Source organism: Bidens hawaiensis, unplaced genomic scaffold, assembly GCF_021521415.1.
Source record: "Bidens hawaiensis isolate Kalapana, Puna unplaced genomic scaffold, B.hawaiensis_p1.1 tig00020677_1, whole genome shotgun sequence".
Classification (NCBI taxonomy): Eukaryota; Viridiplantae; Streptophyta; class Magnoliopsida; order Asterales; family Asteraceae; genus Bidens; species Bidens hawaiensis.
Window position 1 is genome coordinate 116,066 of NW_027493176.1, and position 72,089 is coordinate 188,154.

Genomic DNA, 72,089 nt, shown 5'->3' on the forward strand with positions numbered 1-72,089 from the left:
ACGTTTAAGAGTATGACGACTTACGTGAGTGTATTGTGGTTGAAGCTTATCTCGAATCATGGCGGTTAAGCGAGGGTTGTCGAAGTGGCTAAACGGTAAAGCTTCTTGAATCACAAACTTCGCCATACGATCTTGAACTCGATCAATTTGGTATGTAAATATTCCGCCTTCACTATCCATTTGCGTTTGTTGCGAATCGACGTTCTTTTTCAACGCCTTGCAATACGGTTTTTCGATGTGTTTCTTCAAATTTGAATTCGAAAGTGGGTTTAAATAAATCCCACAAAACTTGCACCGAGCCTTCAATGAATGGTCACTCAATTCAACCAAATCCCAATTGCACCAAATCTCTTGATTACGATTATGAGGTACAATACGAACGAAACTTGGTTCGGCGTTGGAACCTTGACCAACCGATGATTGTGAGGCAGCCATAACAACAAATATTAATATAGAAGAAGAGAAAACAAGATATTAGAGAACTCAAAACGTTGTAATAGCGTTTTTTTGTATTTTTTTGCGTTCGGGTTTGCGTTTTGAGTGTTGTGATGAACCCATGACACCAAATACCTATTTATACTAGTAGTGGGGTGCTTGGGGGAGCCAAAAAAACGGCTATTTTTGACCCCAACGGTCAAAAAACGGCCAAAAAAACGATTTCCAACGGCTATATTCGATCCAACGGCTAGAACCGGTTAGGAACCGGTTCCGGTTCGGTTCCGGTTCCTACCCGCCCCCACTCAGAAATGCAAGAACCGGTCACGGATCATCGGGTTGAATCAGATAGGGTCCGGTTCCTACAAAAAACGGGTTGGAACCGGTTCGGGTCCACCGGTTCGGTTCCAGGAACCGGTTTCGTTGAACATCTCTAGTGGGTGCTAGAGAGAAAGTGTGTGTTCTAGAGTGTGTGTGTGTGTATACTTGGAAAGGAAAAGAAAGAAAATGGGGAAGTGGTTGGGTATTTATAGGGGTTCCATGGGCCCTATGGCCCATAACCCATTCCCAGGCCCAAATCCCAATCACAATCCACACTTATCACACGACTAATTTAACGATACGCAAATAATCATAAAACTTTTTGTTATATTCATTATTTAACAAAAGCTGGATGTTACAAGTTGAAGAAGAATCATTTCTGCAAGATGTTGTGGTGCCTATTTATAAGCTGATCTGTATCATTTAGCATTTAACTAAGTTTAATTAGGAATCTTAAGTCACACAGCCCCTGATCCATTGCTAATGTTAGTAACACATAAGCGTAGGAGCAGGCAGGTGTAAAACTGTAAATAAGATCGTGAATGTGTGTATACCTTTGTTTAATAGTAAAAAATGTCATTTTTATATTTTGTAGCTTACCTTTTCATGAGAACAAAGAACAACGAGGACATAGAAGAAAATGTGGCAGCTGTCACTTCTACTTCTACATCTACATCTGCTGCTTCAACTGCTACAATTACTGATTCAATCACATCCCAACCTGTTGTTGTGGAGCCCACTAAAGTGCGTACCAGTGGATCAGCAACGTGACCTTTCAAGTGGATACAGGAGGAGAAAAGAAAAATAAAGCCAAAGAATGCTGAAAGAAAAGGGCATTTTGAAACAATTCATTCGAGCAAAGTCCATCCCGCCTTTCATACCATAACGAACCGATCCCCTACCGATTGAATTTGCGTTGTGTCCCCGCCGCAACGCGCGGGCTCTTTGCTAGTTACATATAAAAGATACAAGGACAAAAAGGTAATTGACTTTTTCCGGCGGTACGCCGTTAAATTAATTATTACCGGCCAAAACTCCTCCCTCCGGCGAACGTTACAGATGACTCCTTTAATTGCTATACTGAATGTTTGTAATACCTAATCAACCCTTGCCGACGGTTGGCCTATTATCATTGAAGACGAAATAGATTGGAATTCCACCACCGCTCTCTCAAATGCCTTCCTATAAACACTAGTGGGAGAGCCCGCGCGTTACAGCTGGAACACAACAGGGATTCGGTTGATAGCGGTTCAGTTTGCTATGCTATTGACATTTTCCATATCCAAATTTATATTTTGTACAATTTAAAATACCATAAATAACACATTTATAAAACAATATTAGCAAACAATAGAATATAATTTAAAAGGTTGAAAACACACACACAAAATGCGTATCAAGTCAACCAGTGAAAGCTATTTCAAACTATAGAAAAAAATCATGTATCATCGAACATGTTATTTTGCCACCTTTATTTTCAAAGATCAATAATAAACAGGAAAACCAATCTAAATTTAGGTAGCCCGAACCAGCCACGAGTCCGGACAGACGGAGCCCCTAGCGGTCCACCTATTGAGGGATTTCCCGGATAAAACCCGACCCCCACGCCCGCCAAACGGCACGACAGCGAGGAGCCGGTAAAACCAGGTGAGATCAGGACTCGAACCCTGATCTCCCATATAAATTGGTGATAGTGAGGTTTGAACCCCTTACCTCTCACTAGTAAAGTGAGTGCTCTACTATTGAGCCACAACCAATTTATACTGGAGATTCTAATTCCCCACCCAAATGGAATATTTTTAAAAAATCTTATTTTACTTATAAATTTGCATTACAAAAAATGTGTCTATCTTCCAATATTTTAAAAGGGGGTTTTTTACAGCCACCCCTCTTTTTGCTAAAACATTAACTAATATGTCCCGTATAGCTCTATACGGGGCGTATTGGTTGGTTTTTTAGAAAAACCCACCAATTTTGTCTTATTATGTTTTTTGTCTGGAGATCAGAGGTGGCGTATAGCCCTATACGCCACCTCTGATATTTATTTTTTTAATTTATTATTTGTTATTATTATTGTTAGTATTATTATTATTATTTATTATTGTTGTTGTTAACATAACCGAGGTTCTAAACATCCGTTTGGATCGATTCCAGCATTAAGTTCGTTTTTACTTATATTATCATATCTCAAAGTTTCAGGTTCTGATTATTATCTCTCGTTCGAAGCGTTAGTGAACGACTCGTTTAGAATCGTAGTTTGTTTGTTATAATTATTAATCGTCTGCCTTCCATCTAAGGTGAGTTTTTATTATAATTATTAGAATTTTAGTTTGTTTATGTATGATAGTATGTTCGAGCTGTAAGAAATCGGATCACACCCTGACATTTCCGCCTTAGGTAGTGGCGTATTGGTTGGTAAAGCAACCTTACACATTTGCTATTTTTGATGTGTGTGTGTGTGTGTTTACAGGGGAAGTATAAAATGAAAACCCACTTGAGTTGTGAAAACCTATGAAAACCCTATGTAACATTGTTTTTTTTTGTTTTTTGTTACACACGTAATATATGTTGTTACATTTAATACAAAACATCGAAAAAAATCAAAAAAACATTTTTTTGCTATTTTTTTAACATTTTTTTACTAATTTTTATATATGTTTTCAGGAGAGAGAAAATGTTATATATATGTTTACATTTTTTATTAACTTTAATTGTGGACCACAAGATTTAAACTTTAATTAAAAACGTGTGGTTGAGAATGAGTTTCTATAGTTTTCACAACTTAAGTGGGTTTTTATTTTAACCTAACCCTATATATATATATATATATATATATATATATATATATATATATATATATATGAAATATGCATATGTCCCTAAAACGTTTAGAAAACTTAGTGAAATAGGAAAATGACAAAACTCACCTTAGATGGAAGGCAAGTGATTAATAATTATAACAAACAAACTACGATTCTAAATGAGTCGTCCACTAACGCGTCGAACGAGATAATAATCAAAACTTGAAACTTGGAGATATGATAATATTAAGTAATAACGAACTTAATGCCGCTGGAATCGATCCAAACGGATGTTTAGAACTCCGGTTATGTTAAATTAAACGTTTAAACGAGCTGGTACTGACCAGAATCTGAACAGTGAGTCGGATAATAATAATAATAATAATAACAATAATATTAAATAATAATAATAATAACAATAATAATAATAATAACAAATAATAAATTTAAAAAAAATATCAGAGGCGGCATATAGAGCTATATGCCGCATCTGATATTCAGACAAAAAACATAATAAGACAGATTTTATGGTTTTTTTAGAAAAACCCACTAATACGCCACGTATAGCCTTATATGCGACGGCGTATTAGTGGGGTGTGGGGGTGTCCCTAGCTGGACCCTTTAAAAACTATATCCAGCTTTTTAATTTTAAAAAAGAACAAGACTTTCGGCACATGTTCCCTAATTTTTTTCATCAAAACTTTGCCCTGTCTATTCGATTTTTTTTATACTTTTAGATCATTTTATGAAAATTTGTTTTCTTTTATAGGGTTAAAATAAGTACGATATTTGTTGGAATGATAAAAAGTAATCTAATCAATTAAATATAAAATAGGTGAGAATTTGACTTGATAACAATATTTGAATTGTGACTCTAAAAGTCTAAATGATGATTTTGCTTACAGTTTTGGTTAAAGATTTGGCATTCTATATCCACAAAACATTCTAGTTTGACAAATCCAAAAGTTATTATAAGAATGTAATTTTGAACAACTCTGGTAGATAAATATTTATCAAATTTATAACAGTGCATGTGGCCTGTGGCTAGAAAAGAGTGCCAAAAGAGACAAACTACAGTCGTTAATAATAGCCTACCTTATAGGTGGGTTTTAGCAGTGAGAGCCGTTTTGGCATATGTGACAGTGCTGATTGGGGTCGTGTCAGCGATGGCCGGTAGGTTTCGGTTGGTTGTGTTGGCAACAACTGGTAGTTGACCGTGGCGTTATGTGATGCTAACATTTAGACCCGTTGCAGGTTAGCTAGTTTCATACCTGAGCGACTCATTCTGACTCATTGTATATTCTGAGTGACACATTTTGACCTATTGTGTAACGAGTGATCTAAATTAACCCATTAAGCTAACAAAAATTACCCACATCAAACCCAGCTTAGGTGCAACTATGACAGGAAACTACATAGTGCAGAAAAATGATACCACAACTTTGGTTTGCTTAAACTCACCAAGCTCGAGATTCGTGGCCATCTAGTTCCCCGAAAACAGAAACTAGCTATGATTAACAGATTATAACAAAATCGATGATCAATAAAACAAGAAAAAGTAGTTAACAGTCTTTACCATACTCTCATTCAAATGCAGTTGTTTAGATACATGAGGTCACAAATTCAAATTAAACAAATAAATAATAATATTGGTGTTGGTATACATTCACTTGACATCGTTCCCAGCTTCTAACATCAACTTGTAAAGCACAAAACCTCCCCGATGGCAACCGGGCATTTTGGATGCCATGCTCTCCAACTCACTCTGAATTATTTACAAAAAATTTAAAACGCAACCAACAAAAATGTTTATGCAGGCCAACCCAACTCACCCTGTTTTAACCACCTGTCTTAACCCGTTGCACAAACCCACCCACTTGCTACATATATTTTGAAAAGATAAAAATGACAGTATATAATAACTCACGAGACCGATGGTATATAGTTTTGTTGATTCATATCCATCTTGTGCGCTGGAATAGAGTTCTTGGACTTGTGTTGATTGAAGATTGCACTTGATGAAAAAAAATGCAACAGGCCTCACATTCATTACCCTGCGTGATATACCGATAAATAACGGCTCGCTCTGCATCAAACCAAATTGTAACACATTAAAGTGTTTCTTAAAACCTCATGAAATAATAATAATAATAATAAACTTGGATAAATTCTGACCAAGGTTGCAGCAGGTACTCCTATCTCTTCAACCACTTCACGGATAATGCTGTCAAACATCTCCTGAGAGACTTTACTGTTGCTCAATTCTGAGTTTTGCAACCCGTTTTCACACTTATGTGATGTAATACCAACTTCATCCGGCTACAAACGGTTGACTTTTTATATTAACATAATCGGCCAGAAGCCACCAATTATTTATTTTGAGAAAAATAAGGAATCTGTACCTCAGGATGGCCACCTGGAAAGACCAGGTATCCGGGAAATTCACCAACATTGTTACTTCTTTGGAGCACGATAATCTTATTGTCAACTGTCTCTACAACTGCACCATTACCCAATGGACTTGAAGTGTGTTGACATTGCTTGCAGTCATCTACAAAAATATCAAATTGAGAAATATATGCCTTGAATGTACGATGAAAAAATGGATAATTTGTTTTGTTTACCTTCAGATGAAACAAGAAATCTTTCCCATAAAGGATTTAAATTTGTCCCCACAAACGTCCTATGATCGGTTAGACCAAGGTGAAAGCATACATTGGGTCCCACGCCATCATATCGTCCATACTAAGTTGCAACCATAAAAATAATCAGAGTCATGTTTATAATACTGTTATCTTAAATTACATCCAAAATATTGATGATTAACAGTCGAATGTAACACGACGAATTCGATTACTTAAAACACGTGAATGTGTTATAACTTTTGGACATGTTAGATATATCAACGCACCCTAAACTTTTTACCATTGAACAATGATGAGTTGTGTTGAACTCTTTTATCCCATATCTGAAAATGAGATAAGAGGAAGCATGTTAGATGTATAAAAAGATACGTACACCAGATGAATTTATTCAATCTGACTTGCCATTAACAGAAGAAAGCGCCACTGAACGAAAAGTAACTAATCCTTAAAACTCAAGTACCAAAAATATATATGCTGAACAGAGAAAATTTAGGCGAATACTACACACAGCAAACCTTATAATTTGATGAAACAAGAACATCAAAATGATGCTACTGCCCAATTTAAAAGGCTTGATTTATTGGAGTTCACATTATCTCAAAACCTATGATCGTTATCATACAATGATAAATTAATGACTAGATCACTAAAATCAAACAGAATCCATTACCCTAACTGATTCTTCCTAAATCATATTTCATCCATCCAAAATTTTCACCATGAAAGAATCAAGGCTACATGTACAGCATAAAGCAGTGTTTGACAATAAGTGCAATATCATCAGGGATAGCCCATGCCCCTACTCAACCTTCTATTATACCAAATAAACAGGGCCGTCTCCAAAATTTCGGGTGCCCCATACGAGTATAAAAAAAGACCCTTATATATAAAAAAAATTTGTAGGACTGACGAAAACTATGATAACAATTGTAGCAATAAACAAAAACAAAACAAAGTCTAACAGCAAACAAATAAAAGTTAAACGAATTGAGAGGCTCTTATAGAAAATTCTTTTATATATATCTTTTTTTATTAAATCCCGCCATCTGATAACGGATCCTCAGCAACGGCTGAGGCCCAACCTACCTCGGAGACGGCCCTGCACATAATATTTTTTATATACAACTTTTGTTACGGACCCCCATGCTCGAACATTTGGGCCCCTTTTCATTTTTCTAACCCTACCACTTGATGCTTAAACAATCATTTTTCTTATACACTATACATGCATATCAATACATTTTACACCCTGTGGATGCTTATACATACATATGTGCTTATCTATGATTATTTGGGTTTAAATATTTTTTTTTATTTTTTGCATAAGTCACTTTAACTTAGAATATTACACCATGAAATTCTGAATATGACAGTTATAATTGTTAGAAGAAGGATTGCCCCGACCCGTTTTGACAAGTTAAAACCATAACTAGATAAACTGTTGGGGAAATTCTGAATAAAATGGGTATCTCAGATTAGATTTCTGAGAGTCGTGAATCACTTTCAGATCAAATCTATTTGTGGTTCACAAAAGAATTGGTCGGATAAAACTCAGAATTGAGAGGAAGATTTTAGTATGATCTTGCCAGAACCAATGTCGTTGATCAAGAAACTGTTTTAGAACCAATGTAGTATCATGCATTTAAACGCTCCAATTTTTACGAAATTTAGTTAAATTAAGTAATTTTTATAAAGCAACATATGTACTAAATAAAAAATATCCCAGCCAGAGCCCCTTGGATTACCCCCCAACGTTACTTCTTAGGTATCAGGATATTAATCATAATAAGATCAAATACCCTACTTATTTCGATACATATTACAACAAAATTGATCAACAAGTTAATCCCCAATTACACTAAATATAAATATGTTTATCTGCCCTAATTTCAGCTCCCAAATTACATCTAAATGGAAATAGAGAGAGAGAATACCAGAGAAATGGAATTTTCCAAGTCAGCGTCCGGATGTGGAACTCTATCGTACGATTCGTCTAAAATCACCGACACCTGGTAGTAAAAATCAACAAATTGGTTGGAACTATTCGATAAATAATTAGAGATCGGAAATGAAATTGACCTGTGAAGAAGAGAGACCAGAGGGACATGAAAGAAGCAGTTTGAATGCATTCTCCATCACCTTCACAGATCTTCGCAAACTTTCACTCAACACCATCTCACTAATACCATTTTTACCCGCACTTTGTGGCGCCAGTCGTGGGCATAAGCTTTGTCTTATTATAATTAGGGTTGGCAATTCGTATCTTTAACATGTTTAACTGGAATGAAGCGACGCGTTTAACAAAAGTATCAAACATGAATACGACTCGTTTAACTACTTTATATGTCATGACCGTAAGACAATTTTAAGTTTCATGTAACAATAAGGGAATATGATGGAGTCTAGCCTACTAATTTCAATTATTTAAGAAAATTAAAAAATCACACACCGCAATTTTTTGCTTAACAGGTCTTATCGTGTATTTAACAGGTAACCACTTGCCACCTAATTATAATCACTTCGTATCCTTAAAGATATACTATTTACAAAAGTTTTGACACCAAACACATCTAGTGACCACCAGAGTACCAAAAGTAAAAAAAAAAATTCTGTTTATAACTTTTCAAAAGCTTAGAGATCTTTGAAGAGTTGCATGTTAAAGTACAAACTTTGTGATAATGTATTTAGCAACATGCTTAATATATGAAACAAAAATCATAAGCCTTGCTTAGATATTAAACCTCTCTAAAGCACAAAAGGCTCTATGTATACCAAGTGAAGCAAAATAAGATAAAAGTTAGAAACATATGGTTCATATTTATCAAGTGAAACAAAATAAGAAAAAAAAAAGTTAGAAATACGTGATTCATATTCAAAGTTGATAAATAGTTGATTTAATGAGTATATGGAAAAATGATTTTTAATATATATATAACGTTACATTGGTGTGTTTTAGTATTTTGTAAATTGAAAGCAATTTTGAGTCAAAATGATCCAATTAAGTTAAAAAATCCATCGCATATAGAACAAAGAAAAACTGTGAAAATACATTATAAAATCAAAATAAAGATTACATAAGTTAATGAATCATAACTATTTAAAAACAAGTAAATAGAATTTGTATATATGTCTCTGTATATATTGTTATTGTTATCGTCGCCTTCTAATCTATGGTTAAAAATACAATCAGTTGTAAAGTTATAACCGAGGGAGGGTTTGGGTTTTGCTTGTTAGGGTGAAACCATGAAAGACTTGATTGAAAGCCATTCTAATCGAAGCTATCATCGTCACCTCACAGATCATCAACATTCAGTGTAGGGCTGGCTTCTTCAACATGTATGTTAGCATGAACTTGAGGATAGGGATGAGTTCGGTACCATACCTGTACCGAAAATACCAATTCCGGAAAACACCAAATCTTGAAAGAAGTGAAGATGCAAGTTGCGCATTTATAGACGTTCAAACTATAACTATTACAAAATACATCCATTGAAAGATTTTATTTTTAAATTTAAGTGTTTATTTAACTTTTTAGTTTACGTTTTATTTTTGAATTATGAGTTATTTATGATTTAATTGTAAATTATATTATGTTACTGTATTTAATAATATAATAAATATAAAAAATAGTTTGATTTTATTTGTTGAAGGTGATGATTTGATGGTTTATCTATGTTAGTTGCTGTAAAAGAAAATAAGTGACCGGAGAAGTTTGAAATATAATGTGGATATATTGTTACAAACACTCTAATTTATTATAAGTCATTATCAGACTTATATATTCATATATCTGCTTTCAATTGCAATCAATTGAATTGAACGGTTACGATGCAATTATAATACCTCATCATTCTTCAATCGAATGAAATTTTACTTGAAGCCCGGTGCTCATTCACTGTCAACAATCTCTACTTCAATCGCTTTTGAGAAGACGCAATTGGACGGTATGTATGTCTAACTTCTGGCTATTAAACTTGAATTGTGTGGAAATTGGGACTACATCTGATAGCACTGAATGTTTTTCAGAGTAAAAATACAAGCTTCCAATTGAACAATACATTCCCCTCTAGCCTCCCTTCACTGGTTTGTGGAATGGATTGACTGACTAACAACAATCATCATCTTTTTATGGTGCAGTTGTCCAATTCAAATTAACTACTCATATTATTTATGGTGATGGTGGTGGCACCACGACTATAAGTCTTCTATCATCTTATCAATCATCGTTTCCATCAACTGTTACTTTTCGGCATCTGAATATTAACTTAACGTAACACAGATATATGAATATAATCATTATATTGATACAGACACACTATATTCACTAACCCTACAAATTACAACACCTAATTTGAATCACTGAGGATAAATAATAAGGCTGAATTACAAGGAAAGCAAATCCTTTACCACTTACCACGGAGCTGCTATATCCAGACGATTCGCAATCGAAGCATGGTAACATTTCATCGTTTCTTGATTAAGTAGTGTCAACTCACTAAATTGTGTATCAAAGTTATTTAGTTTATAGGGATTTTTACATATTTCTCCTTCCTAAACCTTTGAAATTACATATTTCCTCAAAATACAAGTTTTTAATGCAAAATGTACAATGCTCTTTAAGCATGATTTGGGGAAATATGTAATTTCAAAGTTTAGGAAGCGAAAATATGTAAATGCCCCTTGTTTATATATTGAAAAAAGTAACATCATAGAAGCACAAATTAATTAGTTTATATATTGAAAAGCGTAATATTGTTTAAAATAAACAAATGGGAAGTATTGTGGTGGATTCATCGTTATCGGTCTCGTGTTGGTCGGCGATTTTATCGGAAAACATTTGGGCTGGCCAACTGAGTCAAAAGGAACTTTCGGTTCGGTTTCCATTTTGCGTGTAATGAAAACTGAAAAACCACCAGAACCGAACTTATGAGTTTTCATTTTTTTTTATTTTGATATTTAAGTAACTTCTAAGAATTTAATAAATAGCGTAACCCAAATATTTTAGTTCAAATGCATAATAATCAACTACCTACTAAATAACGAAAACATTTAGGTCCAAATTCATTATTTTGGGCTAATTTTCCGGCCTAAAAATTTTAACCCGGATTGCAAAACTGAAAACAGAAACCCAAAAAACTCAAACCAAACGGTTTTCAAAAAACAAAATTTCGGTTTGGTTTGAGCCCGAAACCGACCCATGGACACCCCTACTTGACCCGTTGTATATTTTCTTTTATACTAATGAATGCGCGTTTCCAGGGAGGTGAAATAGGCTGCTTCTGGCTTCTATACTCTATTTGGATCAGGTAAACATAGTTTCAGATCACATATAAGAATATAAAAAATAACTACATGATGGTATGAATTTTGCCTCTTTTAAAATCTTTTAAATTTTAGGAATATCATTTACCTTATCTTAGTCCTCTTGTTCATGAACAGAGCTTCTTGTGTCATTTGTTTTTTCTATATACGTTCTGCGATCATCTCGCGATAAAATAAAAGGGTAAAACTTTCTCATTTTTTCATCTTTGCATTATATTTCGTCGTTGGTAATGCACTAATGTGTTGATTATTTTGCAACAACAATATTGTTACAATAAATACTTAAATATTGCATTTTTGCCCTTATAGCTAACTTTTATGATTTGAAGCATTTGACCTGTCTGAGGTAAAATAAAACGCAACCCGAATCGACCCATCATGAGTAAATGGGTCGAAATTGCACGTCTAAATGTATAACTAACATTTATAATTTTTGTTAGTGGAATGTTACATACTAAAATATATTTGCGGACTCGAAGATACGCCAACTATGTAGAGAGAAATGAACATATGCACACTATAATATTCTTCCTATATATTCTGTTGGGGTTAAACCAGCAATTATGAAGCTTGCTAAGGTTGTGTTTAGATCAATACAAATGCTTAATTTTCTTTTCCTTTATTTATTTTTATTTATTTTAATATCTTAGATTGAAGCGGCTCTGCAGTCCCTCCAAAATATGGTTGATCTTCCATTTCTTAATAATCCCATGGATAGTAACAGAGCTGTTAACGATATACTCGAATGGCTAGCTTTAATATTTGGATTTCAGGTAAATATAGCTCTTGTCCTAGGTAGCTTTTATAATTCTATTTTACTTTAAATAATTTTGTTTCTGTCATATAAATATGTTCACAAATGAAGAAAGGAAATGTTGCAAATCAACAAAATTTAACGTTGCTATTTGCAAATATCGATACAAGGTCCAAGATTTTAGAAGATGGCGAGGAGGTAAAGCTTTCACCAACATATTAAATAACAAAACAAATCACAAGTTATATAATTTGATTGCACTTATTAATTATCATTTTGCATATTTTATAGTTGCATAGCCACACGATACAAACATTAATGGATAAATTGTTCAAGAACTATAATACATGGTGTGATTATTTGCACTGCACATCAAACCTCAAGTAAGTTATTCTCAATATTTGAAAGTTGTAGTTTTTATATAATATTTTATAGTATACTTTATTGGTGGGATATACTGAGTACGATGATGATGTAAGGCTGTCTACATCTTACCCTCCTCAGACCCTAACATAGCTTTGCTATTGGTGGGATATACTGAGTACGATGATGATGATGATGATGATGATGATGAGTATACTTTATTGTTTTTTTAATCACATAGGTTTCAAGCTGATGCAAATAGGCAGCAGTTAGAGCTTCTATACATCGGGCTCTATCTACTTATTTGGGGTCAAGCTTCAAATATCCGTTTCATGCCTGAGTGTATCAGCTATATTTTCCCCAATGTATGCTTATTTATCTCAAAGTTAAGTTTGTGCACTTTCTGTTATACTTGTATATCATAATCAATATGGAATGAATAAATAAATAATCAAACCGAAACTACATAGTTATCGTACACGCCTTTTAACGTAAGATAATATTAGTTATCTTCTACAAATTTTGCGTAGTTACCGAATTATTCTTGAAAGATCTTTATTCCAGTCTTGAAGTTGAAAGTAAGAGGATTTGACCTCAAAAGTCAACTGAACACATACTGTGTGATTACTAAGCCAAAATGGGAATATTAAGTTTTATTTATTAATATTATTATTAAGGGAATATTGATTGTGAGATGTTACTCACCACATGTTTTTATTGGATATATAGATGCCAAATGTACTTCATGGAATTTTGTTTAGTAATGTGGAATCTGTTAGCGGGCCGACATATCAACCAGAAGCAGTTGTGTAAGGCCCTGTTTCCGGTAATCCTACTTTGGTGTTGGATTTACTCATAAACACAGTTTTAAAATTAGAGTTAATTAAAACTTTCACGAAATAATTAAACTTCATGCATTACATTACAAAACATCAAATCATATCTTAACATACAAGTTGTCTTTGATAAACATTAACATAAAATAGTCATGACACTTCTTTATAGATGCCAGTCTCTTTAGCTCATGCCATGTGTCCCTCCTTAAGCCAGCTGCCTCAATCTATTTGTCTGCGTGCATACTAAAAGTCAGCTACGCTGAGTGAGTTCTAGATAATCAGTTAACATACATTACATTCATATTCTTACTCATACGTGTCCGAAGATACGTATTCATACCTTACCTGTTATTACTTCTCTCATACATACTTTAGATACATGCATACGTACTTACATACTTGCTTTCATAAAACCCTATGGTATACCATAAGCTATTCTATCTTAAACATCACAGATATAATAAGGGTCTGGTCCTAACATCACATATATTATAAGGGTCTGGTCCCTAACATCTTAGATATTGTAAGGGTCTGGTACCTAACATCTCAGATATTATGAGGGTCTGGTCCCTATCATCTCAGATATTATGAGGATCTCGTCCCTATCATCTTAGATATCATGAGGGTCTGGTCCTTTCTGTCACAAATAACCATACATTTATCATACGTGCATATTTTACATATCTTCTAGTTATAAATATATACATACTCGTTCATACAATCATTATGTAATAATGCATTCAATACACAATCATACACTTATCATACACTTACCAATCAAGTAAGTGTGTTACCTACCACATAGGAGTATGCACACAGCCCCGAAAACATAATAGATAAAGGGGGCTAGAACTCACCTGGAGTCGGTTTCTCTCGCCGTTAATGGCAATGTCCTTCCTTAGTTGTGCACGGCTAATTGTGCAATACATTACGCATGTCAATTATTCATTACTAATACTTCCTACATCTAAGTTAATGAAACCCTCAACTAACAGGGGTCCGGGGGCAACGCCCCTGGTAGCGGGGTCTAGGGGCAGCAGCCCCTAGCAGGGTCTAAGGGGCAGAGTCCCTGGCTGGGGTTGAGCTATCAGGTTAGCTCAGAAAAATTTTATTTTCATTAAGAGTCCTTTGTCAAAAACGCATTAGAAAATTGAATCGCATGGAAATTTCGCTTCGCATAGCCCATTTCGCTTCGCATGGCCCATTTCGCTTCGCATGCTTAATTTCGCTTCGCATGGTGTGCGATGTGAAATTCTTAGATTTCGCATGGCATGCGATGCGAAGCCCTTTTTCATGCAATTAAGGCCCGATTTCCTTATTTTGTCATTTTAGAGCCATCTTATCCCGAGACCCTTCCTTAAAACCCGCGTGAACCCTTTTTATGGGTTTCGGGTTGTACCAACTTTGTATACCCGTTTGTTACTTAGTCCAAACATCACCTTTTTGTTCTATAACACACCCGTGAGGTTATAACTCACCAGGTTTATGTTTTTCTAACTTCCTACGACCCGATCTACTAGTATAACAAGTTGCATGTCGAATCCGACCTCAAAACTTAACCTTTTTAACCAACTCACCTTTTGCTCTCGGGTTCGGTCCAGATCTGAAACAACTCAAGGATCTGGACCCGATTCTTGGTGTTTGATGATGTTCACACACGAGGTTCTTCCTTCCTTTTACTTGGATTCGGATGTGGGTGCTAGGCATGTTCAAAACGGTTTGGGACTAGGAACCGGAACCGGTTCCTAACCGGTTCCTATATTCAAAACCCCCTTTTAAACCGGTTCCAGGCTCGAACCGGTTAGGGAACCGAACCGGTTCTCCCACCCTCGGACCCCTAACCTATCTAACCGGTTCTTACCGGTTCCTAACCCGGTTCCTGTACCGTAACCGGTTCCAACCGGTTACAGTGTAAAAAAATTTTTTTTTCCGTTTTTCGTTTGCGATTTGGATTCTAAACTACGATTCGTATTTGTATAACATGAAAAATAAAAAAAACAATTAACATAAAAATAAACAATTAACTGATGAAGAAAAGACAACTACTAAAGATGTTTGCCACTTAAGACAACTACTGAAGGTTGCCACTGAAGACAACTACTGAAGGTTGCCACTGATGACAAGTTGACAACTACTGAAGGTTGCTACTGATGATAACTACTGAAGGTTGCCACTGATGACAACTACTGAAGGTTGCCACTGATCACAACTACTGAAGACTGCCACTGATGAGGAATACTCATCAGTGGGAAAGCTGCCACTGATGAGGAATACTTATCAGTGGGAAAAGTCATCAGTTGAATCAGTGGGAAAGCTGCCACTGATAACAACTACTGAAGGTTGCCACTGATGAGGAATACTCATCAGTGGGAACATTCATCAGTTGCGACTTCTTCCTCGGAATTACTTGTAGAAATGCCTTCTTGTTCGTCGTGCACTCGAACATCAAGTGGTGTTTCATCTTCGAGAGTGGTTACGTGTTGAATACGATCGATTGAGTCCAAGTGATCCTTTAAGCAAATGCACATCTCCACCGACTCCGAATTTAGTCTTGTTCTTCTCACCGATATTACCCTGCCACTAAGAGAAAAAGCGGATTCCGAAGCTACCGTAGAAGCTTGGACGGTTAGTAAATCACGGGCCATGGTGGCAAGAATCGGAAACTCGGTTTCCTTTACCTTCCACCAAGCCAAAACATCAAAAGTGCCATATTCCTCTTCGGATAAACCGGTAGAGTAATCATTTGCACTATACCTTCCTAGTTCGCTTGAAGGGATGTTACCCCTTTGTTTTTTAGCCGTTACGTTGCGAACGGTGTTCATAAGGCTAATCATGGGATTTCGTACTCTAGTAGCACTTGAACTTGATGAAGACCCCCCGGCATAGGCATGTGTATGTTTGACCCATATTTATTTAAATAAAAGTCATACATAAATTTAAAATTCAAGTTAAAATCATTTTTTGCCTCTGTTGAAAAGTTTGGGTCAACTTCATGCATATCTAAGGCTGAAAAAATTTCGTCTATCACACATTCAACCCCCGTAACATTTAACATTGGGTTTAAAGCGGCGGCGCAAGTAAAAACCGGTGGCAATTCAAGAAAGTATTTTTTTAATTTAAACTTCATTGGTAATATGATGTTTGAAAACATTGGACTTTTATTTTCAAATTCTTTAAGATTGTTAACGATTAAAAATAACTCCGAAAGAACCAAGGGACTTGTCGGATAATACGTTCCCGATAGTTTCGTAGTTGATGTTTTAAAAACTTCAAGAAAAGTCGATAAGTCATTGATAATTTCCCATTTCTCATTTGAAAAGGGGATTGCCAAATCATTCTCGGCAAGACTAGAATGAAACATTTGTAAAGTTTCTCTTTGTTTCAAAGCACTTTGAAACATTATGCAAGTGGAATTCCATCGATGAGATACATCCCAATTAGCTCCCAAAGCTTTTCTTCCCGTATCTTTACAAAATTTTCTATATTCCATTTGTCTTTTTTTACTTTTCTTAAAAACTTCATGTATCATTAGTCTAAAATCGTTTATAACCGATGTAACCTCATCCGAAGCAAGTCCGTCTTGCACGATTAAATTAATGATATGTGCAACACACCTTGAGTGAAAAAATACACCATTGCAAATCGGCGTATATTTTAATTTTAATTTATCAACCGCCGATGTATTATTCGACGCGTTATCAAATGCAATTGAAAATATTTTATTTTCTAGTTTATAAGTTTTTATAACATAATCTAAAATTTCAAACAAATTATCTCCCGTATGTGGATACTAAAAGAGTTCGAAAGCAATGGTGCGTTTCATCATTTCCCACGATGACGGGTCTACCCAATGAGCGGTGACACAAAGATAAGATTCGGGTAGACCATGTGGAGCCGACCAAACATCACTAGTTAAGTTTATTCCCGTATTTATATTTTCAAAATATGCAATTAGTACCTCTTTGGCCTTCTTCCACAATTTTAAACAATAACGTTTAAGAGTATGACGACTTACGTGAGTGTATTGTGGTTGAAGCGTATCTCGAATCATGGCGGTTAAGCGAGGGTTGTCGAAGTGGCTAAACCGCAAAGCTTCTTGAATCACAAACTTCGCCATACGATCTTGAACTCGATCAATTTGGTATGTAAATATTCCGCCTTCACTATCCATTTGCGTTTGTTGCGAATCGACGTTCTTTTTCAACGCCTTGCAATACGGTTTTTCGATGTGTTTCTTCAAATTTGAATTCGAAAGTGGGTTTAAATAAATCCCACAAAACTTGCACCGAGCCTTCAATGAATGGTCACTCAATTCAACCAAATCCCAATTGCACCAAATCTCTTGATTACGATTATGAGGTACAATACGAACGAAACTTGGTTCGGCGTTGAACCTTGACCAACCGATGATTGTGAGGCAGCCATAACAACAAATATTAATATAGAAGAAGAGAAAACAAGATATTAGAGAACTCAAAACGTTGTAATAGCGTCTTTTTGTATTTTTTTGCGTTCGGGTTTGCGTTTTGAGTGTTGTGATGAACCCATGACACCAAATACCTATTTATACTAGTAGTGGGGTGCTTGGGGGAGCCAAAAAACGGCTATTTTTGACCCCAACGGTCAAAAAACGGCCAAAAAAAACGATTTCCAACGGCTATATTCGATCAAACGGCTAGAACCGGTTAGGAACCGGTTCCGGATGGTTCGGTTCCAGAACCGGTTCCGGTTCGGTTCCGGTTCCTACCCGCCCCCACTCAGAAATGCAAGAACCGGTCACGGATCATCGGGTTGAATCAGATAGGGTCCGGTTCCTACAAAAAACGGGTTGGAACCGGTTCGGGTCCACCGGTTCGGTTCCAGGAACCGGTTTCGTTGAACATCTCTAGTGGGTGCTAGAGAGAAAGTGTGTGTTCTAGAGTGTGTGTGTGTATACTTGGAAAGGAAAAGAAAGAAAATGGGGAAGTGGTTGGGTATTTATAGGGGTTCCATGGGCCCTATGGCCCATAACCCATTCCCAGGCCCAAATCCCAATCACAATCCACACTTATCACACGACTAATTTAACGACACGCAAATAATCATAAAACTTTTTGTTATATTCATTATTTAACAAAAGCTGGATGTTACAAGTTGAAGAAGAATCATTTCTGCAAGATGTTGTGGTGCCTATTTATAAGCTGATCTGTATCATTTAGCATTTAACTAAGTTTAATTAGGAATCTTAAGTCACACAGCCCCTGATCCATTGCTAATGTTAGTAACACATAAGCGTAGGAGCAGGCAGGTGTAAAACTGTAAATAAGATCGTGAATGTGTGTATACCTTTGTTTAATAGTAAAAAATGTCATTTTTATATTTTGTAGCTTACCTTTTCATGAGAACAAAGAACAACGAGGACATAGAAGAAAATGTGGCAGCTGTCACTTCTACTTCTACATCTACATCTGCTGCTTCAACTGCTACAATTACTGATTCAATCACATCCCAACCTGTTGTTGTGGAGCCCACTAAAGTGCGTACCAGTGGATCAGCAACGTGACCTTTCAAGTGGATACAGGAGGAGAAAAGAAAAATAAAGCCAAAGAATGCTGAAAGAAAAGGGCATTTTGAAACAATTCATTCGAGCAAAGTCCATCCCGCCTTTCATACCATAACGAACCGATCCCCTACCGATTGAATTTGCGTTGTGTCCCCGCCGCAACGCGCGGGCTCTTTGCTAGTTACATATAAAAGATACAAGGACAAAAAGGTAATTGACTTTTTCCGGCGGTACGCCGTTAAATTAATTATTACCGGCCAAAACTCCTCCCTCCGGCGAACGTTACAGATGACTCCTTTAATTGCTATACTGAATGTTTGTAATACCTAATCAACCCTTGCCGACGGTTGGCCTATTATCATTGAAGACGAAATAGATTGGAATTCCACCACCGCTCTCTCAAATGCCTTCCTATAAACACTAGTGGGAGAGCCCGCGCGTTACAGCTGGAACACAACAGGGATTCGGTTGATAGCGGTTCAGTTTGCTATGCTATTGACATTTTCCATATCCAAATTTATATTTTGTACAATTTAAAATACCATAAATAACACATTTATAAAACAATATTAGCAAACAATAGAATATAATTTAAAAGGTTGAAAACACACACACAAAATGCGTATCAAGTCAACCAGTGAAAGCTATTTCAAACTATAGAAAAAAATCATGTATCATCGAACATGTTATTTTGCCACCTTTATTTTCAAAGATCAATAATAAACAAGAAAACCAATCTAAATTTAGGTAGCCCGAACCAGCCACGAGTCCGGACAGACGGAGCCCCTAGCGGTCCACCTATTGAGGGATTTCCCGGATAAAGCCCGACCCCCACGCCCGCCAAACGGCACGACAGCGAGGAGCCGGTAAAACCAGGTGAGATCAGGACTCGAACCCTGATCTCCCATATAAATTGGTGATAGTGAGGTTTGAACCCCTTACCTCTCACTAGTAAAGTGAGTGCTCTACTTTTAAGCCACAACCAATTTATACTGGTTCTAATTCCCCACCCAAATGGAATATTTTTAAAAAATCTTATTTTACTTATAAATTTGCATTACAAAAAATGTGTCTATCTTCCAATATTTTAAAAGGGGGTTTTTTACAGCCACCCCTCTTTTTTGCTAAAACACTAACTAATATGTCCCGTATAGCTCTATACGGGGCGTATTGGTTGGTTTTTTAGAAAAAACCCACCAATTTTGTCTTATTATATTTTTTGTCTGGAGATCAGAGGTGGCGTATAGCCCTATACGCCACCTCTGATATTTATTTTTTTAATTTATTATTTGTTATTATTATTGTTAGTATTATTAGTATTATTATTATTATTATTTATTATTGTTGTTGTTAACATAACCGAGGTTCTAAACATTCGTTTGGATCGATTCCAGCATTAAGTTCGTTTTTACTTATATTATCATATCTCAAAGTTTCAGGTTCTGATTATTATCTCTCGTTCGAAGCGTTAGTGAACGACTCGTTTAGAATCGTAGTTTGTTTGTTATAATTATTAATCGTCTGCCTTCCATCTAAGGTGAGTTTTTATTATAATTATTAGAATTTTAGTTTGTTTATGTATGATAGTATGTTCGAGCTGTAAGAAATCGGATCACACCCTGACATTTCCGCCTTAGGTAGTGGCGTATTGGTTGGTAAAGCAACCTTACACATTTGCTATTTTTGATGTGTGTGTGTGTGTGTTTATAGGGGAAGTATAAAATGAAAACCCACTTGAGTTGTGAAAACCTATGAAAACCCTATGTAACATTGTTTTTTTTTGTTTTTTGTTACACACGTAATATATGTTGTTACATTTAATACAAAACATCGAAAAAAATCAAAAAAACATTTTTTTGCTATTTTTTTAACATTTTTTTACTAATTTTTATATATGTTTTCAGGAGAGAGAAAATGTTATATATATGTTTACATTTTTTATTAACTTTAAATGTGGACCACAAGATTTAAACTTTAATTAAAAACGTGTGGTTGAGAATGAGTTTCTATAGTTTTCACAACTTAAGTGGGTTTTTATTTTAACCTAACCCTGTATATATATATATATATATATATATATATATATATATATATATATATATATATATATATATATATATATATATATATGAAATATGCATATGTCCCTAAAACGTTTAGAAAACTTAGTGAAATAGGGAAATGACAAAACTCACCTTAGATGGAAGGCAAGTGATTAATAATTATAACAAACAAACTACGATTCGAAATGAGTCGTCCACTAACGCGTCGAACGAGATAATAATCAAAACTTGAAACTTGGAGATATGATAATATTAAGTAATAACGAACTTAATGCCGCTGGAATCGATCCAAACGGATGTTTAGAACTCCGGTTATGTTAAATTAAACGTTTAAACGAGCTGGTACTGACCAGAATCTGAACAGTAAGTCGGATAATAATAATAATAATAACAATAATAATAAATAATAATAATAATAACAATAATAATAATAATAACAAATAATAAATTTAAAAAAAATATCAGAGGCGGCATATAGAGCTATATGCCGCATCTGATATTCAGACAAAAAACATAATAAGACAGATTTGATGGGCTTTTCTAGAAAAACCCACTAATACGCCACGTATAGCCTTATATGCGACGGCGTATTAGTGGGGTGTGGGGGTGTCCCTAGCTGGACCCTTTAAAAACTATATCCAGCTTTTTAATTTTAAAAAAGAACAAGACTTTCGGCACATGTTCCCTAATTTTTTTCATCAAAACTTTGCCGTCTATTCGATTTTTTTTATACTTTTAGATCATTTTATGAAAATTTGTTTTCTTTTATAGGGTTAAAATAAGTACGATATTTGTTGGAATGATAAAAAGTAATCTAATCAATTAAATATAAAATAGGTGAGAATTTGACTTGATAACAATATTTGAATTGTGACTCTAAAAGTCTAAATGATGATTTTGCTTACAGTTTTGGTTAAAGATTTGGCATTCTATATCCACAAAACATTCTAGTTTGACAAATCCAAAAGTTATTATAAGAATGTAATTTTGAACAACTCTGGTAGATAAATATTTATCAAATTTATAACAGTGCATGTGGCCTGTGGCTAGAAAAGAGTGCCAAAAGAGAAACTACAGTCGTTAATAATAGCCTACCTTATAGGTGGGGTGTTAGCAGTGAGAGCCGTTTTGGCATATGTGACGGTGCTGATTGGGGTCGTGTCAGCGATGGCCGGTAGGTTTCGGTTGGTTGTGTTGGCAACAACTGGTAGTTGACCGTGGCGTTATGTGATGCTAACATTTAGACCCGTTGCAGGTTAGCTAGTTTCATACCTGAGCGACTCATTCTGACTCATTGTATATTCTGAGTGACACATTTTGACTTATTGTGTAATGAGTGATCTAAATTAACCCATTAAGCTAACAAAAATTACCCACATCAAACCCAGCTTAGGTGCAACTATGACAGGAAACTACATAGTGCAGAAAAATGATACCACAACTTTGGTTTGCTTAAACTCACCAAGCTCGAGATTCGTGGCCATCTAGTTCCCCGAAAACAGAAACTAGCTATGATTAACAGATTATAACAAAATCGATGATCAATAAAACAAGAAAAAGTAGTTAACAGTCTTTACCATACTCTCATTCAAATGCAGTTGTTTAGATACATGAGGTCTCAAATTCAAATTAAACAAATAAATAATAATATTGGTGTTGGTATACATTCACTTGACATCGTTCCCAGCTTCTAACATCAACTTGTAAAGCACAAAACCTCCTTGATGGCAACCGGGCATTTTGGATGCCATGCTCTCCAACTCACTCTGAATTATTTACAAAAAATTTAAAACGCAACCAACAAAAATGTTTATGCAGGCCAACCCAACTCACTCTGTTTTAACCACCTGTCTTAACCCGTTGCACAAACCCACCCACTTGCTACATATATTTTGAAAAGATAAAAATGACAGTATATAATAACTCACGAGACCGATAGTATATAGTTTTGTTGATTCATATCCATCTTGTGCGCTGGAATAGAGTTCTTGGACTTGTGTTGATTGAAGATTGCACTTGATGAAAAAAAATGCAACAGGCCTCACATTCATTACCCTGCGTGATATACCGATAAATAACGGCTCGCTCTGCATCAAACCAAATTGTAACACATTAAAGTGTTTCTTAAAACCTCATGAAATAATAATAATAATAAACTTGGATAAATTCTGACCAAGGTTGCAGCAGGTACTCCTATCTCTTCAACCACTTCACGGATAATGCTGTCAAACATCTCCTGAGAGACTTTACTGTTGCTCAATTCTGAGTTTTGCAACCCGTTTTCACACTTATGTGATGTAATACCAACTTCATCCGGCTACAAACGGTTGACTTTTTATATTAACATAATCGGCCAGAAGCCACCAATTATTTATTTTGAGAAAAATAAGGAATCTGTACCTCAGGATGGCCACCTGGAAAGACCAGGTATCCGGGAAATTCACCAACATTGTTACTTCTTTGGAGCACGATAATCTTATTGTCAACTGTCTCTACAACTGCACCATTACCCAATGGACTTGAAGTGTGTTGACATTGCTTGCAGTCATCTACAAAAATATCAAATTGAGAAATATATGCCTTGAATGTACGATGAAAAAATGGATAATTTGTTTTGTTTACCTTCAGATGAAACAAGAAATCTTTCCCATAAAGGATTTAAATTTGTCCCCACAAACGTCCTATAATCGGTTAGACCAAGGTGAAAGCATACATTGGGTCCCACGCCATCATATCGTCCATACTAAGTTGCAACCATAAAAATAATCAGAGTCATGTTTATAATACTGTTATCTTAAATTACATCCAAAATATTGATGATTAACAGTCGAATGTAACACGACGAATTCGATTACTTAAAACACGTGAATGTGTTATAACTTTTGGACATGTTAGATATATCAACGCACCCTAAACTTTTTACCATTGAACAATGATGAGTTGTGTTGAACTCTTTTATCCCATATCTGAAAATGAGATAAGAGGAAGCATGTTAGATGTATAAAAAGATACGTACACCAGATGAATTTATTCAACCTGACTTGCCATTAACAGAAGAAAGCGCCACTGAACGAAAAGTAACTAATCCTTAACACTCAAGTACCAAAAATATATATGCTGAACAGAGAAAATTTAGGCGAATACTACACACAGCAAACCTTATAATTTGATGAAACAAGAACATCAAAATGATGCTACTGCCCAATTTAAAAGGCTTGATTTATTGGAGTTCACATTATCTCAAAACCTATGATCGTTATCATACAATGATAAATTAATGACTAAATCACTAAAATCAAACAGAATCCATTACCCTAACTGATTCTTCCTAAATCATATTTCATCCATCCAAAATTTTCACCATGAAAGAATCAAGGCTACATGTACAGCATAAAGCAGTGTTTGACAATAAGTGCAATATCATCAGGGATAGCCCATGCCCCTACTCAACCTTCTACTATACCAAACAAACAGGGCCGTCTCCGAAATTTCGGGTGCCCCATACGAGTATAAAAAAAGACCCTTATATATAAAAAAAATTTGTAGGACTGACGAAAACTATGATAACAATTGTAGCAATAAACAAAAACAAAACAAAGTCTAACAGCAAACAAATAAAAGTTAAACGAATTGAGAGGCTCTTATAGAAAATTCTTTTATATATATCTTTTTTTATTAAATCCCGCCATCTGATAACGGATCCTCAGCAACGGCTGAGGCCCAACCTACCTCGGAGACGGCCCTGCACATAATATTTTTTATATACAACTTTTGTTACGGACCCCCATGCTCGAACATTTGGGCCCCTTTTCATTTTTCTAACCCTACCACTTGATGCTTAAACAATCATTTTTCTTATACACTATACATGCATATCAATACATTTTACACCCTGTGGATGCTTATACATACATATGTGCTTATCTATGATTATTTGGGTTTAAATATTTTTTTTTATTTTTTGCATAAGTCACTTTAACTTAGAATATTACACCATGAAATTCTGAATATGACAGTTATAATTGTTAGAAGAAGGATTGCCCCGACCCGTTTTGACAAGTTAAAACCATAACTAGATAAACTGTTGGGGAAATTCTGAATAAAATGGGTATCTCAGATTAGATTTCTGAGAGTCGTGAATCACTTTCAGATCAAATCTATTTGTGGTTCACAAAAGAATTGGTCGGATAAAACTCAGAATTGAGAGGAAGATTTTAGTATGATCTTGCCAGAACCAATGTCGTTGATCAAGAAACTGTTTTAGAACCAATGTAGTATCATGCATTTAAACGCTCCAATTTTTACGAAATTTAGTTAAATTAAGTAATTTTTATAAAGCAACATATGTACTAAATAAAAAATATCCCAGCCAGAGCCCCTTGGATTACCCCCCAACGTTACTTCTTAGGTATCAGGATATTAATCATAATAAGATCAAATACCCTACTTATTTCGATACATATTACAACAAAATTGATCAACAAGTTAATCCCCAATTACACTAAATATAAATATGTTTATCTGCCCTAATTTCAGCTCCCAAATTACATCTAAATGGAAATAGAGAGAGAGAATACCAGAGAAATGGAATTTTCCAAGTCAGCGTCCGGATGTGGAACTCTATCGTACGATTCGTCTAAAATCACCGACACCTGGTAGTAAAAATCAACAAATTGGTTGGAACTATTCGATAAATAATTAGAGATCGGAAATGAAATTGACCTGTGAAGAAGAGAGACCAGAGGGACATGAAAGAAGCAGTTTGAATGCATTCTCCATCACCTTCACAGATCTTCGCAAACTTTCACTCAACACCATCTCACTAATACCATTTTTACCCGCACTTTGTGGCGCCAGTCGTGGGCATAAGCTTTGTCTTATTATAATTAGGGTTGGCAATTCGTATCTTTAACATGTTTAACTGGAATGAAGCGACGCGTTTAACAAAAGTATCAAACATGAATACGACTCGTTTAACTACTTTATATGTCATGACCGTAAGACAATTTTAAGTTTCATGTAACAATAAGGGAATATGATGGAGTCTAGCCTACTAATTTCAATTATTTAAGAAAATTAAAAAATCACACACCGCAATTTTTTGCTTAACAGGTCTTATCGTGTATTTAACAGGTAACCACTTGCCACCTAATTATAATCACTTCGTATCCTTAAAGATATACTATTTACAAAAGTTTTGACACCAAACACATCTAGTGACCACCAGAGTACCAAAAGTAAAAAAAAAAATTCTGTTTATAACTTTTCAAAAGCTTAGAGATCTTTGAAGAGTTGCATGTTAAAGTACAAACTTTGTGATAATGTATTTAGCAACATGCTTAATATATGAAACAAAAATCATAAGCCTTGCTTAGATATTAAACCTCTCTAAAGCACAAAAGGCTCTATGTATACCAAGTGAAGCAAAATAAGATAAAAGTTAGAAACATATGGTTCATATTTATCAAGTGAAACAAAATAAGAAAAAAAAAAGTTAGAAATACGTGATTCATATTCAAAGTTGATAAATAGTTGATTTAATGAGTATATGGAAAAATGATTTTTAATATATATATAACGTTACATTGGTGTGTTTTAGTATTTTGTAAATTGAAAGCAATTTTGAGTCAAAATGATCCAATTAAGTTAAAAAATCCATCGCATATAGAACAAAGAAAAACTGTGAAAATACATTATAAAATCAAAATAAAGATTACATAAGTTAATGAATCATAACTATTTAAAAACAAGTAAATAGAATTTGTATATATGTCTCTGTATATATTGTTATTGTTATCGTCGCCTTCTAATCTATGGTTAAAAATACAATCAGTTGTAAAGTTATAACCGAGGGAGGGTTTGGGTTTTGCTTGTTAGGGTGAAACCATGAAAGACTTGATTGAAAGCCATTCTAATCGAAGCTATCATCGTCACCTCACAGATCATCAACATTCAGTGTAGGGCTGGCTTCTTCAACATGTATGTTAGCATGAACTTGAGGATAGGGATGAGTTCGGTACCATACCTGTACCGAAAATACCAATTCCGGAAAACACCAAATCTTGAAAGAAGTGAAGATGCAAGTTGCGCATTTATAGACGTTCAAACTATAACTATTACAAAATACATCCATTGAAAGATTTTATTTTTAAATTTAAGTGTTTATTTAACTTTTTAGTTTACGTTTTATTTTTGAATTATGAGTTATTTATGATTTAATTGTAAATTATATTATGTTACTGTATTTAATAATATAATAAATATAAAAAATAGTTTGATTTTATTTGTTGAAGGTGATGATTTGATGGTTTATCTATGTTAGTTGCTGTAAAAGAAAATAAGTGACCGGAGAAGTTTGAAATATAATGTGGATATATTGTTACAAACACTCTAATTTATTATAAGTCATTATCAGACTTATATATTCATATATCTGCTTTCAATTGCAATCAATTGAATTGAACGGTTACGATGCAATTATAATACCTCATCATTCTTCAATCGAATGAAATTTTACTTGAAGCCCGGTGCTCATTCACTGTCAACAATCTCTACTTCAATCGCTTTTGAGAAGACGCAATTGGACGGTATGTATGTCTAACTTCTGGCTATTAAACTTGAATTGTGTGGAAATTGGGACTACATCTGATAGCACTGAATGTTTTTCAGAGTAAAAATACAAGCTTCCAATTGAACAATACATTCCCCTCTAGCCTCCCTTCACTGGTTTGTGGAATGGATTGACTGACTAACAACAATCATCATCTTTTTATGGTGCAGTTGTCCAATTCAAATTAACTACTCATATTATTTATGGTGATGGTGGTGGCACCACGACTATAAGTCTTCTATCATCTTATCAATCATCGTTTCCATCAACTGTTACTTTTCGGCATCTGAATATTAACTTAACGTAACACAGATATATGAATATAATCATTATATTGATACAGACACACTATATTCACTAACCCTACAAATTACAACACCTAATTTGAATCACTGAGGATAAATAATAAGGCTGAATTACAAGGAAAGCAAATCCTTTACCACTTACCACGGAGCTGCTATATCCAGACGATTCGCAATCGAAGCATGGTAACATTTCATCGTTTCTTGATTAAGTAGTGTCAACTCACTAAATTGTGTATCAAAGTTATTTAGTTTATAGGGATTTTTACATATTTCTCCTTCCTAAACCTTTGAAATTACATATTTCCTCAAAATACAAGTTTTTAATGCAAAATGTACAATGCTCTTTAAGCATGATTTGGGGAAATATGTAATTTCAAAGTTTAGGAAGCGAAAATATGTAAATGCCCCTTGTTTATATATTGAAAAAAGTAACATCATAGAAGCACAAATTAATTAGTTTATATATTGAAAAGCGTAATATTGTTTAAAATAAACAAATGGGAAGTATTGTGGTGGATTCATCGTTATCGGTCTCGTGTTGGTCGGCGATTTTATCGGAAAACATTTGGGCTGGCCAACTGAGTCAAAAGGAACTTTCGGTTCGGTTTCCATTTTGCGTGTAATGAAAACTGAAAAACCATCAGAACCGAACTTATGAGTTTTCATTTTTTTTTATTTTGATATTTAAGTAACTTCTAAGAATTTAATAAATAGTGTAACCCAAATATTTTAGTTCAAATGCATAATAATCAACTACCTACTAAATAACGAAAACATTTAGGTCCAAATTCATTATTTTGGGCTAATTTTCCGGCCTAAAAATTTTAACCCGGATTGCAAAACTGAAAACAGAAACCCAAAAAACTCAAACCAAACGGTTTTCAAAAAACAAAATTTCGGTTTGGTTTGAGCCCGAAACCGACCCATGGACACCCCTACTTGACCCGTTGTATATTTTCTTTTATACTAATGAATGCGCGTTTCCAGGGAGGTGAAATAGGCTGCTTCTGGCTTCTATACTCTATTTGGATCAGGTAAACATAGTTTCAGATCACATATAAGAATATAAAAAATAACTACATGATGGTATGAATTTTGCCTCTTTTAAAATCTTTTAAATTTTAGGAATATCATTTACCTTATCTTAGTCCTCTTGTTCATGAACAGAGCTTCTTGTGTCATTTGTTTTTTCTATATACGTTCTGCGATCATCTCGCGATAAAATAAAAAGGTAAAACTTTCTCATTTTTTCATCTTTGCATTATATTTCGTCGTTGGTAATGCACTAATGTGTTGATTATTTTGCAACAACAATATTGTTACAATAAATACTTAAATATTGCATTTTTGCCCTTATAGCTAACTTTTATGATTTGAAGCATTTGACCTGTCTGAGGTAAAATAAAACGCAACCCGAATCGACCCATCATGAGTAAATGGGTCGAAATTGCACGTCTAAATGTATAACTAACATTTATAATTTTTGTTAGTGGAATGTTACATACTAAAATATATTTGCGGACTCGAAGATACGCCAACTATGTAGAGAGAAATGAACATATGCACACTATAATATTCTTCCTATATATTCTGTTGGGGTTAAACCAGCAATTATGAAGCTTGCTAAGGTTGTGTTTAGATCAATACAAATGCTTAATTTTCTTTTCCTTTATTTATTTTTATTTATTTTAATATCTTAGATTGAAGCGGCTCTGCAGTCCCTCCAAAATATGGTTGATCTTCCATTTCTTAATAATCCCATGGATAGTAACAGAGCTGTTAACGATATACTCGAATGGCTAGCTTTAATATTTGGATTTCAGGTAAATATAGCTCTTGTCCTAGGTAGCTTTTATAATTCTATTTTACTTTAAATAATTTTGTTTCTGTCATATAAATATGTTCACAAATGAAGAAAGGAAATGTTGCAAATCAACAACATTTAACGTTGCTATTTGCAAATATCGATACAAGGTCCAAGATTTTAGAAGATGGCGAGGAGGTAAAGCTTTCACCAACATATTAAATAACAAAACAAATCACAAGTTATATAATTTGATTGCACTTATTAATTATCATTTTGCATATTTTATAGTTGCATAGCCACACGATACAAACATTAATGGATAAATTGTTCAAGAACTATAATACATGGTGTGATTATTTGCACTGCACATCAAACCTCAAGTAAGTTATTCTCAATATTTGAAAGTTGTAGTTTTTATATAATATTTTATAGTATACTTTATTGTTTTTTTAATCACATAGGTTTCAAGCTGATGCAAATAGGCAGCAGTTAGAGCTTCTATACATCGGGCTCTATCTACTTATTTGGGGTCAAGCTTCAAATATCCGTTTCATGCCTGAGTGTATCAGCTATATTTTCCCCAATGTATGCTTATTTATCTCAAAGTTAAGTTTGTGCACTTTCTGTTATACTTGTATATCATAATCAATATGGAATGAATAAATAAATAATCAAACCGAAACTACATAGTTATCGTACACGCCTTTTAACGTAAGATAATATTAGTTATCTTCTACAAATTTTGCGTAGTTACCGAATTATTCTTGAAAGATCTTTATTCCAGTCTTGAAGTTGAAAGTAAGAGGATTTGACCTCAAAAGTCAACTGAACACATACTGTGTGATTACTAAGCCAAAATGGGAATATTAAGTTTTATTTATTAATATTATTATTAAGGGAATATTGATTGTGAGATGTTACTCACCACATGTTTTTATTGGATATATAGATGCCAAATGTACTTCATGGAATTTTGTTTAGTAATGTGGAATCTGTTAGCGGGCCGACATATCAACCAGAAGCAGTTGTGTAAGGCCCTGTTTCCGGTAATCCTACTTTGGTGTTGGATTTACTCATAAACACAGTTTTAAAATTAGAGTTAATTAAAACTTTCACGAAATAATTAAACTTCATGCATTACATTACAAAACATCAAATCATATCTTAACATACAAGTTGTCTTTGATAAACATTAACATAAAATAGTCATGACACTTCTTTATAGATGCCAGTCTCTTTAGCTCATGCCATGTGTCCCTCCTTAAGCCAGCTGCCTCAATCTATTTGTCCGCGTGCATACTAAAAGTCAGCTACGCTGAGTGAGTTCTAGATAATCAGTTAACATACATTACATTCATATTCTTACTCATACGTGTCCGAAGATACGTATTCATACCTTACCTGTTATTACTTCTCTCATACATACTTTAGATACATGCATACGTACTTACATACTTGCTTTCATAAAACCCTATGGTATACCATAAGCTATTCTATCTTAAACATCACAGATATTATAAGGGTCTGGTCCTAACATCACAGATATTATAAGGGTCTGGTCCCTAACATCTCAGATATTGTAAGGGTCTGGTCCCTAACATCTCAGATATTATGAGGGTCTGGTCCCTATCATCTCAGATATTATGAGGGTCTCGTCCCTATCATCTTAGATATCATGAGGGTCTGGTCCCTTCTGTCACAAATAACCATACATTTATCATACGTGCATATTTTACATATCTTCTAGTTATAAATATATACATACTCGTTCATACAATCATTATGTAATAATGCATTCAATACACAATCATACACTTATCATACACTTACCAATCAAGTAAGTGTGTTACCTACCACATAGGAGTATGCACACAGCCCCGAAAACATAATAGATAAAGGGGGCTAGAACTCACCTGGAGTCGGTTTCTCTCGCCGTTAATGGCAATGTCCTTCCTTAGTTGTGCACGACTAATTGTGCAATACATTACGCATGTCAATTATTCATTACTAATACTTCCTACATCTAAGTTAATGAAACCCTCAACTAACAGGGGTCCGGGGGCAACGCCCCTGGTAGCAGGGTCTAGGGGCAGCAGCCCCTAGCAGGGTCCAAGGGGCAGAGTCCCTGGCTGGGGTTGAGCTATCAGGTCAGCTCAGAAAAATTTTATTTTCATTAAGAGTCATTTGTCAAAAACGCATTAGAAAATTGAATCGCATGGAAATTTCGCTTCGCATAGCCCATTTCGCTTCGCATGGCCCATTTCGCTTCGCCTGCTTAATTTCGCTTCGCATGGTGTGCGATGTGAAATTCTTAGATTTCGCATGGCATGCGATGGGAAGCCCTTTTTCATGCAATTAAGGCCCGATTTCCTTATTTTGTCCTTTTAGAGCCATCTTATCCCGAGACCCTTCCTTAAAACCTGCCTGAACCCTTTTTATGGGTTTCGGGTTGTACCAACTTTGTATACCCGTATGTTACTTAGTCCAAACATCACCTTTTTGTTCTATAACACACCCGTGAGGTTATAACTCACCAGGTTTATGTTTTTCTAACTTCCTACGACCCGATCTACTAGTATAACAAGTTGCATGTCGAATCCGACCTCAAAACTTAACCTTTTTAACCAACTCACCTTTTGCTCTCGGGTTCGGTCCAGATCTGAAACAACTCAAGGATCTGGACCCGATTCTTGGTGTTTGATGATGTTCACACTCGAGGTTCTTCCTTCCTTTTACTTGGATTCGGATGTGGGTGCTAGGCATGTTCAAAACGGTTTGGGACTAGGAACCGGAACCGGTTCCTATATTCAAAACCCCCTTTTAAACCGGTTCCAGGCTCGAACCGGTTAGGGAACCGAACCGGTTCTCCCACCCTCGGACCCCTAACCTATCTAACCGGTTCCTAACCCGGTTCCTGTACCGTAACCGGTTCCAACCGGTTACAGTGTAAAAAAATTTTTTTTTTCCGTTTTTCGTTTGCGATTTGGATTCTAAACTACGATTCGTATTTGTATAACATGAAAAATAAAAAAAACAATTAACATAAAAATAAACAATTAACTGATGAAGAAAAGACAACTACTGAAGATGTTTGCCACTGAAGACAACTACTGAAGGTTGCCACTGAAGACAACTACTGAAGGTTGCCACTGAAGACAACTACTGAAGGTTGTCACTGATGACAAGTTGACAACTACTGAAGGTTGCCACTGATGACAACTACTGAAGGTTGCCACTGATGACAACTACTGAAGGTTGCCACTGATCACAACTACTGAAGACTGCCACTGATGAGGAATACTCATCAGTGGGAAAGCTGCCACTGATGAGGAATACTCATCAGTGGGAACAGTCATCAGTTGAATCAGTGGGAAAGCTGCCACTGATAACAACTACTGAAGGTTGCCACTGATGAGGAATACTCATCAGTGGGAACATTCATCAGTTGCGACTTCTTCCTCGGAAATACTTGTAGAAATGCCTTCTTGTTCGTCGTGCACTCGAACATCAAGTGGTGTTTCATCTTCGAGAGTGGTTACGTGTTGAATACGATCGATTGAGTCCAAGTGATCCTTTAAGCAAATGCACATCTCCACCGACTCCGAATTTAGTCTTGTTCTTCTCACCGATATTGCCCTGCCACTAAGAGAAAAGGCTGATTCCGAAGCTACCGTAGAAGCTTGGACGGTTAGTAAATCACGGGCCATAGTGGCAAGAATCGGAAACTCGGTTTCCTTTACCTTCCACCAAGCCAAAACATCAAAAGTGCCATATTCCTCTTCGGATAAACCGGTAGAGTAATCATTTGCACTATAACTTCCTAGTTCGCTTGAAGGGGTGTTACCCCTTTGTTTTTTAGCCGTTACGTTGCGAACGGTGTTCATAAGGCTAATCATGGGATCTCGTACTCTAGTAGCACTTGAACTTGATGAAGACCCCCCCGGCATAGGCATGTGTATGTTTGACCCATATTTATTTAAATAAAAGTCATACATAAATTTAAAATTCAAGTTAAAATCATTTTTTGCCTCTGTTGAAAAGTTTGGGTCAACTTCATGCATATCTAAGGCTGAAAAAATTTCGTCTATCACACATTCAACCCCCGTAACATTTAACATTGGGTTTAAAGCGGCGGCGCAAGTAAAAACCGGTGGCAATTCAAGAAAGTATTTTTTTAATTTAAACTTCATTGGTAATATGATGTTTGAAAACATTGGACTTTTATTTTCAAATTCTTTAAGATTGTTAACGATTAAAAATAACTCCGAAAGAACCAAGGGACTTGTCGGATAATACGTTCCCGATAGTTTCGTAGTTGATGTTTTAAAAACTTCAAGAAAAGTCGATAAGTCATTGATAATTTCCCATTTCTCATTTGAAAAGGGGATTGCCAAATCATTCTCGGCAAGACTAGAATGAAACATTTGTAAAGTTTCTCTTTGTTTCAAAGCACTTTGAAACATTATGCAAGTGGAATTCCATCGATGAGGTACATCCCAATTAGCTCCCAAAGCTTTTCTTCCCGTATCTTTACAAAATTTTCTATATTCCATTTGTCTTTTTTTACTTTTCTTAAAAACTTCATGTATCATTAGTCTAAAATCGTTTATAACCGACGTAACCTCATCCGAAGCAAGTCCGTCTTGCACGATTAAATTAATGATATGTGCAACACACCTTGAGTGAAAAAATACACCATTGCAAATCGGCGTATATTTTAATTTTAATTTATCAACCGCCGATGTATTATTCGACGCGTTATCAAATGCAATTGAAAATATTTTATTTTCTAGTTTATAAGTTTTTATAACATAATCTAAAATTTCAAACAAATTATCTCCCGTATGTGGATACTCAAAGAGTTCGAAAGCAATGGTGCGTTTCATCATTTCCCACGATGACGGGTCTACCCAATGAGCGGTGACACAAAGATAAGATTCGGGTAGACCATGTGGAGCCGACCAAACATCACTAGTTAAGTTTATTCCCGTATTTATATTTTCAAAATATGCAATTAGTACCTCTTTGGCCTTCTTCCACAATTTTAAACAATAACGTTTAAGAGTATGACGACTTACGTGAGTGTATTGTGGTTGAAGCGTATCTCGAATCATGGCGGTTAAGCGAGGGTTGTCGAAGTGGCTAAACGGTAAAGCTTCTTGAATCACAAACTTCACCATACGATCTTGAACTCGATCAATTTGGTATGTAAATATTCCGCCTTCACTATCCATTTGCGTTTGTTGCGAATCGACGTTCTTTTTCAACGCCTTGCAATACGGTTTTTCGATGTGTTTCTTCAAATTTGAATTCGAAAGTGGGTTTAAATAAATCCCACAAAACTTGCACCGAGCCTTCAATGAATGGTCACTCAATTCAACCAAATCCCAATTGCACCAAATCTCTTGATTACGATTATGAGGTACAATACGAACGAAACTTGGTTCGGCGTTGGAACCTTGACCAACCGATGATTGTGAGGCAGCCATAACAACAAATATTAATATAGAAGAAGAGAAAACAAGATATTAGAGAACTCAAAACGTTGTAATAGCGTTTTTTTGTATTTTTTTGCGTTCGGGTTTGCGTTTTGAGTGTTGTGATGAACCCATGACACCAAATACCTATTTATACTAGTAGTGGGGTGCTTGGGGGAGCCAAAAAACGGCTATTTTTGACCCCAACGGTCAAAAAAACGGCCAAAAAAACGATTTCCAACGGCTATATTCGATCCAACGGCTAGAACCGGTTAGGAACCGGTTCCGGATGGTTCGGTTCCAGAACCGGTTCCGGTTCGGTTCCGGTTCCTACCCGCCCCCACTCAGAAATGCAAGAACCGGTCACGGATCATCGGGTTGAATCAGATAGGGTCCGGTTCCTACAAAAAACGGGTTGGAACCGGTTCGGGTCCACCGGTTCGGTTCCAGGAACCGGTTTCGTTGAACATCTCTAGTGGGTGCTAGAGAGAAAGTGTGTGTTCTAGAGTGTGTGTGTGTATACTTGGAAAGGAAAAGAAAGAAAATGGGGAAGTGGTTGGGTATTTATAGGGGTTCCATGGGCCCTATGGCCCATAACCCATTCCCAGGCCCAAATCCCAATCACAATCCACACTTATCACACGACTAATTTAACGACACGCAAATAATCATAAAACTTTTTGTTATATTCATTATTTAACAAAAGCTGGATGTTACAAGTTGAAGAAGAATCATTACTGCAAGATGTTGTGGTGCCTATTTATAAGCTGATCTGTATCATTTAGCATTTAACTAAGTTTAATTAGGAATCTTAAGTCACACAGCCCCTGATCCATTGCTAATGTTAGTAACACATAAGCGTAGGAGCAGGCAGGTGTAAAACTGTAAATAAGATCGTGAATGTGTGTATACCTTTGTTTAATAGTAAAAAATGTCATTTTTATATTTTGTAGCTTACCTTTTCATGAGAACAAAGAACAACGAGGACATAGAAGAAAATGTGGCAGCTGTCACTTCTACTTCTACATCTACATCTGCTGCTTCAACTGCTACAATTACTGATTCAATCACATCCCAACCTGTTGTTGTGGAGCCCACTAAAGTGCGTACCAGTGGATCAGCAACGTGACCTTTCAAGTGGATACAGGAGGAGAAAAGAAAAATAAAGCCAAAGAATGCTGAAAGAAAAGGGCATTTTGAAACAATTCATTCGAGCAAAGTCCATCCCGCCTTTCATACCATAACGAACCGATCCCCTACCGATTGAATTTGCGTTGTGTCCCCGCCGCAACGCGCGGGCTCTTTGCTAGTTACATATAAAAGATACAAGGACAAAAAGGTAATTGACTTTTTCCGGCGGTACGCCGTTAAATTAATTATTACCGGCCAAAACTCCTCCCTCCGGCGAACGTTACAGATGACTCCTTTAATTGCTATACTGAATGTTTGTAATACCTAATCAACCCTTGCCGACGGTTGGCCTATTATCATTGAAGACGAAATAGATTGGAATTCCACCACCGCTCTCTCAAATGCCTTCCTATAAACACTAGTGGGAGAGCCCGCGCGTTACAGCTGGAACACAACAGGGATTCGGTTGATAGCGGTTCAGTTTGCTATGCTATTGACATTTTCCATATCCAAATTTATATTTTGTACAATTTAAAATACCATAAATAACACATTTATAAAACAATATTAGCAAACAATAGAATATAATTTAAAAGGTTGAAAACACACACACAAAATGCGTATCAAGTCAACCAGTGAAAGCTATTTCAAACTATAGAAAAAAATCATGTATCATCGAACATGTTATTTTGCCACCTTTATTTTCAAAGATCAATAATAAACAAGAAAACCAATCTCTTCCCTTTAATAACAAAAGCATGCGACGATTTACAGTAACAAACAAACTAAACTAATTATCACGGATTATCTTTCACTATTTTAGCCTATGACTAATTCTTTTTTTTATGAATTAAAATGAACATAAATTAAGTAACCTTTAAAAGGGATTCAGATGGTTAACTTTTTGACTTCACATAGATGGAAAATGCTTGTTAAGGTTGAGGGGGAATGCAAAGAACTATTCACTTTTTGGATCAGTTTGAAAGGATTGAAATTTATCCCACCAATGTTTGCCTCAGTCTTCCCTTTTTAACCTTTTACTTTCTTTTTTTTTTTTTTTTTTTTTTTTTGTGAAGTGTGTTGTCTATAAAGTAAGCCAAAGTGCTAGCCACAAATTGTTTAAATGAAAACGGAATAGTTGAATTGCATATGTATGCATAAGAAGGTTAATCATTTTAGGTGAAAGAGGTCCGGTTTGACTTTTGAAGGTCAAACCTTCTATGTTTAAGTTTTCAAATTGATTCCAGTTTGTTAAAAAGTTGGACATTAACAAGTTTATATTTCAATATGTGGTTATAAATACTAATATGGATGTCAAAACATTTCATTTAAAAAAAATTGTCAATTTTGGACTTCCAAATCAGTATGTTAGGCCAGAAAAGTCAACAATGTCAATTGCTCATGTAATGGGTTGCAGTCTGAGTTTTGAAGGTCAAACCTCACAAATATGAATTCCATAATAACATGAATTTGTTATAAATTTAAACATCTGTGCAGTTCAATTTGAAGTCGCATTCATTGATTCCAATCGGTTGTTTAACAGTTCTTTGTGATTAATAAGACTTGTCAATTGGTAACTTCAAATCAAGATGTTAGACCTCAAAATTCAACTGAAACTTGACGTATGAAGGTCAAATGTACTTTCTAAATTCCAAAATGACACGAGTCAACCATGTCAGAAGTCAAAAATCAATTATATTTCGAAACAAAATGTCACTACAAAGTTCCAGTCTACTTTTCCTAAAAGAATACGTCCATCCTTATGTCTAGTGGTGCAAAACAGGACAGTTTTAAGAACCAGAAACGCGTATCATTTACTTAATATTGATCTGGTATTTGATAAATACACACTAATTTATACATTATACCTGTCTCGTAATTCTGTCTGCTTTCTCCCATGATGGTTTCTGCCATAATTTAACAACAAACATGAACGTTAGAGTGTTAAAAAGAAAAAATTCATGAAATATCAGAACTAAGAGCACTAAAAGGTTACTCCAACGGCACCACAGAGCCAAAAATAGGAAAAGAATTTATATATGAATTGTATGATGAAGCATAAACCAAGAAAATAAATAAAAGAACACATTGTTTGACTTCAGCACAGGCATCCAGGCTACAATCACCATCGATCATCGCCAATACAGCACCTTTTACCACCGATTCTATGAGCATAATCTACAAGCATTATAAGCCACCTCTGATAAGCATTTAAAGTTTAAGGCATGACAGGTCAACTTTATATTCTTTAACTAAAAATAGAAATTAAAAAATTGTTTTGTGAATATTAGAATCAATGTGAATAAGAAGTGTTAAGAATCATGAGTTGAAAGAAATGGTGACATACTTGATATGCAATTCGATGTGTTCCTGAATAACAAATCCAAAGCAACTGCTGTCAGTGTGTCACTAAAGTTGCGCCTCAGCAGCTCGTGTTCTTTGACTTTCAAGCCGCTCTCCAATAGCTGCATGGCCTTGTCTCCCCTTACGGTTACATAACATGTAATCTTTTTATTACGACTGATTCCAAATGACCTCACAGTGTAAGTTGCTGTACAAAGCAAACAACGAAAAAAACGACTTATCAATTATTTTATTAAGTAAAAGAAAAGAAGCGCACAGAAAAAAAAGGCCAACAAAAAAGTATAGTAACAACTGTGAAATATATCCAACAAACCAATCAAAAGGGAAAAAATTAAAATGTTATACAGAAAGATTAAATGAAGTAAACATGTGCGTTAAGAGCACTCTAATACTTGAGGTAGTAACCATGTAGGATGTCCCACTCTCACCAACTTCACTCTAATCTAAAAATAACCGACAGTTTAGTAATTAGCATGCACTCACGCAAGTGTACATATAAATAGAAATACACATACAGACACACATATATAGGGGAGAGTTCATGAGAAAACGACAAATTTACACGCAATATATCAGACGAACACCTTCACTTTTGTAAGTCACAAACACAAACAAGAAAACCCCATTCGTTTAGTTGTTCGTGGTTGATCATTTGTTAGGTTAAAGTTAAGCGAACAAGCATGAACATAATTCGTTAGTTTTCTTTGGTTCGTTTACAAGCGTAATAAAAACCTTGTTTGCATGAAGAAAAATAAATAAATAAATAAATAAATAAAGGTATTATACACAGTTAAAAACTTGATTATTGGTTAAGAAAGACGAAAGTGCCCTTTTGAACATTAATATAAAGAGTTAATGTGTAGGCATACCTTATACTCTTATACTCTTCTAGTGAGCCAATAATATTGATGGTTCTTCATTTGGATGTTTTTACCTACTGAAAGTAATTTAACCGAACCATGCCCGTTTAAGGTAAACATATTTGTGACCCAAAATATAAAATATACAAGTCAAAAAAACAAAACCGTTTAACTGTATGTGGCTGAAAAGAAGGTTCATAATATTGTCTGATAAGACGATGATGTTTAGCACTACTGTAATTAATGAACGACAATATTTGAAAGAAGCAAAACTTACATACCTGCGCTTTAGCGGACTTCTTCAATCTGTTGATTTCTTTAACACAAATCAACCAACTGTGGTGTGCAAAATAAAAAAAAAGATTATTACACAAAATTCACAAAGGATTTTAAGCAAACAGGTGGTTTGAAAACATAATGATCTTGATAACCCTAGCAAACATATAATACGAATTAAATTGCCACAATGAATTCCTTTGATTAATTCCACAAAATGCACAAGAAATAAATTGATATCTCAGTATTATATGTTGGATTGGGTTCTCAGACGCACCTGCCTTTTGCAATTGCAATATACCAGCGACCACTGATTGCACAGTGATTAAATGGATTTCAAAACAGATCACCATTGAATTGAAGCACATCTTTAGTGCAGGGTTTGATTGGATAGGGTTTGGATGATGCCTGTTATTATAGGGGTTTCGAAATTGATAACCCCAACTGATCAATTGAAGCATTCAATATATGGTTGCAATCATACAGCGGTTTCGATTGATTGATTCCCCAGCTGATCAATTAAAGCATTGCAATCAATTAAACGTTCCAAACATAGAGCGGTTTCAATTGATTGATTGACCAATTAATAACGTAGCCGGATATCGCAGAGGAACCAATTTAATTTTTACGGCTTCTCACATCAAATGTTTAAATTACATTTTTCTACATCTTAAATCTTTTATACCGGAGAAATTTTATAAAATAATACACAAAATTTATTAATTAAAAGAGTTATTAATTAATCGATAAATTAATAATTATTAATTTATATATTAATTAATATTTTATTAATTTATAGTAGAATGTTCTGACTCACCTAGAAGAAAATGTAGAAATTATTGAAAGCGTTACTGTAATTAATAAAGATGATATCGATGAAGAAGATGATGAAAGTTCTACAATGGAGCCCCCTTAGCGAAACGAAGCTATTAAAGCGGCAATCACATTGAACAATTTCTTGTTGAGCTATGAGAAAACAACACCAGAAGTTCTTACCACGCTAAGGAAAATTAGAGACGAGATTCAAGAGGAAATTGATTTCAACAAAAAACAAAAGACAATTGAGTCAATTTTCAAGAAACCTTCATAAATCATTCATATAATATGCTATATATAAGGAATTATTAATTTATATTTTATATGGGGTCTAAAAAAATTATCAAAAATATATTATCTTATAATTTTAACGAATTATTAATTTAGTACCCTATCCCCAAGTCAGGACTAACAAAAAATATTATCTTAAAGAATTTATTAAATAATCAAATATTGATTTATCGAGTTTCTGCTTTATCTAGTATCATCATGTAATATTTTAAGTGTTTTATACGTAATACGGATATAAATAATGGTAAATCAAATCACAACGATGAATGATGCAATTCAAGAAACAACCACCCACCGGAACCTCTAACGGTGTCTATGTGTGGCGATGATAAAACCAGTGCCGATTGTTACTTGGATTTCTGCTGATGAAACCACTAATCACTCTGTTTCGTCTCTCTGATTCACTGACTTGTGTAGTACAATTTGGACATCAGTTAGTTAGTTAGTTACCTTTGCCATAACTTAGAAGAAAAACAACGGTTGTTGATGCCGCTTCACCTTAAGAAGACGATTGACATTCAGGTATTATACTCTGAACACGAATGTGCTCTATTCATGTATCCACATCATCGATAAAATATGTGGTGGTAAATTAAAAACCCTATTTCTGTCATAAAGTATCTTGAATATATCTTATGTTCATGTTAAAATTCCCCCTTCCATAGGGCTTACCTTCTCCGATGATATCATGTAACGGAGGTTTGCACAAGCCATTTGAAAGAATCAAATCAGGTGTGTACGTGCTACTAAACCTTTGTTTTTCAATCAATAAAAAATGTAAAAGTTCACTGATCATATGTGATGGTTTTTACTTATTTTTCTCGGATTAATATCAATGCTACTTGCTACTGATAGTAGAAACAAACGGTTAGACAAATATATATCTATGGACCAAAAAACGAATAAACTGTAGGGATGGTTATGTATGGTACAACTTTTGTTAGTTTATTTGATTCAGTGTTCAGTAATGGCAGGAGTTATTTGTAATTTGAGAGTTTGCAATCAAATAATCAGCGAAACAGGGGTGCCACATACAAGTAAGTTCATTTTACATAAATGTAGATGATCAAATTCAACCCGTTTACATACAATTGGTCAATTTAAGTTATGGTTTACATTAAATGGGTTGAATAAGAAATCCACCTAGGAGGATGGGCCAAACCAGTTGAAAGTCACTCAAAAGCCTAATTTAATCCATACAAGCTCCCAACTCATTTTCATTCATTGAGGTGAATAATTATTATAATGATATTGTACTATAATTATAATAATTAACACATCAACTACTTTTACAATTTTCTCACCACTGCTTAATACAAAAAATAATGATCTAAGGTGGATCAGTTCATGTTATACCCCATCAGTGGTTATTGCTCTTCAACAACCCTTTGTACATATTGGTTTAGTAGACTTTTAATTATTTCATCAGTTTGCTTTGGCCCGTTTCTTTGCCGGTTTTTTTATATTTATAATTTTTCGTATTTTGACACCCCTTTTTCATGTATTTCTTTCAGTCCCGAATTTGGTGGGTCAAGTAACATGTCATGTCGATTTGGATGGGTTGTTGACAGTGTTAAACCTTATATATGGAAAGAAGCTCTTTTAGCATGTTTGGCAATGTCACATAATTGTGAAGCAATGACTACGATTAGTCACTTAGTCGGCTAATTCATCTTGAGGAGGGGTGTAAATGAGTTGACTCGACTTGTTTAACTTACATTAGTTGGAGCTCGCCTCAAACTGATCCTTTTTGTTATCAACGGTTATATTTATTACCATCCTTAATTAGGGTTATCGGTTCTTCATTCATGTTCGTTTGTCGAAAAGTAATTTCTTTTCTTAGTTTTCTTCTATTCGTTCGGATCGTTTTGATTTTGTTATGCGGCTCAATTATCATGCTTTTGTGGCAAATTTGTTTTCTGCCCACTCTTTTTTTTTAAATAAACAGGTGTTTAGGTTTGTAAATTGATTTTATTCTGATTTGGATCGTTTTGTTGTTGGTTGTGTTATGCCAGCAAAACTGGAATGGCTTGTAGAAGTGCCTCTTTAATAACAAGCAAAGACCGTGTCAACCCAATGGAAGTCCACATGATACGTAAATGGCAGTCCTTTGACTTTAACGACGAATTATGCTATCGGTCTCTTTGTTCATAAACAGGTAAAAATGTTCAGCTGTAAAAATACATTTGTTGCACATATTTCTCTTAAGTCTACATATCCTATTCATTTGTGCCACACAGACTCATAATAAATTTGACTTAAAGGTGTGAATTTTGTTCTCTAAAGCTTATTATACCCTATACATTTATCCTTTATGTGAAGACAGTTACTATATCATAATTTCATTTTCATTGTATGTGCAACTATGTCATTCCCATTTCATTTCATCCTGACATGTCTTAATCGTATCCAAAATAACCATCTGGAGTACTTATTTTCCTTTTTCTGATTGATTAACATTCATAGATGACTGTGATACATATTAGGTCTCTTTAGCGAAGCGTGTTCCCGTGTATGACCCAGTTCCATTTATACTACCATACCATTAACTATTCAAATTTACACACTGTAACGGGCTACATTTTTGTTTCATTAACGGGTAATACAAAGTTCTTATTGTCGGGTCAAATTTAACCGGTTAACGGGACAGCTTGTTTCATTAACGAGCAAAGTAGGTTTTATTAACGGGTAAAAAGGGTTTTACTAACGGATCAACTTCTGTAACGGGTCAGCTTCTGGTTTCATTAATGGGTAAAACAATCTCAAACGGAAATGCATAACATTTTCCTGGTAAAACAGTGAGTTAACTTGATGACTATAATTTGTCTTACTTATCAACTCATTGGATTGGTCAAACCTTCTATTGACTCATGGATGGACAAAGCAATCTATTTTTGACTTTATATGCATGTGCTATTTCATTGTTACATTTGTTATTAATCTATTTATAATGTTATCTATTTCCTTCTAATTTCCTTTTTCATTTACTCAAATCATTTGATGCAATTTCATTTATTTGACTTTTTAACTCTTTGTAGGTAACTGTAGCTTACTAACTCCACCTCTGTCAGTTGATCTACCAGATAAATACGACTCTGCCCATAACGCACTTGGTAAGACTAGATATAGTGACAACATTGGTATATTTCCTGCTTTTACCAGTAGTAACATAGCACCATTTTTTAATAATAACAAGAAATAACATTGAAATAACTTATACAAATCCATTCCAATTAAGGATAACAAAAAAATTTTAAACCAACTTAATACATATCGCATGGTTGTTATGATTGGTAAATATTAAAAGTATGTTGAAAGCACCATATTAAAAGTATGTTGAAAGCACCATTTCTACCCTTGACTAAAACTGAAACTTGAGTTCTTTTTATATTTTTAAAATCAGTGGTTATTGCTCTTCAACAACCCTTTGTACATATTGGTTTAGTAGACTTTTAATTATTACATCAGTTTGCTTTGGCCTGTTTATATTTATAATTTTTCGTATTTTTGACACCCCCCTTTTCATGTATTTCTTTATCTGCTTTCTACTGGAAGCTGGAAGTATTTCATGATGTATGATTCAAGGTGTTTGACAACCAAGTTGAAGGTTCTATGGGTCAAAAAAGATGACCAAACAACTCCAAATAGTAGTGGTGTTGGCTGCCAGATTAGTACCACAACTGGCACAAGTTAAGAGTGTTTTCTGTCTCGGGGCTGAATCAAGATTCACGGACCAACTAACCCTAGCTAATCAGTGGGAATGGCCAACTAAAGATCAAAACCTTAGTGTTTACTTAACTTCGTGAAATCGATATTCAATAACTGGTAGACATTTTAGTTACCTTGTTGTATACCACCAAATAATTAAAAGTGTATGGTTAAATTTGCTTGGATTAATGTAATTTCACATGACGTAATACCTAAGGGCGCAAGTTGCGTTTTTTATCCAACTTTTTATATCAGTATTACAAATTGATGTTGGTAACTTAAAAAAAAAAAAACCATAATTGTGCTTAGTTTTATGTTTTTTTATTATTCTATGATAGTGAAATATAAATTTCTTTTTTATTTTTGTCTGATAAATTAAATTGACTAGAAATTTTTACATCACAAATGCGATCCCCTACTGATTGAATCTGGGTTGTGTTCCCGCCGCAACGCGCGGGCTCTTTGCTGGTCTATGTTAGTTGCTGTAAAAGAAAATAGGTGATCGGAGAAGTTTGAAATATAACGTGGATGTATTGTTATAGACACTCTTGTTTATTATAAGTCATTATCAGAAATAATTAATAATCTTGTATTTTTTATTTCATAAGGCGATTACTCTTCTTTGCATTTTGTTTTGGCCTTTCTAATGTGTCGGTCCGGTCGGGTCGGGTTGGGTAGGCTCAAAACAGGTCAATTCATTTGGTTTGGTTTGAGTTGGAACGAATTTCATGTTAGAAGAACGGGTATAAAAAGTATAATCTTTTTTCAAAATTATTGTACATTCATCTTTGTTTTTTAGTTGTGAGTTTATGGTATTCTGCACCAGTGCGTTATAATATTGGATTACTAGGTTATTGACCCGCGCATGACACTAGTTGAAATATAGAAATCGTCAAGTAAATATATATACAATTTCAAACGACAAGTTGTTTTTTAATACATATTTTGAGACAACATGAATTTAATTACAATTTATATTCATACGCAAACAAAATACTTAAAATACATAAACTTACAAAAAACAACTTTATATAGTAGAATGTCTACGAAGAACATTTAAAACTTTAAAATATGAACTTTATAAACTTTAAAAAATAATATTAATATAAAACAAAAAAACTTCACTAACATTATTCTAGAAAGCAAGCAAATCAGAAAATAAGCATACATGAAAGCTTCCCGATAAGTATCCAAGAATGATTCGGGCTTCTTTTATTCCTGGACCGGGAACACAGTTGAAGACATAAACATTCAGACATCAATCTAACAAACACAGTGACTAACTGACTACGAAAACTGTTTTTACATTTCATGTGAAAAGTCCTGCACCCTAATAAGTGAAGCACGTCCAAAGCTCATTTAAGAACCATAGCCAAATCGAAACTTTTTAAAATGACATGTTTTGACCAGAATCAAATCGATGTGTTTTTAGAATGACCCATTTAAACACGAACCAAATCGATATCTTTTAAATTGACCCGGTATGACCCGAACCAAATCAATGCGATTTTAAAAAAACCTGTTGAAACCAGAATGAAATCGATGCCTTTTTATATTGACTCGTTGACCCGAACTAAACTGATGCCCTTATAAAATGACCCGTTTTGATCCGAGCCAAAGCAAATCGAAACATTTCTAAAATGACCTATTTTCTTAAATGAAAATTGAAATACACACTTGCAGATTAAGAAGAAAATTAAGGATAACACATACAACGTTCTTAGCTTTTGAAATCATTTCTACCAAACGCGAATTCATTATTATTGGGTGTGAAGATTCAAGAAAATATAAAGCTTCAATAACTTCAAAACAGTTGAAAGTTGAAACGCATGTGATATTATTTCATTTTTTAATAGATACTAAAACCAAATACCGAACAAACTAAATAAATATTGAAACGAAACTAAATTGAAAAAAACTAAAACAAAACTTAAACCGAAAACCTAAATAAAACCAAATACCAATAAAACTAACACAAAAACCGAAATTAAACTGAAAAACTAAAACGATAAATTTGAAACCGAACCAAAAACAAAAATTGTAAAAACCGAAACAAAAAATGAATATAGTTAAACTTGTCTAAAACGAAACTGAAACAAAACAAATCTATAAAAACTAAAACCAAACAAAAACCAAAAACCGAAATGAAACCAAAATAACTACCATAAAACTTTGAAAAAAAACTTGAACTCATCAAGGAACACTTATATTAGAATTATATATTAAATATGATTAAATTGAATGTAATTTAATTTTGAATTATTTTATTAGTAAGAAATTATTTGAATAAATGTTATTTATGGAAATAATTATTGTGCATAAATTGGTTAAGCTTAATTGCGGGGCATACGTTTGTTAATATGAAATGTCGGTTTAGCAGTTTCATTGATGATTTACAAAGTAAATTTGGTATTTCAATTAAACCAAACCAACAAAATTACATAAAACCCTTAAATTCTTTCATATTCTGCACACAAGTTTCTCATATAAATGACAACAATAAAAAAGATGAGAAAATTACAAACCAAACCCACAAACTAATAAGCAAGATACACTGTAAAATGAAGCAGTGTCTCAGTACCATCGTTGTTCTGCTGATCAGTACCCTGGAAAGTCTTCACCACAGCATGTCCCTTAGCATTCACATACTTTCCGGTGCCGCCCATCACCCCCAGCTCTGCGCTCCTGTGAACCCCCACCCCATAAAACTCAAACTATCAATATAACTCCCATGCATAAACATCACAGTGAACGCCATTGTCTGACTCTATCGAGCTCGATACATAGAACCCTTGAGCCTTCCCAATCAAACCGGACCCTAGCTCGTGTCCTTCGGTTAACTCGTCATCAATCACGGTCAATGTCCCGAACATAAACTGTTGTAACGCGTTACCTTGAGGTAACTGTCCACCGTTGATGGCAGCAAACTAATTATTATTGTTGTTTTGGAAAACGTTTGAGGTGGTCCCACCTAAGCCGGTGAGGAACGGGAGATTATTGTTGTTGATAATCCCGTTGTTCCCATTGTCTTGCGGGACCCCATTGTTAACCGGGAGATTGGCACCGTTTGGTTTTGCAAATGGGACTTGACCATTGACAGCCGGGTTAGTCACGGCTCCAGTGACGGCTTTAGCCGAGGGGTTTGACCCGCCTAGAATGTCGTGCATGAAGAATGTAAGTGTGTGGTCGGGACCTTCGACCACAGGGACCGCACCTGCACCGGAAGCTGGGTTAGGTGGGATGGCACCTAAGGGGGTCACATCATCACCTGCTTCTGGTGCAACCACTGGGGCCACTGGCTCTGGGTCCTCGATGAGGGTTCGAGCCGGGGCGGCTAGGAACAGAAGGGCCTCGATGAGGGTTCGAGCCGGGGCGGCTAGGAACAGAAGGGAGAGGAGTGAAAAACAAGTGAAGGTAGAGGCTGCCATTGGAGAACTTTGATCAAGTTTAGAGGTGAATGATTGATTGATGGTTGTGTGGAATGTGATGTGTGTATTTATTTAGGAAAAAAAAGAATACATTGGTGTGGTTGATAATACGGAGTTGGTGCCATATAAGAGTTAGTAAACTAAACTTTTGTTTTAATAGCTATAAACAACTCCTCTTTACAGAATCCAACTCGTATTTATGATTATCAAAGGTTCTTTAAATCTAAAGTTTGTATTATTTGAAAACTAATTATATAAACTTGCCCGTAAAAAAAACTCTGAAGCAGTCGAAACACAAATCCAGCACTACAGCAAGGGTAAAAAACGGAATTAAAAAATTGAATTGTGGCTGCTGGGATTCGAGCCCAAGTCTTCACAGCCACAACGTGGAATTCTTACCACTAAACTACAGCCACTTGATATTATCTATCTGATCTAATTTACTTAACTAATGTAAGCAGCCTGGCCTAATATTGTTTGTTTCTGATTCTAACTTTTTCCTGATGACACATAAGTACATAACAACCAATTGACGTAACCAATGTTGAGTCTTACAGATGTAGCATATATGCAGCCACATGCCTATTAATTTGGGTTGTTAACTCAACGGGTAGAGTACTCAACTTTTAAGTGTGACTATTATCTCCTGTTATTTTTCTTAATCATAACTCAAGTTTAAATATGATATATGAATAATCTTCATATTTATTGTGAATGTTGTTTAGATCATATCTTTAATATGTTTTTTTAACTATTGAAGGCTGAGTGGTCTTGAGGAAGACGTGCTTCTACAATGAAGCACGTGATTTACGTAATCAGATTGATGATTAATACTTGAATGATCTGCTACGTCGAAAAGTAGTTGTCTAGAAATATTGGTTTTAAAGACGTAATAAATCGTTCCCAGGAGATGAAAACAGAAAGAGAACAATGGTAAGGAAATTGCATCTTTATTATGTATCCTTAGTATCATGTTTTTATAATGCATGTCTAATAGATTTTGTATTATATTTTTATTTTGCGACTCTATCCAAATTACATAAGCAAATCGCAGAATCTATAATAGAGCGATAGAGTTGAAAAAATTTCCTAGTCCGACAAACATTAACTATGCGAATTTTAAACAAGCTACATATAAGAACACATTATTTGATAAAAACTTCACCGACTGAACATCAATGATTACATTACCCACAAATTTAGCGACTGAGTCCGGTGATAGAAAACTTTAACAACGTATTTTAGTTTCATTTCAACAAATTTACCACAGATTTTGTGATTGACCTAGATTCCCCAAGTATGGTTGTGAATTACCATTTTTGACGACGCTCGACCTAAATTCACAAAGTTCTTGATTAACCTATAATAACCAAGTATATATGGTTGTGAATGACCATTGTTAACCTAAAATCAAGCAAGTATGATTATGATCGACTTACATTGACCAAATAAATATGGTTGTTAATAACTCTTTTACCATGATTGACCTAGATTGAACAAGTATAATTATGTTAGGCCTAGGAATTAACTATCTTCGACCTTAGACAACCTATGATTGTGAATGCCATTATTGAGATTGTTGACCTGGATCCATAGTATGCCACCCTTACTTTTTAAAACCATGAACCAAAATATAAACTGATATATTGTAGGCTTCTTTGTCAACGCACTCTACTTTCTTTGACAACTCACAAACTTCCCTTTCAATCTTTTCATCAAACATGTTAATAAGAGCTTCATCCTCCTCTTTGCTCAGGAATTCTGAAAAACAAAAACAAGCTCATGTGGCTGCTGGGATTCGAGCCCAGGTCTCCACGGCCACAACGTGGAATTCTAACCACTAAACTACAGCCACAAGATGTTTGATTAGAAAGACAAAAACTAAATAATGCACATGACATATTATTTTATTTTAAATCTTAAACTCATAATTCATAATTATTACATTAAGACTTGATTATGCATTACATTATTCTTACCGACCGTAATCTTTCACATTTCTTGCAATTCTTCTTGTGATCATACTCTTTATTTTATACATCAAGTGTTAACGATTTGATTGTTAACAAGATATTTTTAATAACATAATATTTGATAAAAAGAAATAAAAAGATATATTTATGATTCTAGGCAAAATCTATAATTTTTTTGTGTTTGTCATTATAAGATAATATCTGGCGCTAGCCATATGTTTATAGCTTACGAATTTAAAATTTTCGGTTATTTAAAACCTATAGATATAAAGCATATATGCGTGCCAAGCAATGTTTAACACTGTAATCTTTCATAAGAGTTTCAGCGGGTCGTGCAAAGTAGCATATCGATGCCGAAAAACTGTAACGTTTTTTTCAGTAGGATCGGATTTGTCATTCAAAAGGGGGTTGTAGCGCAGCTTGTTGCACGCTTACCTAACTCTCTATTGTAACTGTCAACTGGATCATTTCGGCAACTTATCTAATATATTGCTTATTAACATAAAAAAAAATAAATAAAATAAATTCTTTGTTTTATAAAACACCGTCAACTTCTATATAAAGTTTATACAAGGTTTGATATGATAGATGCATTTGTTGGACTCGTTATGCCCAAGACACATATTTTTATTGATGTGGCTAGTACGTCATGATCCAAGTCGGGTCATACCAATAACAAGCTAGACAAACACCAATAATATTTGTTTATATATAATATGATCATTACAAATAAATATTAACACTTGAGTTATTTATAAAAGGGTTTCTAAATACAACGTACTTGTGAAATAAATAAATCATATGGTTGATTTATACTTTGAGAGAAAGCATTTCATATTGTTACTTAAGATGGTTAAGTAACAATATATTAAGCATGGTACCTATAATGTGTTATTGTTGTGTTTGACACAATACAAGTTATAACACGATATAAGTTTTATAACACAACACATTTATGGAAAGGTTGGATAATAAAATTAAGAAAGGAAGGAGGTGCCCCCCCCCCCTCTCTCACTCCCCTCTCTTATTTTATTATTATCTTCATGTTAGTGGGAACATGCAATGCTTTTGATTGGTTAAAAAAGGAGGTGCCATTTTGAAAGTCTTCTTGTGGACTCTTTCTCTCTATCTCACATTACACAACACAAGTAACAAACACAAGAGGAAATATCCTCTCAACTTCTTCTCTCTTTTCTTCTTGGATTCGGCCAAGATCAAAACAAGGAAGAGGAGTGTTTTTCAAGTGAAAATCCTAGCTAGAAGTGGTGTATTGTCGGAGGCTTGGGGTATGCAAGCTTGAGGACCTTCCCTTTGAAGTTCTTGCCTTCCATCCATCCTCTCCTTCACCCGGATTTGATTCTCTTGAAAGGTAGCTTTAACATGCATGTACTTTTAGTGACATGCATGTGTTTGATAGTATGTATTTCGTATTTGGATCCGGGCTTGGGTTTTGCATGTGTAAAATAGGTTTTATACATATCAAATTAACAAGATTTAAAACTTATTTCCACTGCGTTTTTGGTAAAATATGGATTTTATCACTTTGATAATCCTGTTAAAACCCAACAACATTAATATAAGTGTTTGATTAATTGATTTGTATAAAAATTGGCAATGATGATAACAATAATATAAACAACATAGTCCACGGCCAACGAAGTACACATTTTGTATTTTGCCCCTGGTTCTTAGAACGTACGTAATATAACTTATTGGTCCTCAATTCCCCTCCAGTTAGCATGCGTGCACGTAATATATGCATCAACTGTTGGAGTTAATTTCCGAACCCGAGTTATGAGTCGGGAAGGTGGGGCCGGTTCGAGCTAATGGATCAATCTCATTAATTAATTAGTTATTGCATTTAGAGATAATTATATATTTTAATTATTAAATAGAGATTGAATTTTGTTTAATAGATAAATAGGAGTTTGTGTTTTACTTTAATTGTAATCGAGCCTGTATATAACCCCAAAGAATTCATTTAGGGTATGTTTGGTTGAAGGTAATGGAATGAAGGGAAAATGGAATGGGAGAAGGAATGGAATGGACAAGGGAATGAAATGGATCCTTACCATTCATTTTCCTTGTTTGGTTAACCTATAGGAATGAAATCAATTATTAATTTTTATTGTTTGGTATCCTAAAAAATTGTAGAAATGAAATAGAAATAATAAAAACACTTATATCTCAAAATACTTTTTAACCAAAAAAAATCCCCCTACAATGGCGACGGTGGTAGCTCCGGCGATGAAAATGGTGGTGGCGGCGGCGGAGTTGGTGGTGGTGCCAATGGTAGTGGTGATGGTGGTTGTTAGGTGGTGGTGTTGTTGATAAAATAGGGTGAAGAAGGAATGGAATGAAAAAAAAAAGAAGGGGGGTGAGAAGTAATGGTTTTGATAGAATGGGATTCCATGTGTAATGGATGATTCCATTCCATTGAACAACCAAACACCATTTTTTTCATTCCCACGTAATGAATCATTTCATTCCTACTGTCTTTCCTGCATACCAAACGCTATCTTAAGGTATCTTAAGGGTTAATGGATAATTGATCAAGCTTTGAGTTATTTTCTTGATTATTAAAATTGATGACTTGTGTCAAATATATTCTCATGTTTAATTCGATCTAGGCCATTAATTGGTATCAGAGCAAGGATCGAATAACCCTAAGATCGCAGGAGGAGACCAAGAACAACCGTCAACTATGTTTTTGAATAATTAATGGCTTTTTTTTACTTACATGAGAAGCTGAGAGGGTTACCAAAAAGAAAAAAATAAATACAATAATTTGTAGCAATTAAAGTTCCATTTTTTTTTGCATACGAATCATTATTTCATGAGGTATCCGTGACCGGGTGTTTACCAGAAACGTGCTTAATTCTAAAAAGTTGTTTGGGGCTGATTGGTTTGTATTTGTTTAAACGGACTGAAGCAAGGGAGTTCGAAAACATTAAGTGTTTACTAACGGAAGAAAAAAACGGCGTCAATGGCAGGTGAAGAAGAAAGACCGATAATCCAACCCAAAGTGACCGGGGGGATATCACTGCAGGTTATAAAGCTTAATGGAACAAATTACATCACATGGGCGATTGTGGTGGAAGTGGTTTTGGACGATCAAGGGTTATGGGAAGTCATTCAACCAAAAGAGAGCGCAGCTATTGATGCAAAGAAGAATAAAACGGCAAGGTCGTTTTTGTTTCAAGTGGTGGAAGGTGATATTTTTCTTCAGATTGCTCAATAGAAGAATGCCCGAGAAATATGGGTGGTTTTGAAGGCACAATATGTTGGGGCCGAGCGGGTCCAAAATGCTTGACTCCTAACGTTGAAAAGTGAATTTGAGAAACTCAAGATGGCAGAAGACAAGACTGTTGATCAATTTGCAGGAAAAATAACCGATATGGTTTCAAAGGCAATGGGTCTTGGTCATTTATTCGAGCAAGATGTCTTGGTGAAGAAGTTATTCGAAGTGGTTCCAGACAAATACTTCCACTTTGTAGCCTCAATCAACTGTTGATCTCGATAGTGTCACACCCAAACCTACGGCGAAAATGTCGGGGCGCGAACTGTTGATTCACAGCTTACAAGGTACTAACATACAATATTAGTGACAATATCTAATTATTTTATTAAAATTCAACAAAGTACACAAGTCTCAATCAATTAAAAATAAAACCAAAACAATTAAAATAATAACATCTTATCTTTTCATTAATAACATAAAGTCTTTTCTAAATGATCTTCAAACACTTTAACCATCCAAAGAATAGCCTGCAATATGCGTACAAAATAGATATATTTGTCAACAACACACGTTGAGTAAGTAATCACCAGATTTTTTTGACACTAATAATATAATATGTAATAATATGCAAATCAATATCATGAGTATCAATAATCAAATGAAAATAATTAATTGGTGTCGTTTGGCCATGACTCACGAACACGGTTGATGGCTACTAAGACAAAACAAATACAAATAATGGTGCTGGTTGACCATTGCCTTGTGAATCGGGCTTTGGCTACTAGAACGACGTATTATCATACTTTAATATGATTATGATGGACCTCTCCGAATGCGATAAAATAAACATGTAAACAAGTAAGCAAATATTATATAGCATTCAATTGATCAACAACACAGTATTTGAAATTTTAAAGTGACGTAAATAAGATATATAAAAGTATTATAAGGTACGCAAAAGGTCTCTAAAAGGTTTAAAATCTGTAAAATAAGGAGTGATTGCTCACCTTATTAATTAGGCGAGTTAAATGATAAAATAAAGATTTAAATGAGTCCCGAGCTTAAGCGAGCTGACTGATCCAAAACGAACTGATCTGGAACTTTGAGACAATAAACTATCATTAAAAACGACATAGCCGCTGGAATCAAATCAAACGGATGTGTAAAACTCAAGTCAGGAGGTTTTTAATATTTAAGCGAGTGATAGTGTTCAGAAAAACACAATAGATCGCAAAAAACCACAATGCCGAGCAAATTATAACATAATGTTGAGTAACATAACATAATATAAAGTAAACAAAACACAATTTCAAGAAAATTAATGATGAAAAAAATTAATGATAAATAAAACTACACAGTTATCTTTTTCCTCGTTATTTTTTTTAGAACGAGGAAGAGTGTGGGGGGACCTGGTACTAATATAACTCAAGAAGTTATAAAACCAGAAGAAAAATATTTCATAGAAATACAAAAATATCAAAAAATAGAAGCACTACTTGAAAAAGTATACTCAGAAAATCCCATTGACCCAGAAAAATCCAAAAAATGGATGAAAGCGTCAATAAAATTAATAGATCCTAAGACTGTAATCAGGGTAAAACCAATGAAATACAGTCCACAAGATAGAGAAGAGTTTAGCAAACAAATTAAAGAGTTACTTGAGCTAAAATTAATTGTTCCAAGTAAGTCACCCCATATGTCACCAGCGTTTCTAGTTGAAAATGAAGTTGAAAAAAGAAGAGGAAAAAAGCGAATGGTAGTAAATTATAAAGCGGTTAATTCAGCAACAATAGGAGATAGTTATAATCTTCCGTGTATGCAAGAATTACTAACCCTCTTAAGAGGAAAAACCATATTTTCTAGTTTCGACTGCAAAAGTGGTTTCTGGCAGGTACCATTAGATGAAGAATCTCAGTTACTAACTGCATTCACATGTCCTGATGGTCATTATCAATGGAAGGTAGTTCCTTTCGGATTAAAACAAGCACCTAGTATATTTCAAAGACATATGCAGAATGCTTTAAGAGGATTAGAAGATTATTGTACCATCTATGTAGACGATATCATAATATTTTCTAACTCTGAGGAACAACACTATTTTCATGTTTTATCTGTTTTAAAAACAACTGAAAAATATGGAATCATTTTGTCAAAAAAGAAAGCAAATCTTTTTAAAACAAAGATAAACTTTTTAGGTCTTGAAATAGATCAAGGAACTCATTGTCCACAAAAACATATTTTGGAAAATTTACATAAATTTCCAAATACTTTAGAAGACAAAAAACATCTGCAAAGATTTCTTGGTGTTTTAACTTATGCCGAAAGCTACATCCTGAAGCTTGCAGAGCTCAGAAAGCCGCTTCAGGTAAAATTAAAAAAGGAATTTGTATGGGATTGGAAGGAAGTCGATACAGATTATATTAAAAAGATAAAGAAAAACTTAAAAAAGTTTTCCTAGACTTTATCTTTCAAAAGAAGAAGATTTTCTTATAATTGAAACCGATGCCTCAAATGGTTTTTGGGGTGGGGTCTTAAAGGCAAAAACAACTGATAGAGAGGAAATTTGTAAATACACCTCTGGAAGTTTTAAACCAGCTGAAAGAAACTACCACAGTAATGAAAAAGAATTACTGGTGGTAAAAAACACCATTTCAAAGTTTTCTATTTATCTAACCCCTGTAAAATTCCTAGTCAGGACAGATAATAAAAACTTCACTTATTTCCTAAAAACAAAAATTTCAGGAGATAATAAGCAAGGACGCCTAGTCAGATGGCAAATGTGGTTTTCAAGATATTCCTTTAATATTGAACATCTTGAAGGACCAAAAAACATGCTAGCTGATAGCTTGACACGTGACTTTCAAAATACGTAAGCAATGACGTAATCTTTTTCTATAAATAGAATGCGTCTCTTTCGAAAGTTCATCACACCCTCATTTAGAAAAAGAATTGTGATGGAAGAAGAAAAAGAAAAAATCAAGGCCCTACGCCTAAAAGAAAAAATTCTTTTAATAGAATTACGAGCTGTGCAACAGCAAATTGTGTTATACAATGAATTGCTTAACACCAAAACTGTAAATTCTGTACAGGAAGACGAAAGTCTAAAAACAGAATCTATTCCTTTACAAACGGCTAAAGGTAAAGAAAAATCAAGTCCGTTGATCCCTGATGCTTTGGGAAAAAGCATACATGAGGCAAAAGATGAGCCACAATCATCTTCTAGTCCGGAAGCAAACGGCTCCGGTAAAGACAACTCAAATCCGTTTATGGCTAATAGTTTGCCAAAAACTATTAAAACCACCTATGCTCAAAAGGAGACATCTCCAGGAAATCAAAATTCAAGATTCTACGTCATTTTTGATGGGGACCACAGAGGAATTTATGCAGACTGGGCTATTGTCTCAAAATATGTCCAGAATACATCAGCTCCCTACAAAAAATTCAGCTCCTTGTTACAAGCCCAACATGAAGCCACAAGATTTTCTGCAGAATTTGGGAAAAAAGAAATTCCATTAAGAATTTCTATCTTTCCTACACCTGTAGTAAAGACAACAAGAACATCACCGGTTAACTTTTCAAACTCACCATTTGAAAGAAAATCAGAAAAAAGAATAGAGATTCAGAATGAAGAAATCGACCTAATAAGTTTGGACGAATTCCGATCAGTCTGGTCTAAAGCTAGGGCTCTTAGCCCAGATGACTTTGAAGTCAAAAATATATACACAGAAGACAAGACATCAAAAAGTCTATACAACTTCTGTCCAGGATCTGATCCTCATTTAGTTTCTCTTGCATTTTCTGCTGGACTAATTAAATGTATATATCCCTCTGCTAATTTACAAGAAATTAACTTGTTCACAGAAGGTATGAAGAAGGCTATAAAAACCTTCAGAAAGAAGATTGCAGCTGCCAAAGATGCTAACATTTATATTGAATGCATCTCTGTGATACCAGATTTGTATCAAGGAAAAAGCTTTCCCGCCTTACATTTATTAGAGGTTGGCTTAGCTAAAACAAGAAATGTCCAACCTTCCAAAGTCATGGAAGAAAAAGAAGATGTCAGCAATTGGGTCTCCACTAGAGTTAGTGGGTATCTAAAAATCTTAAAGACTCTTCAGCAGTTTAAAGTTGGAAGTTTTAAAAAAATTAATTATTGCAGCCAAAACTGCATAATTACTAGTTACAGTGGAACCCCCCTACCTGTTCATGAAAAAAAATGCAATAGAGACCATTGAGCAACGAATCGTTCTCAATCAACTTGATGTAGGCCGGCCACTAAAAAATTATTGTGTCAAGAACTGGCACGCATAATAGAAAATCATGCATGTGAAGAGTGCAGAGAAAGTGACATCCTCTCAGACGAAATAATGGAGGATACACGTGAATTGGACCCTACACATGGGTTCATTGATTAAAAGCAAGCATGTGAATAACGCAGGCAAAGAGACAACCTCTCGGTCAAATAATGGAGGACACGTAATTAGGACCCCACACGTGTTCAATTATGAAGATAATTACGTAAGCACTTACGTAAACAAAAAGAACTTTACGTTCATTGTTTTTCCTATATAATGTAAGAATTGTAAGGGATAGAGACATCAAATACTCTCCCGAAAAATTTAATTTCCTTGTAATCTTAGCTATGTGTGAGTAAGCTCCCCTTTAGGGGAAAATGATGTAAATATCTAGAAGTTTTTCCTCCGGGAAAAACAGTTATGAAATAAAATATTCATTTTTATCAACATCTCTGATTTTTGTTATGAAATCTGGAGTCCTGGAGTCATTTTTATTTCCGTCAAGGCAGAAGACCATAGGAAGATAATGATTGGATTGATCACTCATCACAAAGGTTCAGAGACAATGGAGGTCTAAGGTATATCTATCTCATAACTGTTATACTTCAATGATTTTACTCGTTTTTCCTTAAATCAAAAAACTATAATCTTTGAAATAGTCATCAAAAAATCATGAAAACAAGATATCCGCACTTCTGTTCGTTATTTTTTTAGAACGAGGAAGAGTGTGTGTGTGGGGGGGGGGGGGGTTTACTTATTTATTTTTTTTTTAATTTTGTGTTATTAATTTTGTATTATCTTTTTGAAAGGTTTTTTTTCCCACAAATTATTAGTCATTCAAAAAAAAAAAAACATGAGAAAGATGAGAATAATCATAGCTCGTAAAAGCTGTAATCACTATTCGGAAATATTATTCATTTATTGAGCTTCCATAGGAATGAAGATGAACTGTTCGATCAATAAATGAATAATCTTTCCGAATAGTGATTACAGTTTTTTTTGAAACAAATGCCTAGGCGTGTTTTTTATAGTAAACTTTCTTTTAGTAATTAAAAAAAAAGAAGTAAAAATCCCAACTGAACAATAATATAATCGATTCAGAATAACCTACTATAAGATAAAATGTATTTAACGCAACAAACTGAAAACCTAAGTATAAAATGTGTGATCGTGTTAAAACATAATTATTTTACTTTTAAAGTTGGTGTTACGTGGTGTTGTCCCTATACCACATCATCCATATTTCTTCCACCAAACAATTTCAGAGGGTGACAAAGGCTGGGCTCCCCTTTAGGTGCTACTGCGTTAACAGAGCAATGAGCTCAATAGTGTAAGACCATAATCAAATTCAACCAATCACATTCATTCACACATCCTTTTATAATAAAAAAACATTAAATAATAATTATATTATGAGTTAAAACCATTACATGTTTCTAATATAAACGTTAGTGAAAGCTTCAATGCTTACGCCACAGTGGCATGTTTTTGTTAAACTACTACACAATAAGTTGATTTAGGAATTTCATTTCAATTTTCAAGCCAATCTTTTTGTGCAATGTTGATATGAACATTAAACGACAATATACTTTTCTCTCTCTCTTTTTTTCTCGGGTTTTATAAACTTAGATTATTTCAATTGTAGTTGCTGTTAAAGATTATCATTTATTTTTAAATGAATAGGAAATACAATGTTTGCGTGAATTTTATTGTGATAACTACGAAAACAAATTCCAAACATCATGTATAAGAAATTAAAAATTAATTATTAATGGAAAGGAAACACAATGTTTGCCTGTTTATATTATTGTAATGAAATGAAATAAAAACGAAAACAAACTCCAAAAATGACGTATAAAAAATGAAAAACTAACCGTTTGTTTCCTAAGGTTTAACGCTAACGCTAGACCAAACTGGCGGGAACACATAAACAGACAGAAATCAGAATCAACAACCCAATTATTAATTTACAATCAAATAGTCAACCTTTTGATTCTTCACTTAACATTTATACCTCATAACCTGATCTAATCACTTCTTATAAACATTCACATTTCACAATCAATAATCATATTTTTCAATTAAGCTTTGCTTTCCATCACAATGATGCTTGAAATCGGGTGGGCTCCGCCGCACAGCGTGGGTCCTCTGACGCCAGTGTCCGAGAACTCTGAGGTTCTGGACTCTCCAGCCTCATACTTCGGCGCAACCACCAGTTGCCAGAATAGCGTAGAAGAGACTGATAATATCGATGATCAAGTGATTACACCGTCGGCAGTGCCGTTTATGGCCTTGTTTAATTGTGCGGATGCGCTTGACTGGATTCTTATGGTGGCCGGGTCGTTGGGTTCGGTGGTTCATGGTGCATCGCTTGCGGTTTATTTACATTTATTCGGAAAGATTATTCATTTATTGAGATTCCATAGGAATGAAGATGAACTGTTGGATCATTTTACTCGGGTATCCTTCAAACATTATTTTGAGTGAGTGATTTATTGTAGGTTTATTTTCAAGACTTTCTAACATAATGTTATTGTTGTTTTCTATTTCAATTTGCAGTATGCTTTGTATATTGTGTATATAGGCTTGGCTGTTTTTGTTGCTGGGTGGATTGGTAAGATAGAAACTAATTATACATCAATTTTGAGCAAATAATATCTTTACAGATATGATTTTTTAAATTAATTATGTTGTTATGCATTGATGCCTTCTTGTATATTTGAACTTGCAGAAGTTTGGTGTTGGATTCTAACGGCTGAAAGACAAGCTGCTGTAATAAGAACAAAGTATGTTCAAGTAATATTAAACCAGAACATGAACTTTTTCGATACATATGGAAACAATGGGGACATAATGAACCAAGTCTTGACTGATGCTCAAGTAATTCAATGTGCTCTTGGTGAAAAGGTATAAATATATTCCACGTTTTGCATTTGTCTATATTTTTTCTAATGAATCTTTATATTGTTAGGTTCGAAGTTACATTCATAATATTGCAGCATGTTTGGGTGGGCTTGTCGTTGCATTTATAAACTGTTGGCAGATTGCATTTGTAGCAATAGCAACAACTCCAATAGTTTTTGCTGCTGGTGGGATTGCAAATTTTTTCCTCCATAAATTTGAAGAAAGCCTTCAAGATGCGTATGTTCATGCTGCAAATGTTGCTGAAGAGGTGTGTTATTTACATATCTTTGAGGGTCTTAAAGTTGATTATCTTGTATTTATTAAATAAAAAAAAACGTTCTTTTCAGGCGCTGTCAAACATTAGGACACTATATGCGTTCACAAATGAAGCATTGGCCAAACACTCTTATGCATCTTCTCTTCACGATACGTTAAAGCACGGTATCACAATAAGCCTTGTTCAAGGACTTGGAGTTGGATTCACTTATGGATTTGGAATGTGTTCCTGTGCTTTGCAACTTTTTGTAGGAAGGTTTTTAGTTACAAGTGGGAAATCCAGTGGTGCTGAAATCTTGACTGCCATTTTTGCTATAGTTTTAAGTGGCCTGTAAGCATCTTTTCATTTTCTTTCGTTTTTAACTCCGTTACACAAATGGGCTTATATTTTTATTAATATTATATCTTGTAGTGGGTTGAATCAGGCTTCTACGAACACATATTCATTTGAGCAAGGTCGCATAGCTGCATACAGACTTTATGAGGTTATAAGACACTCTGGTTTGGCTGCTAATTCAGATGGAGATACTTTAGTTTCTGTGCAAGGAAAGATTGAGTTTCACAATGTTTTCTTCAGTTATCCCTCTTGTCCTGCAATTCCTATCTTAAGTGGATTTTACCTTACTGTCCCTGCTAAAAAAACTGTGGCACTTGTTGGAAGAAGTGGATCAGGAAAAAGTAGCTTGACTCACCTCCTGGAACGCCATTATGATCCTAATCTCGGTAAGATTATCCATCTCTGTTATCATTTTTATTTTTTAAAAGCGTAAACTGCATAAAGTGGTTTCTGTTTCGCGTAATCAACTTTATTTGCACTCACAAAAGGCACAAACTTTCAACAGTTTTCACTTTTGATTACCAGAAACAGAAACCGGACCATAGTTTGTTACCTTTTAATGGAACAACTATTGTTTTTAATCTGAATGTTTGTCATGGAGCAGGAGAGGTTCTTTTGGATGGAGTAAATACTAAAAGCCTGAAGCTAGAATGGTTGAGACAACAAATAGGGCTTGTGACACAAGAACCCGCTTTAGCATGTTTAAGCATATCAGATAACATTGCTTATGGACGCCCCAACATAACTTTGGATCAGATTCAGGAGGCTGCTAAACTCGCAAATGTGCACGCATTCATAAGCTCTCTTGAAAAAGGATACGACACTAAGGTATGCATACATAATTTTAGTTTGTTCAGAAACCATCATTTTCTTACACTTCTTTTTTAATAGGTGGATAAAGTTAGTTTAGCATTGACAGACGAACATAAGTTACGGATTTCAATTGCTAGAGCATTTCTTTTAAACCCTTCAATTATGTGGCTTGATGAAGTTACCAGCAGACTCGATTTGGAAGCAGAAAATGCCGTTCATGAGACGTTACGAATGATTACACTTGGGAGATCAACTATAATGATCGCTAGGAGAATAAATCTTGTGAAAGATGCTGATTTCATTGCTGTGATGGAGGGTGGTCAATGTGTTGAAATGGGTACACATGATGAACTGATTAGCTCACTCGGGCTGTATTCAGAACTTCTTAGATGTGAAGAAGTTGTCAAACTTCCCGAAAGGTACATTACTTCTTTTTTTGTGTATGTGAATATGTATGTTGTGATGGTTATATGAGTCATGATATATTTCAGGCTGCCAAGTAAAAATGACAGTGACTCGGTTGATGGTATTGAAATGAGATCTACTTCAGACCATAAATCTAAAGGCACATATTCTAGTAATCAAGTTGGTGACGTGGCTCATTTAATAAAAAAATACAATGGTAAAGATCAGAGTTTGCCATCTATAGGGAGACTTGTGAAGCTAAGTTTACCAGACTGGCTGTATGCTGTTTTAGGAAGCGTGGGGGCCTCCATCTTTGGATCTTTTAGACCAATCCTTGCCTACGTCGTCGGGCTGATAATGACCGCATATTATAAACCTGATGCACATCGTTTTGATATTGACAAATGGTGCTTGATAATTGTGTGCATGGCTATTATTGTTTTAGTGGCCACCGTGTTACAACACTTCTACTTTGGAATCATGGGAGAAAAAATGACAGAAAGAATAAGAAGAATGATGTTCTCAGCCATGCTTGAGAGTGAAATAGGATGGTTTGATAAAGATGAAAACAAAAGTGATAATTTGATGTCATGGCTAGCAAACAATGCTGCATACGTGCGTGCTGCTTTTAGCGACTACATATGCATTCTTATCCAAGATTTTTGTGCTGCTTTTGCTGCTATAGTTATTGGATTATCTCTAGAATGGAGGCTGGCTTTGGTGGCTTTGATGATCATACCATTTGTTACTGTCTCCACAACTGCACAGGTTCTTGTCTATTAACAGTTTATATTCTTTTATACAATGATTTAATGCATAAAAGAATGTTAATTATGAATTTATTGTCTTTATCCAGAGAAGGGGATTTTCTGGCTTTTCAAAGGGTATTGAGGAGCTTCACAAGAAGGCTTCTGTATGTCTTGAAGATATGGTAAAAAACATCACTATTGTGATGGCATATTGTGCTGGAAACAATGTGTCACAACTCTACAAACAATATCTCAAAATGGTTTACAAACAAACTTTACTTCAAGGGATGTTAATTGGATTCGTGTTCGGTTTTTCAAGATTTCTCTTTTTTGCTTGTAACAGTGTCCTACTTTACTACACTGCTATTTCTGTAAGAAATGGCTATATTGAACTTCCAACGGCCCTTAGAGAATACATGGTCTTCACTTTTGTTACCTTCGCACTGGTGGAACCGTTCGGAATCATGACACCTAAGACAGACAAAAGACGAAAAGATCTTGTCCAGGTTTTCGATATCATTGATCATGTTCCTGAGATTAACCATGATGACTCTACTGCTCTTAAACCTGTTAATGCGTATGGAACAATCGAGTTTAAAACTGTCAACTTTTATTACCCGAAAAGTCCAGAAATCATGGTGTTGCGGGATTTCTCCGTTAAAGTTGACGGTGGACACACGGTGGGTATAGTCGGGGTCTCCGGTTCTGGGAAAAGTACTTTACTTTCTTTGATATTAAGGTTTTATGATCCGGTTTCGGGGCAGATACTTTTAGATGGAAAAGATTTAAAACTTTTTAATCTAAGATGGTTAAGAAACCAGCTCGGTTTGGTCCAACAAGAACCTGTAATATTTTCAACAACCATTAGAGAAAACATCGTTTACGCGAGACATAACGCAAGTGAAACTGAGATCAAAGAAGCAGCCAGAATCGCAAACGCACATCATTTTATTAGCAGTTTGCCTAAAGGGTACGACACGAAAGTGGGTCCCGGTGGGGTGGAGTTAACACCTGGACAGAAACTTAGAGTGGCTATTGCTCGTGTCGTGCTGAAAAACGCACCCATTTTGTTGCTGGATGAGGCGGACAGTGGAGTTGAGCACGAGTCAAGACGTGTGGTGCAGGAGGCGCTTGATAGACTATTAATTGGCAGCAAAACAACGATTTTAGTTGCACGTAGAGAGTCGATGATGAGACGAGTTGATAAAATATTGGTTGTGAATGGAGGTCAGATTGTGGAAAGTGGGACTCATGATTCTCTTGTGGCAATTAAGGATGGTGTTTATGCGAAGCTGACGCAGCCTCGTTTTGTAAAAGGACTAAGGCCTCATTTTCTTGGTTTTACAAGGTAACTTTTGTGTTTCTATTATGCAAATATTTGGTTTTGTAAATCCTCTTGTACATCAGATTTGCATAAAGAGGTTGCAAAAGCTCACGATATATAAAATGATTCTTTTTATTGTTAGCCAGTGGTAGTTATAAAATGTTGCTTATACGTTAAGTTGTTTGTTTCCGAAGCAATCCGTTGCCTGTTTTCGTTTTTTGATTGCTCCCATTCATGAACTGTCCAAAAACACAGGACAGCATATAATGAACGTGGAAGATAGATTTGAAAAATCTTAGGTGATATATGTCTTCATATGACATATTAAGTTATATGTGCTAATGTAACATTTTCCCCATATCATTGACCATCGATCACAAGCTATGTTTGATCATCACTTACTAACCATCGTTGATCTAATGTGACATATTGGGCGATACATGTCTTAATGAATCATCTTAGGTCCTAGTGAGCCATAATGTGTCGTTTGTGTCATATTAGATCATAATAAGTCTTCACTAACCAACATTGGAACTCATTAACCTTATTTATCAAAAATTAGGTATTTTGGAGGGAAATTCAAAATCATTGACTCTTAACTTTAACCATCATTGATCAATATTGAATCTTATTTACTAATGTTGGGTTCCTGCCAGCTCGTTTCGTCAAAGATCACAAAGTAATTTCAACAAAAGTGTGTGCGTGATTGTGCGGAAATAGAAAACAATCTTCAAGAATCGAGCATACATAATTTCGGACTTTATATCACTGTAAACGATAATAAAAGTGACTGAAAGAATGCTATTAGCTAATACAAGTCAGTAACTTAAGAATTTTGTAGGAGCGTGTGATTGCGTGAGTTAGAGTAATTAATCTAAACAGTGGGTTAAGCTCATCATCTTCGAGTTGCAATGTGTTGCCTTTTATATGGGATCAGGGACCGAGGTCAAGCGTGCTAATAAACCATTGTTTATTCCTCCATATTCTTTACGTTTCAGTTTTTATCAGCCTATCTTTTGATTTTCTTCATCACTTACAGATATAGATAATTGATCGGTTAATTCTAACAACTAAATTGGCCATCATTGATCAGCTTTGAATCTTATTGACTAAAATTGACCGTTTGACCAATTTTGTTCTTAATTAACCCTAATTGATCAACAATGCCCTTAATTAGTCATCATTGACCATTGTTAACCATCATTAACCCTTATTGAACAATGCTATCATTGATCAACATTGATCGTCATTGACCGGTATTAATCCTAATTAACCCTATTCATCAATAGTGATTGTAATTGGTCATCATTGTCTATTATTAGCCCTACTTGATCAATATTGGTTAGTTGTATCCATCATTGATCAATATTGACCCTCATTGACAACTATTGTTCTAAATTGACCCTAATTGAACATCCCCCCCTCCCACCCAATTTAACATTATTTTTAATTGACAATCATCGATCAATATTGACCCCAAATGACAATTATTGATCAATGTTGACCCGAACTGACCGATAATTGACATTAATCAATATGTATTTTTTTCATTGGGATTTCATTGTATTATACATATATATAATTGAATTTTTTTACCGCTAAGTCCCTGTTGGGCTAAATGGCGGTACCAAAGTGATCCGCATCAATATGTTTTTTTTTTCAAATTTGATAATTAAGCAGTTATTCTCCTTAACTTACCAATGAAACACCTAGGATGGACGCTGTTAGGTTTTTACCAACGCTCGGGATTTACCTACCTTTTTGTTTACTTATGGTATTTTAACGAACGTAACCGAAATCAACCAAATTCATGTCGACTCACAGCTGCAACACCGGGGACCGGCAATCAATGTATTTAAAACCGGACTGGTTCGGCCGGTCCGACCGGTCAGACTAGGATTCGGTCACCCGACCGGTCCGGTTCGATATAGTTCACTCGCTTCTCAAAAAACCAGCCGGTCCGGACCGGTTCAACCGGTCAGACCGGTGAACCAGACCGGTTCAACCGGTTTATTATGGAATTTTTATATATTTTTTCATTTAACATTTTTTTTCATAATTTTTGAGTCCGACCGGTTCGACCGGCTGAACCGGTAACCCGACCGGTTCAGTGTTCGATCCGGTTATGAAAACATTACCGACAACACTTAGGTTTTACCAATGTCCGAGCTTTAGCGACTCACTGTTGTAGCGTCCGAGACCGACAAAGCTCGATTTTATGGCCGATCAAATGTCGCTTTTTATATCATTAATGTTTTATGTGTTAATCAACCGAATCCATAGAAATACACAGCCGCAACATAAGGGGTACATAAACCAATTCGACCTACCCGACGCGTTATCTAACCTGCCCGACGCAATGCGCCAGGTAAAAAACTAGTTCATAAAAAATCACAAATGAATTATTCCGTTAATGAAAGGCACTAGTCTAAGAGTTCTGAAAATCTAATAGATCATATATGATTCATATAACGTCGATTCAAATTTCTAAAAACAAAGGGATCTACATCTTGTACCAATAAACACAATTGTTCATCAAGTCAATACCATTTTTCTTTAAATATCAAAACTTCTTAAACTATTAAAACGGAAGATTAAAACTTGTTATTTCGTTAAGTCAAACAATTTATGCGGTCAGGACTAGGCATCAAAAGCAATGTTAATATATCTGTCGCGATCTAATGCATACAAAACTGATTTAACCCATTAAAAACGTTATCTTATAACTTATTATAATCATATACTTACGTTTACAACCATATCTATTACGTAAACTTATTATCTATTCTTAAAAACAATAGACTTCAAATATGAACAATATTATTTCCTCGAGATGTTCTATCCCGAATCTATTGTGTATTAAACTGAACATTCATGTCAGCAAATTTGATTAATAATAATGAAACTTGTTTTTAACATAAGAGGTATATAACTAAAATCCTAGAAAAAGTAATAGTCCAATGATTATAAGGTGACATCGGTCGGCCCAAATGATTACGATAGTCTACGACACAGCCACACACTATAAAAAAGTTCCCGATGGTCGGTTTAAAAAAAGGTCGTCCATTATTGGCAGACCACATCTGGACGGTTCTAAAACTTCACCCACTCTTAATCGACGATCCAAATCTATTCCTTATTTCCACGTGGCAACATCCAGACTACTTGGAGGCGCCTTACACGTAGTATGGAATACGGGGCCCAATCCCAAACCGGCTACCGGGTTGCAACCGTTATAAAACCCTACTGTTGCATAGTACACTTCTATATATAACTGTCACTAAACATTATAACCAAGTGCAGTGTTATAACTTACAAGCATATAAAAAGAAAGTAGCATCTAAGTTAGTAAGTGTTAAAAATGCCGATTTCCAATATTGCCATCGGAACTCCAGAGGACGCTAGATCGCCGGATGCCTTAAAAGCGGCGCTAGCAGAGTTTATTTCAATGCTCATTTTTGTTTTTGCCGGTGAAGGCGCTGGCATGGCTTTCGGTGAGTCATTGTTCACTTGGGAGACATTTTTTTTGTTACCTTTTAATGTTAAATGAAATATTATTAATGTGACTGATTAATGTTAAGTAGGAGTAACATTAAAAAAAATTACTGCTGATGTGACAATTTATAGTGTAACAAGGAAAAAGCTACCAATTAATTTGAAATTACATTATCAAGTTTCATGATATGGTATATGATGGTTTGTAGTTTTTTCCATTTGCAGCAAAGCTAACTGATGGTGGAGCCGCGACACCGGCCGGGCTCATTTCAGCATCAATATCACATGCTTTTGCACTCTTTGTGGCCGTTTCCATTGGTGCCAACATATCAGGAGGTCATGTGAACCCAGCCGTGACATTTGGGTTGTTTGTGGGTGGTCACATTTCATTTTTGAGGAGTGTTTTATATTGGATAGCTCAGTTGCTCGGCTCGGTGGTCGCTTGTTTGCTACTGAAAATTGCAACCGGTGATTTGGTAAATTTGTGAACAAAATATATTCAGCACCTTACAAGTAACAAATTAGCAACTAATTTATTTGGATATATATATTTGTGCAGGAAACATCGGCTTTTGCTCTATCAGCGGGTGTAGGCGAATGGAACGCAGTGGTGTTCGAGATAGTTATGACTTTTGGACTAGTGTACACTGTGTATGCAACAGCCGTTGATCCTAAGAAGGGTGACTTGGGGATTATCGCGCCAATAGCAATTGGTTTCATAGTGGGTGCAAATATCTTAGCTGGTAGTGCATTTGATGGTGCATCCATGAACCCTGCTGTGTCATTTGGTCCAGCTGTGGTCAGCTGGACCTGGAACAGCCACTGGGTCTACTGGCTAGGCCCGTTTTTGGGCGCGGGTATCGCTGCACTTGTCTACGAGGTTATCTTTATTGGGTCAAGTACTCATGAGCGTCTACCAACCACCGATTATTAAGAATCAGATTGAGTGTCTTGAATTGTGTGTATGTTTTATTTGGTGCTTTTAATATTGATTAGCCTGGTGAGAAGCCTTTTGGCTATGTTCTCAAAAGAATATTTCATGTTAAATCAAGTTGTGAATTTTATTCACTTGGGGTCTTCTAATCCATCTATTAAATCCAGCCCATTAGAAGTGTTTGTCCCAAACATAACAGATATAAACAATTAAAATGTCTAGACCCATTAAACTTAACAAGAAATAGCAGATTTTCTAGGTCCAAAAACAAAAACATGGATTAATAAATGGATTATATTTCAGCAATCCCCCTTAAACCATTTAGTACGTTGAGCCATCCAAACTTGTAAGCCATCCATTTACATACACAATCATTAGGTTAACCCTACAATCTTTGGTAAACCTAACTTGTAGGTCCTAAAGGTTGGATCAAACAACGTGTCGGATCAATATGTTAATGCACGGTTTTTCGTCTCGGTCTTTGTTTAATGTATTATTATATTATATTTAATGTATAGGGGCATTTTGGTAAATGTATATTCACGAATGTGACTCATTGGTTAGTATTGTAAGGCACATTTGTTAAGTCCTTTAACGAACGTGGTCATTCGTTAATCATTAAAGTATTTTGTAACGAATGAGTGTTCATTCGTTAAGGGTGTTTAACGAATGAAGCTCATTCCTTCCACACACACACACACACACACACACACACACACACACACACACACACACCCTGTAACTCTTATTGTAAATTAACGAAGTATTATTATGAGATTTGCATTGTTACTCTCCCGATTTACTCCAGATATTATACTTCCATAATTGTAATCAATCAATACGAATCCAGTCTACATATCTAAGAACTAGATCTATAACCGTATATCGATCATGAACTTCATGCTCATACGCATTCTAAATTGGTATCAGAGCTGGCTGTTCTGATTGTGGCTTGATTCGTATCAGAATTGTATTGGATTAAATGTTAATCGATTGATTCATTGGTCCATTGGTTAAGTACTTGTATTCGGACATTGATGTAATAGTAATTGATCGATTAACTCAGTATTTGGGATTAATTAAACTTGAAATGGATCAAGGATTGTTCACGAACATCTATTGATCAATTTTAAGAGGTTTAATTGTGTATTATGTGTATTAATTGGATTAATTGTGATTTGAGGTTAATGGTGGGAACTGTTAGTTTTTGGAATTGAGGTTTGAGTTGTTGGCTGAGGTATGAATTGAGGTTTCGGATGAGTTTGAGTGTGTTCGGTTGTGAATCCGAGTTCAGTGATACAGGTTTTGAGGTGAATTGGTTTGAATTTAGGTTTGGATTAAGATCTGGACTTGTGTTGAAGTTTGAATGCTCATTTGTTATGATGATAGTTCTTTCGTTAGAACAGTAGCTGCTCATTCGCTAAGCATTTATAACTAACTCTACAGTTATCATCCACTTATTAACCTCCCATTCGTTAAACTAGTCTCATTCACTATGAACTCATACGCTCATTTGTCCTTATTCGTCTCTTGATTCATTCGTTGTTTCAGGTTCGTTAAACAGACACATTCGTTAACCTGAAACATTCGCTAGATCTTTCCTCATTTGTTCTTCGCTCATTTGCTTAAACAGTAGCTTCATTCATTCACTCTTAAAGTATTCCTTCACTTGCTCATTTGTGTCTATAGTTTCACTCATTTGTTGGTCTATTCGTTGAACAGTAATCTCATTCGTGTCTTTATCTCATTCGTTCTTGGACTTATTCGTTAAACCATCTATCATCTATTGTCAGTTTTAGTCCTTGTATTTTTCAAATTTGTCAAATCTCATTGAAATGGCAAATTATTATGCTCTCGCCTCTCAGAACGCTATGATGCAACAAATGCTGACACTTGATAATGATATACGGTCGCATAACAAATGTCCAAGACTGTTGAGGTTAAGTGATTTTGCAAGGTGGGAACCACGGTTTCGAACACATTTGGGTTCATTACATCCGGAATGTGTTCGTAATTTGGACCATGTCTATTTACCTCCACAGGTGGGCAGTGCGACTACTGGTTTCATTGATAAAGAGTTTTATTTGTATAATGCTGAAGATTAGAAGGATCATGATAATGAGACAAAAGCATACTCAACCCTCACAATGGCATAACCCGAGAACATCTTTCACCAGTTCAATCACATTAAACCATGTGCTACATTGTTTACCCAGCTAAAAGCTAGAAGTTTGGGTAACACTTTGGAAAGTAAGAAGACCATGGTTAAGTTTTAGTTCTGAAACTTCACGTTATTGAAAAATAAAACGGTTGAAGAGATGATTAGTAGGTTTTATCATTTAATGGCTGAGATGTCTACTGTGAAGATGGAACCAAGCGAGGTAGACAAGATTGACATGATCAAGAATGCGTTACTGTCAACATATTCCATTTTCTTGTTGGTGCTTAAAGAAAATGGTTATTTCAAAAATGAAAATCTAACCGCTGAAGATTTTATCAACAAATTGGAAGAAAGGGAATATGATATGAAGTGTCAAAAGTCTTTGAAAGATAACCAAGATCCTACTTGTTACGGTGGATCTCTTTCAGCAAGTGGCAATTCTGTGCCTATTACCGCCTTTTACACCCAAACAGATTTTGAAGGGATACAAGGTGGTAATCCAAGTCCTAACGTATGTTTCATGGCATCTGGGTCATTAGCAGCGGGTGCAAGTTTTTCAAGTTCACTACTGAACGTTAATATGAAGGAAGCTGAACAACAATTCGCGTTCATGTGTGCTTTTATGACTTCCAACGAACAATTAGTGGGTAGCAAAATTGCTACAAGTGAACTAACTGATGAAGACTACGATCAGATTGAACCTGATGACTTAGAGTTAATGGACTTGAAATGGAACATGGTCATGATTGTGCGTAAAGTAAAGAGATTCATGCAGAGAACGGGAAAGGATCTACCCACTTTCAACAAGAGGGTTGGCTTTGATAAGCTTAAAGTAAAGTGCTATAACTTCAAGAGTCTGGACACTTTGCCAAGGAGTGTGATAAGCCCAAAAAGGAGTACACTGGTCCCCGAACTCAGGATTGAAATTCTGGCAAGAGTTCCAATGCTTCTGATAAGAAGGTTAATGCAGCTGAGGGGGAGCAGAGGAAATATGGGAATTCATAAGCATTGGTTGTTAAGGATGCGA

The 72,089-nt window shown here is 35.0% G+C and overlaps 4 protein-coding genes, 2 long non-coding RNA genes, 1 other non-coding gene and 1 pseudogene across 7 annotated transcripts; 4 read left to right on the plus strand and 4 right to left on the minus strand.

Annotated features, from left to right (window-relative positions):
• Positions 1–5,223: 5,223 nt before the first annotated feature.
• Positions 5,224–8,377, minus strand: LOC143561465 (nudix hydrolase 9-like). The gene is made up of 8 exons (XM_077049546.1): positions 8,282–8,377; positions 8,137–8,211; positions 6,469–6,525; positions 6,182–6,302; positions 5,960–6,108; positions 5,733–5,876; positions 5,468–5,643; positions 5,224–5,320 (listed from the first exon to the last, which is right to left on the minus strand). The coding sequence occupies exons 1-8, from the start codon at positions 8,375–8,377 to the stop codon at positions 5,224–5,226; spliced, it is 915 nt and encodes a 304-aa protein (XP_076905661.1).
• A 4,037-nt stretch (positions 8,378–12,414) lies between these two features.
• On the plus strand, positions 12,415–12,974 carry LOC143561457 (uncharacterized). The gene is made up of 3 exons (XR_013140305.1): positions 12,415–12,476; positions 12,570–12,661; positions 12,883–12,974. It is a non-coding gene; the product is annotated as an uncharacterized LOC143561457 (long non-coding RNA).
• Positions 12,975–22,697: 9,723 nt separating this feature from the next.
• Positions 22,698–25,900, minus strand: LOC143561458 (nudix hydrolase 9-like). The gene is made up of 8 exons (XM_077049543.1): positions 25,805–25,900; positions 25,660–25,734; positions 23,992–24,048; positions 23,705–23,825; positions 23,483–23,631; positions 23,256–23,399; positions 23,011–23,169; positions 22,698–22,848 (listed from the first exon to the last, which is right to left on the minus strand). The coding sequence occupies exons 1-8, from the start codon at positions 25,898–25,900 to the stop codon at positions 22,750–22,752; spliced, it is 900 nt and encodes a 299-aa protein (XP_076905658.1). The 3' UTR covers positions 22,698–22,749.
• A 4,010-nt stretch (positions 25,901–29,910) lies between these two features.
• LOC143561459 (uncharacterized) lies at positions 29,911–30,383 on the plus strand. Its single transcript, XR_013140306.1, has 3 exons — positions 29,911–29,999; positions 30,093–30,184; positions 30,266–30,383. It is a non-coding gene; the product is annotated as an uncharacterized LOC143561459 (long non-coding RNA).
• A 16,794-nt stretch (positions 30,384–47,177) lies between these two features.
• On the minus strand, positions 47,178–48,040 carry LOC143561460 (dirigent protein 25 pseudogene; annotated as a pseudogene).
• Positions 48,041–49,938: 1,898 nt separating this feature from the next.
• TRNAH-GUG (transfer RNA histidin (anticodon GUG)) lies at positions 49,939–50,010 on the minus strand. Its single transcript has one exon. It is a non-coding gene; the product is annotated as a tRNA-His (tRNA).
• Positions 50,011–59,769: 9,759 nt separating this feature from the next.
• On the plus strand, positions 59,770–64,891 carry LOC143561466 (ABC transporter B family member 20-like). Its single transcript, XM_077049547.1, has 7 exons — positions 59,770–60,278; positions 60,396–61,175; positions 61,257–61,567; positions 61,786–62,009; positions 62,073–62,413; positions 62,486–63,167; positions 63,256–64,891. Exons 2-7 carry the CDS (start codon positions 60,802–60,804, stop codon positions 64,498–64,500), a joined length of 3,177 nt encoding a protein of 1,058 aa, XP_076905662.1. The 5' UTR covers positions 59,770–60,278; positions 60,396–60,801; the 3' UTR covers positions 64,501–64,891.
• Positions 64,892–67,813: 2,922 nt separating this feature from the next.
• On the plus strand, positions 67,814–68,962 carry LOC143561461 (aquaporin TIP1-2-like). The gene is made up of 3 exons (XM_077049544.1): positions 67,814–67,966; positions 68,193–68,443; positions 68,527–68,962. The coding sequence occupies exons 1-3, from the start codon at positions 67,834–67,836 to the stop codon at positions 68,899–68,901; spliced, it is 759 nt and encodes a 252-aa protein (XP_076905659.1). The 5' UTR covers positions 67,814–67,833; the 3' UTR covers positions 68,902–68,962.
• The last annotated feature ends 3,127 nt before the right edge of the window (positions 68,963–72,089 follow it).

Excerpts from the sequence above, each read along its gene's own strand:
- LOC143561465 (XM_077049546.1), bottom strand. The coding sequence starts at position 8,377 with ATGGTGTTGAGTGAAAGTTTGCGAAGATCTGTGAAGGTGATGGAGAAT. Across the intron at positions 6,526-8,136 it reads TGGAAAATTCCATTTCTCTG|ATATGGGATAAAAGAGTTCA; the intron begins GTATTCTCTCTC and ends TCTCATTTTCAG. Across the intron at positions 6,109-6,181 it reads ATTTCTTGTTTCATCTGAAG|ATGACTGCAAGCAATGTCAA; the intron begins GTAAACAAAACA and ends ATATTTTTGTAG.
- LOC143561466 (XM_077049547.1), top strand. The coding sequence starts at position 60,802 with ATGCGTATGTTCATGCTGCAAATGTTGCTGAAGAGGTGTGTTATTTAC. Across the intron at positions 61,176-61,256 it reads GCTATAGTTTTAAGTGGCCT|TGGGTTGAATCAGGCTTCTA; the intron begins GTAAGCATCTTT and ends TATATCTTGTAG. Across the intron at positions 62,414-62,485 it reads GTTGTCAAACTTCCCGAAAG|GCTGCCAAGTAAAAATGACA; the intron begins GTACATTACTTC and ends GATATATTTCAG.
- LOC143561461 (XM_077049544.1), top strand. The coding sequence starts at position 67,834 with ATGCCGATTTCCAATATTGCCATCGGAACTCCAGAGGACGCTAGATCG. Across the intron at positions 67,967-68,192 it reads AGGCGCTGGCATGGCTTTCG|CAAAGCTAACTGATGGTGGA; the intron begins GTGAGTCATTGT and ends TTCCATTTGCAG. Across the intron at positions 68,444-68,526 it reads AAATTGCAACCGGTGATTTG|GAAACATCGGCTTTTGCTCT; the intron begins GTAAATTTGTGA and ends ATATTTGTGCAG.
- LOC143561458 (XM_077049543.1), bottom strand. The coding sequence starts at position 25,900 with ATGGTGTTGAGTGAAAGTTTGCGAAGATCTGTGAAGGTGATGGAGAAT. Across the intron at positions 25,735-25,804 it reads CTGGTCTCTCTTCTTCACAG|GTGTCGGTGATTTTAGACGA; the intron begins GTCAATTTCATT and ends TTTTACTACCAG. Across the intron at positions 23,826-23,991 it reads TCAATGGTAAAAAGTTTAGG|TATGGACGATATGATGGCGT; the intron begins GTGCGTTGATAT and ends GTTGCAACTTAG.